Genomic DNA, 72089 nt, shown 5'->3' on the forward strand with positions numbered 1-72089 from the left:
CACAAGAAATAATTTACAACAGGCAAAATATCGACAAAAATATTTTTACAATAAAAAAATTCGGCTGATAGTCTATAAAACCGGCGAAGACGTATTTCTATTGAATCCACCACGGAAGAATAAGTTACAGAAGGAATACTCGGAACCCTATAAGATTATTAGAAACATTAAACAAAACAATGTAGAATTAGATGTTGGTGGAAAAAATAAAAAGAGGATCCTGCATAAGGATCGTGTAAAGAGAGCCTTTATGCCAGTAAAAGATCGAGAATCAATAAGGTGAAGGTAGTCTTATGAAGGGGTGGAAGAAAAACGTATTAGCGCATGCGTACAACAAAAATTATTATAACAGTAAAATGACAAGTGTTGAACGGGTGCATTAGAAGCCAACAGAAAGTAAATTTAAAAAAAAGGAAAAAGGCGAAATAAACATGGGACAAGACCGTCAAGCCCTGAACATCGTAGCAGCGATGTGTGTGAAGAACAAGAAGAACGTGTTCTCATTCAAATACAATTCGAACATGAAAATTTGTGCGCTAATTGCGGTATACAAGCGGTTCCCGAAGCAAAGGAACAATGGTGGCACATAGGCAAGGAATCAGATATCCTTATTATAAATTATTTTACAAGTACATAATAATAATAATATTAAACCCGTCAATAGGGACCGACCTTTACGTCTAACAGGACCACGTCCGGGAAAAAATAAGGTGCATAAGGTGCAAACGTAGGGTAAGTAACATAAGACCAGCAGTTTCTTGCACCGAGTGCCGAAATAAAATCCACGATCACGACGAAGAAGAGACTGATCCTTTGAGACAGGAGTGCTACTCGCCTTAACGGGATCGTTTTCTATAATAAATCTCGAAAACGTGCAATACCTGAATGGTATATTATACATGTGTTTCACTCGAGTGAATGTAATAAAATAATAATAATAATAATAAATGATAATAATAAAATATATATATGAGGGAACACGTGTATGTGTAACGTACGAGTGAGAGAGTGCAAGAGAGTACGAACGAGTGTGGATGAGTGCATGTGTGTGCGAAAGAATGCAGGGTAAAAACAGAAGAAAATCAAATGTAGAAGAGTGGTCAAAAAGCGATCGGCACCGAGATCGCTGTAATTCAGGCCTGTTTCGACGCGTTCCTGCAATCATCCTGTAATTTTCCTGATAATTCCAAATTTTCCTATTATATTATATTATATTGAATATCTTTCTTATGGATAATTTAAATGCCCCGCGCAACGGACCACCATGTTGGTCCCCTTCATTTGTCTTTCCGTTGCGCGAGATTGCTTGCCCCCGGACGAAGAGAAGCGAGCGTCGGTTTGGAGGAGAAGTACATACGTGAGAAGAGTCACAGACCACATAGAGCAGGGAGTTCTGTAAATCGATTTAGCGACCCGTTTTTAAATATAAGTCTTTTGCAAAGTGTTTTCCTTTCTTTCTATCAACCAGTCTTATTAAATACAATCTTTAAAGCCAAAATGCTACAAGCTTTTTATTTCGACAACTTCCTCCGATCCAATCCTACATACATATATATTTATAAAGAAAAAGAATGTAATAATATATTTTTTTAATTTTAATAAGTAAACTTAAGTCCGAGGTAAAAATATACACACACATATATATAGATAGAGAAAGAAAGAAGAAATCATATGAAAAATCACTAATATGATGTAGAAGAAACACAATAATAATAATCTGAGCAATATTCCATATCCTAAGAAATGTTCTAAAAGAGAATGGAAGCTTAAGAAAATTGGTACCCCCCCCCCCCCCCCCCCCCCTCCTGGAATTATATCGCAACATTAAGACCCCCCTCCCACCCGTGACCCAAGGCGTAAGATGGAAGATGTGTTATTTGAAGAAGGCACAGTATCTTCAAGGAATAACGAAAAAACCTGCCGTTGCTGCAAATGCATTATTCAGTGTTTTCCAAAAAGTGGAAACACGTCTCTTGAGGAGAAGAGACTTCACAAGGAGGAAGTTATGACATCCCAGAAGATTCAACTCTGACGAATCTCGATGTATATTTAGTTTCTTTATTGTAAATTCATCATTTTGATTATTTTTCATTACTTTCATTATCGACTGTTTCTTTTTATACCGACCGCGCCATGTGTCGAAAGAATTACCATATGAATTCTTTAATCAGTCAATAAAACATAAACTATTTAGGTTATTAATAAAATATATTGAATTGATTAATAAAGGATCAAAATAAATGATTAGTAATCGAATTAATGCATTCGTTCATCAGTCTAAATTCGTACGCAATATTTTAAACAAAGATCACGCCCTTCGCTAGCCTATGTTCTTGTAGGATACGCGTGCAGCAAGTAGAAAAGGACAGAGAATGTATTTCGAATTAAATTATTACTGAACTATCATTTTTATGTTAAAATTATTCAATATTAATCAGAAAATATTACTAACGAATTAATAAAAATACTTACTTTATTAATTAATGTCTACATAAATAATTAAAAATAATATGTAAAAATTGTACGTATTTATCATACGGGTAGCTTGCGTGGACTTGAAAAGTAAAAGGCAAATTCCGAATTTTCGGGGTATAAAAGAGTGTGCAGGAGACCCGTAGGGGGCAAAACTTCTGGCCTCCAAGTTACAGCAAGTGGAACTTATGTGCATCAGAGACAACAGTAAGGCACTTTCACAAAAAAAATGAAGAATTCAATATTTTGTGGTATAAACAATTTACGAGGAATTCGATAACGAATTCAGAAATATTTGATTTCGCGTCGAGAAATATTTAGACATAGGTAACATACGTGCAAGAGAGAAGCACTCCAAACAGGAAAAAGTTGTGAAGAAAGAAACAAAACTACATACACGATTAAAATAATTAATTATGCATTCCATCGTCTTTATTTCGTACTATAATTTATCAGCACCAGTTCCCCCACCGGAGTCTTCGAAAGGACCCGGAGGACCTCCGCCGGAATGACGGAGAAGTCACTTTTCAATACAAAATCGCAAGGTGCAAGTCGTTGAGTTTATCTATTCACATCTCTTTGCAAAATTCGAATAGTTCCTTTCTGTAGCAAACTGAAGTGATAAATACGAGTATGTAGCTTGGTGTTTACGTGCGACTTCCCTTTTTCTTTCAACAAAATACATTCATCGATATAAACAACGAAAAATACGTACGTGAATATACCATAACGGTTTGTAAAAGAGGAATTTATCGGTGAGTGTTTTAACCTATTACTGAAAAAGTATTACAGTTTGCGTAAGTGAAATTTCAAATTATTAGATATGTATAATATAATTGTGTACTGAAAATATACAGAATAGCTGTTAAAATCTTTTAAAAGTAATTTCTAAAGTATGGATCTTGATAAGAATTGACATATTATTGTATTAACAGCTGTTTTTCATTATAACAATTAAAGAAACGACGGAACTTTTCCTAGATTTTATGCCAGTGAGGCAAATAGAGCAATTCTTGCTATATTCGTATATTCGACGCTTTCCAAGCGTTAAATTTACCTTCCAACACGATAATGTTGAAGTAGGTTGAGGATCAGAATTTAAAGGTTATGGACTGACCATCTCGTTTACCGGATTTAAATCCAATAGAGAATTTATGAGGAATTCTTGCTCGAAATAACTACAGTAATTGCCGTCAGTACAATATAGTTGCACACATGAAATATGGCATTATAATAGCATGCGCGAGAATCAAGCCTGAAACTATACAAAATTTAATTGCAAATATGCCAAACAAGATTTTCTCAACTATACAATGTTCCAATGGATGTACAAAATATTAGTTATGCATATTTGCTCCTTTTTTGTTATAATAATACATTTTTATTAAGAGCAGCTAAATTTTGGATATGCCCGTTTTTTGCCTTTAGGACAAAAACATATCCCACTGCTGCTGCATATGAATGTTTTTGATGGTAATCATTATTTCTCAAGGTATTCTACATATACGATATAGAAAATCAATCAAAGATTTATCAGAGAGTACATTTTTGAAAAAAATTGCAGTACGTCCAAATTATTAATATGCAATATACTGACAAGGGACATTACCCAATCGACACACACCGACTTTGATGCACTTTGATATGATATAGAACGCAAAAAAATATTTCATACATATTGTTTTTTATCGGCCATCGTTCACGTTGAAAGGGTGAAAATAGCCCTCAAAGGGGCTAAAATCATACTTTTGGGAATACCTTCGGAATTAGTGGAGATAATTGGAAGCTTTTTTTTAAATTGCTGGACTTTAAATAGGAAATTTTTTTGTATAAAAAAGTGTTAATACATGTAAAACGAGGTAGAAAATGAGCAACAAAGGCTAAGTCCGATTACGAAAAATAATATATTCTGTAAATTGATATCGGCGGAGAAGCGACGGCTCCAAACGTTCTCTCCAGAATGACCTCTTCCCGTTCCGCGAGGTGTCCCAGTCCCCGCGAAACTTGGGCCTCGGGGTTGTTTTATGGCCCGGACATCACAGCGTCGGGCCTCGTTGCCGGGGCGGTCAGCGTTAAAACAGCCATGTGCCCCTTGTCCTTGATTTATTGAGGGTGTTATTGAAAATTTCCCAACGTACACTTTATTTGTTTGAATAATATTTTGAAAATTAATCAATTTTGTTTGAATTTTTGTCCTAAATGTTGATCTATTTTTTTGCAATTTTGTGTACGTAAACTATGGACTGAAGTAGAGGATACCTGTTTTTAGAATTTGCTGTTTGGAGCAATGTTTATTAATTCTATAAATTAAAATCACTCCCAGTGAAGAAGGGCAATCAGCATATTTATTAAAAATATCATTATTTTTACAATCTTTTACAATATTCTTGACATTTTAAAGCTCCTCATATGCCGTTAATTGATTTCTCAATATTTATTGTAAGTGTCGTAGGTATGAGCGTGACGGCTATTCTAATCATCGCCACGCCGCGCCGCAAGAAACAAAGCGCATCAAAATCGGCGTGTGTCGCTTAGGTAATGTCCCTTGTGAGTCCCCCTGAAACTAGTGTAAAAGCCGAAAAAAGGTAGTAAGCGAGACGGTTCTGAAAAATTTTTTCCTTCGCCAAAATATTGGTTAACTGACTAATGAGAACGTGTATAAGCTAGATTGTAGTTGTAAACAAGTTGTGGCGGCTGATTGTAGTTGTAAACAAGGCTATCGATACTGCATCGATATAACAGAACGCTATTAGTTGAAAGTTAAATCGAATAATGAATTGAAAAGTTAAGAATAATATATAGTTCTTCATTATTCTCAAATAGAAGAAAAACCAATTAGTTGTTGTTTACCCAGACCAAGTATATTGTATTTATTTAATGCCTTCGAAAAGGAATAAAGAATAAATTCATGAAAATTAATTTTGTCAACTATTCTAACGAAGCAAATGAATAATTCACGTTGTAGCGTACAGGAATAATTGTAAAGTGCGACAAATAAATTAATTGTATTCAAAGAGAAATCAGACAAGAAAATCCTTAGAATTCCCTTGCGAAATATAATAGAATAGATGGAAATAATATTTAGCGTCGAGAACATTCGAGAAAAGCGAATACTTCAGACTAATCGAAATTCTGTCGCGATGCGAGAGTTCGTAGGCCGCTCAGCGGAGCGAGAGGCAAGGCGCGACCCGCGAGCCGCGAGCAGCGATCGCGGAACTTGGCGACGCGTTGTTGATAGCTCGGCCGCAGGATGGCAACCGGCCTATATAAAATAGAGTCGCGCGCCCGGAACGGGCCTATTTGGCAGTCTGGGAGAGAGGACGAGGTAAGTACCATCGGCCGCTCTCGGACTAGCCTAGGGACTCCGGCAGGAGAGACCGGCGAAAATACCTGGTCGCCTGCTGGAGAAGGAACTTAGCTGTTAGGGAACTCCGGCAGGAGAGTTCGGCGACCAATACCTGGACGCCTGCTCGGAGAATAGCTAGTAGGGAACTCCGGCAGGAGAGTTCGGCGACCAATACCTGGACGCCTGCTCGGAGAGTAGCTGGTAGGGAACTCCGGCAGGAGAGTTCGGCGACCAATACCTGGACGCCTGCTCGGAGAGTAGCTAGTAGGAAACTCCGGCAGGAGAGTTCGGCGATAATACCTGGACACCTGCCCGGAGAGTAGAAATAGAGGAAGCTCCAGCAGGAGAGTTCGGCGAAACACTCCTGGACGCCTGCTTGGAGCAGAGTAAAGAGAGACTCCGGTGGGAGAGTTCGGCGATAATTCCTGGACGCCCACCTGGAGATAACTGTTGATACCCAGGCAGGAGAGTACGGCGAAATCCTCCTGGACGCCTGCCTGGTGAATAGGGGGAGAGTACGGGAGTTTGTTCCTGGACACTCGGTCGACATGGAGAGTTCGGCGAATATTCCTGGACGCCTGTCGACTGAGAGAGGACAGAGCATCTCCTGGACGCCCCAGGTAAAGTACAGGAGAGTACGGGAGAAAACTACTGGTCGCCCGTTCGGAATGGAGAGTTCGGAGAGAATACCTGGACGCCATTCGAACGGGAGAGAACAGAGTTACTCCTGGACGCCTGGTTGACAAAAGGAAAAGATTAGATAGAGAATAAAAATAGAGAAAGAAAGAAAGAGAGAGAGAGAGAGAGAGAGAGAGAGAGAGTTATGTAATCGTAGGTTCTTTGCGTGAATTGCGAAAGAAAATTTGTAACTCCGTTATTTCCTGTATGCCTCTCCTAATATCTCCGAATAAATATTCCTATTTTCCAGAATTCCTGATTTCCTTTCGATTTCCTTGTGTCCGAATATCCTAACCTGTGAATAAGATGGCTACAACGTTTCAAAACGAATGAGTACCGTAACTGTGAAATGAGATAGAACTGAAATGGAATGTCTCATGTAGTAACTCACTCAAGTGATATAAATCAATTCCTGCGTTCGTTTAATTTTAAAAATGCATAAACAACTTAAATAAAACTTACTCATTGATCCACGAAAAAATAAGCTTCAATGAAAAATATTTGTGACACCGGGTTCATTCATCGATCATAGCATTAACAACTGATGTCCTGACAGGGCTAATTACCTGTCAATTTATTTCACTGTCTCTTTCTAATAATAATCGCACAACATAAGCACGCCCGGTAAACGGATCGAATGAAAACGTGTGAACAATCATGCACAGACATGTATGTTTAACGATACTCTATATTATCATTATAAGGTATCCGAATTGAGGAACTGATATTACATTACATTTTATTAGAAGGCATTATTAGACTGGCCACGGATCGCGGCTTCGTTCTCGACCGCGAGACTGCGGAGTCGATCGAGCGACTGCGGAGTCAATCGAGAGAGTCATCGTTTATTGTCGAAAAAAAAACCAGGCAGAATAAAATATCGCAGTTTTTAATCGAAAATTTCGCTTTCTTGCTATAAAGACAACGTAGTTAAAATTATTCATGAATTTTCGTTCGCGTGTTTTCATTCGGTCTATTTACGTGTCGGACTCGCAATGACTAATTAGTGAAAACTGACAAGGAAAAATGATAATTAAAGCTAATAATGAAAGATGACAGTAATAGGCGATAGAGAAGTAAATTGAGAATTTCTGTGTGGTGATTTATTCATTCTAAGAGTAAGGATCGGTGGATTGTTCCGGTGACAGAGATGCATTTTCCTCCATGTAACTATTTGAAATTCTACGAGTAAGTGACATTTAAATTTGTTAATTATTGAATTTAAATATTTATTTGTTGAATGGAAAAGTTATTTAATTTTTTAAAAATGAGAATTTGTTCTTATTCATTATCATAATAGGTACCGAGAATAATTTTCCATATTTTATCTATTATTTCTTTGCGATAACATATAAACGTATCGCATAAATTCGATTTATTCTGATTACATGAGTAAGGACTAATTTCTTTATTTCTTATCTATTAATGAATGATAATCGAACAATAGATCAGATTTGTTTATTCGTTATGCGATGTAACATTCATGTAACAGTTTCCTATTATACCGATGCTATACCGACGCAGTATCGATGCGCTTGTTCACGATCACGATGGACCGTCATTTTCGAAGCTGTCGCTCTCGTGTCTGAGCGCGTAAAATATTACCGCTGTGATTGGTCCATACATTTCCTTAATAATTTAAAAATGACGCTTCAAACCCCATTATTGCAAAGAAAAATCTTGTTCAGAGTGACATCCTCTACCACCCCTTTCAGGCAGTAACACTAGTTACGAGACACCCTCTAGAAATCTGACATACATGCTATGTTGTCTTGTTGGTCCTTCCCTTATCGCATTACTACAAAAGGAATAAACAAAAAAGGTTAAAAAATATAGCAGTTATTTTGAGCACTAATAGATATAAAGGATTGATATTTATGTGGAAATAGTTATGATATATCGAAAGCAAAGTTACTTAAAGTGCAAAAAAAGCGAATATGTACTTTTTATGTGCTGCTTAACCCTGTGCACTCGATTTATTTTCAAAGTTGTTGCGTGTCAACTTGTAATTATTTTTAGCTAAATGAATTAAAGTAATTTACAGTGGTAGAATTCAACCTTTTATATTTATTTCATTAATTATTAGTATAAAATGTTTTATTTTTTGTAATCTTTTACAGTGTGATACATTTTAAAACAATTTCCAACATACAGAAAAGGATGTCTTTCGCATGTTTCGCAGAAATAAACAGTTGTCTTTCTTTCGCCCTTAGCTTTTCTGTTAGAACAGACCATACAATCGTTATGTTTTTTTTTCGGATGAGGTACTAAAATGTGGAGTTTTCCATCAAGTCGATTCTCTACATCTGATGTTGATGGTCGCCCGCGTTTTTTAGCTCTTTGTCTGAAATCTCCCACCAAGGAAAGAACTAACTTACGTATGAAACGTAAATGAATTATTAGCTTCACCCCATTTTTATTACATGAAAATTTATATAAAATGTATGAATTAATGGCACTTGCCTCTAAACCCCAGAAAAAAAGTTTTCGCCCCTATTTAATAGATTTTCTTAAAAAACAATAGGTTGATCCATAATGATCAGCTAGATCAACACCCCCCATAAATTTATTGTAATTCAAAATTACTTGGGGCTTTCTTATTTCTACTGTATCACCATATTTTCGTATTTTGTTGATGGTTTGCATCTTTGAAATGCCGTTACTACTTAACATAGTCACGTTTATCCTTCCATGCCAAGACTAACAAATTGTTCTTTCGGCATGCAACATATTGTTTTTAAGCAAAACTTGGTTTCGACACCAAGTCTGTATTGTCTACAGTCACCTCCAATGTGACATAAGAGTTGTAGAGTAAATTAGTATTGTCACCTCCAGTGTGACATACGAGTGCAAAGGGTTAAGTTGAAGTGAGATTCGCACTGTACAGTGTACAGGATCAATGAATTCGTGTTTATGTATAAGGTGGTACTCTATTTATGACTTTCCAAGTTTTTATTTTCATTGATTAAACGATAACTACGTGAGTAAGAATATGTTGTTGTTATATACGCGATTGGGGAAGTAGTCCCACGAGCGGACTGCGCGATGCGGTCACGAAGATCGCCGGAGACAACCGAACGGTACCGAGCGAAAACCGCGCGATAATTCGATCGGCAATTGTTTTTACACTGCGTCTTCCCGCTCGGCCATGCGTTGGCGTCATTCTACGTTTTGCCTACGTCTCGTTCACACCGTATTAAATAAAGTTAATTGTTATTTAAAATTGTTATTTAAATAAATTGGCGACGAGGACGGAAAAGTACGTACATTCAGTGAAACAGTAAAAAAAATACGCGGCGACGAGTAAATTGCGTGTGGAAATTTCCAGTGCGTCGTTAGCAAAAAGTGTGACGAGAACATACAGAACATACAGACTTATGGTGTATCGCTGAAATTGGCGATAGGATAGTTACAAATACGCAGAGTGCGTCGAAGAAATACGATAAGAACATTCAAGTGCGACGCGAAAGTGAAAATTGGCGGTAAAACGCATAAAGACATACATACAAGTACATTTACACAGTGCACGCTACATTCAAGTGTTGTGCACTATTCTACGAGATTAATTATAGGGAAAAAAGAACGCAATCCATTTCTTTCAAAGACGCGCACATTAAAGTGAACAAAAATGGCGGAAGCAGAATACGCGGGAAGCAAGATGGCCACAACCCAAGCGCCTGTCCCTTCAACTTTTACGATCGAGCCCTTCGATCCGGCGGACATGCCGTGGACACGATGGCTACAAAGGCTTGAGGGAGCATTCAGAATTTTCAAAATTCAAGAAGAAGACAAGGTACCATACATGCTACATTACTTAGGTGCCAAAACGTTTAACGTGCTTGCAGACCGACTCGCACCGGCGGACCCGTACGAGCTGACGTACAGGGAAATCAAGGAAAAATTAAAAGAATTTTACGAACCAAAACCGCTGGTAGTTGCGGAAAATTACAAATTAATGCAAAGGAAGCAGCAGGAAGGAGAATCAGCACGAGATTTTCTAGTTGCCTTACAGAAGCTGTCGTTAAATTGCAAATTGGGACAGTATGCAGACACGATGTTACAGAATTGCTTCATATGTGGCCTACGAAACAAGAGGATCCAGAATAGGCTTCTGGAAATGGCGGATCAGGACCTGGAAAAGACAATACAAATTGCAACCACGATGGAGTTGTCCGAGAGGAGCACGAAGCAGCTTCGAGGAGAAGAAACAGTCGCAGCCGTTGGAGCAGCAACGAGGAAGGTGCCTTTTGTTAAAGATAAGTCATTCAATACAAAGAAATTTGAACGCGGGAAATTCACGAAAAATGGCGCGAATAGCGAGCGTGAAGATAGGCGCGAACCGAGGCGCGAATCGAGGCGCGATAGTCATTTGGTCGTTTGCTATAGATGCGGTAAAGATCATTACGCGTCCGCGTGTAAAATGGATAGATCAATCAAATGTTTAAAGTGCGGGAAAGCAGGGCATATTAAAAAAGTTTGCAAAGCGAAATCGTTTCCAACGAATACAGTAGACTACAGGGAAACGACGAGCGAAATACTTTCAATACAAGAACATACGCAATTTCGCGAGAAAATATATGTTACGCTTAATGTGAATGACAAACAAGTGCGATTCGAAATAGATAGTGGCGCGGCCGTTACATTGATGTCGGAAAGCGACGCGAGAAGATTGTTTGCGGGCGCGCGAATTCAAAAAACGGATTTACATTTAATATCGTTTTGTAAAGCACAGATACGCGTGTTAGGATATATTACTGTTAAGGTGAGGAGCGGTGAGACTTTGCGTAAACTAAACATTTACATTACCACGCAAGATCGCGAACCGCTACTCGGTAGAGAGTGGATATTGCAGATGAAAGAGCATGATAAAGTACAAAATTTTACGAATATCTTGCAGTCGATACACTCATTACAGGGTATGGAGAAAGCTGAATTGCAGAAATTATTACGGGAATTTAGAGAAATTACGAATCCAACAGTATCAAAAATCTCGAAAATACAAGCGCGACTAAATCTAAAAGATAACGTTCAACCGGTATTTTGCAAACCCAGGGGGGTACCGTTTCGCTTACGAGCTCAAGTAGAGGAAGAGCTGGAGAAACTAGTAAATACGGGAATTTTAGAAAAAGTCGACTGCGCGGATTGGGCAACACCGATCGTGCCTGTTCTAAAGAAGAATGGTGCGATACGGTTATGCGGGGACTATAGTGTTACATTAAACCCAAGATTAAAGATCGACAAGCATCCGTTACCGACGCCAGACGAACTCTTAACACAAATGGCGGGCGGTACAGTATTTTCAAAAATTGATTTATTGCAAGCATACTTACAGTTAGAAATACGACCAGAAGACCGCGAATTACTTACTATCAACACACACAAAGGACTTTACAAACCGACGCGACTAATGTACGGAGTAGCATCAGCGCCAGCGATATGGCAACGCACAATTGAAAATATTTTAAAAGATATTCCGGGTGTCGTAGTATTTTTGGACGATATACGTATTGCAGGCGTAGATTCGAGAGACCATTTACAAAAATTACGGCAAGTTTTCACGCGATTACAAAAATATAATATAAGAATTAACGTAGATAAAAGCGAGTTCTTTACAGACCAAATACAATATTGTGGTTACATAATTAATAAAAGCGGTATACATAAAGCGCCAGATAAAATAGAGGCAATTAATAATATGCGAAGGCCCACAAATATTACAGAATTGAGAAGTTTCTTGGGCATGATACATTACTACGATCGATTCATTCCGAATTTAAGTTCAATTTTGAAACCGTTGAATACATTATTACAAAAGGAAGTAAAGTATGAATGGTCTCCCGACTGCGAAAAAAGTTTTCAAGCCGCGAAGAAAGCTTTTACAAGTCCGCGATGTTTAGTACATTTCAACCCTAAACTCCCAGTTACATTGGCGACAGACGCAAGCCCATACGGAGTCGGAGCAGTTCTTTCGCATATTTTTCCGGACGGTTCAGAAAAAGCTATACAATACGCGTCAAGGACATTATCAAAAACGCAACAGGCCTATGCACAAATTGATAAAGAGGCGTTTGCAATAATTTTCGGAATTAAAAAGTTTTACCAATATTTACAGGGATCTAAATTTACATTAATTACAGACCATCGTCCGCTTACACAAATATTTTCACCCGCAAAGAGTTTGCCAGTATTTACAGCCGCGAGAATGCAGCATTACGCGTTATTTTTACAAAGTTTTAACTATGATATACAATATAGAAAGTCAGAATTACATGCAAATGCAGATTGCTTATCTAGGCTTCCAATTCCAGCTACCGATACATACGAATGCGATACAATTGACGAATTCCACAAGGCTACATTCAATACATTGCCGGTTACAGCAGAGCAAGTTGCACAAGCTACATTAGAGGATAAAGAATTGTCTAAATTATTAAAATGCATTCGAACAGGACGAGGGGATTTGAAGAACAATAGATTCTATTCAGTTCCGCTCACAGAATTTACGCTTTTCAATAACGTGATTTTTAGGGATCATAAGGTAGTTATTCCGGTAAAATTACAAAAACAAATATTACAAGAATTACATTCAGGACATTTTGGTGTGGTACGAATGAAACATTTAGCCAGAGGATATGTTTGGTGGAATAAGATAGATAATGACATCGAAAATTTAGTTAGAAATTGTTCCGAATGTAACGCTTACAAAAATAATCCAACTCAGATTACACACCATATTTGGGAACCAGCTAACGTTCCGTTTGAGCGAGTTCACGTAGATTTTGCAGGACCATTTTTAGGGCATTATTTCTTTGTTCTGGTAGATGCATACACTAAATGGCCAGAAATACACGTAGTTAATAATATAAACTCACAAGTTACGATAGAAATTTGTAGAAAGATATTTGCAATTTACGGTTTGCCCCAGTACTTGGTCTCCGATAACGGAAGAGCGTTTGTTTCGAAGGAATTTACAGATTTCCTAAAAGTAAATGGAATTACGCAAAGGCTCACTGCTCCATACCATCCTGCCACAAACGGACAGGCGGAGCGTTATGTACAGATATTAAAGAACTCGTTAAAGCGAATGAAAGCGGATCGTACGAATATACAACCAGCGTTACAACAATTGTTAATACAGTACAGAAATACGCCACATGCGAAAACAGGAATATCACCCGCGGAATTATTATTTTCAAGAAAATTACGTACGCGATTAGATTTATTACGTCCTACAGTCACAAAAGAAAGATCATACACGCCCTCCATTATTTTCAAGGAGGGAAAGAGAGTCAGTTGTCGAAATTACATAGGAAATGTTAAATGGGTTTTCGGAAAAGTGTTAAAGCAACTGGGCGACTTACATTACAATATACTTTTGGATGACGGGCGTATTTGGAAACGTCATGTTAATCAGCTGAGACCGATAGGGGACAATACACCAGTTAGGAGCGAAGATTATATTCAATTTGAAGACGATATTCCTCCGACCGATATGGCAGGGAATACAATCCGAAACACAGGGAACAATTGTCCAGAAAATGCGAGTTCCGAATTAACTGATAGTGAAACAATTGTTAATACTCCGGGAAATGGAACAGGAAAAGAAAATACACATGCGAATACAAGCGTTAGATTTAGGAGCGAAGTAAATACACCGTCCCCATCTTCTCATTCTCAATCTCATTCTCATACTCAGCCTGAAACCACATTAGAAAATTCTGATTATTCTACACCTAGAAATTCATTCCGTACATCCACCCCTCAACATTCCCCTGAACCGATTACCGAAAGTACACCGATAAATTCAAATACGCGTCCTCAACGTACGAGAAACCTACCGAAACGTTTCGAGGATTATTATTTATTAGAAAAGAAATAATTGCATTATGTTACGTTTGCTTATAGTTTTTATTTTATACGAGGATTGGTATTCATAAGTAGGGGGAGTGTTATATACGCGATTGGGGAAGTAGTCCCACGAGCGGACTGCGCGATGCGGTCACGAAGATCGCCGGAGACAACCGAACGGTACCGAGCGAAAACCGCGCGATAATTCGATCGGCAATTGTTTTTACACTGCGTCTTCCCGCTCGGCCATGCGTTGGCGTCATTCTACGTTTTGCCTACGTCTCGTTCACACCGTATTAAATAAAGTTAATTGTTATTTAAAAGTATTACAAAAGTGTTCATTGGTCTCCCCGCCCAAACACAATAGTTGTCAACAAAGCTTTTTCTTTACGTCCAGAAACTGACTTGACCGGTTGTCAACATACCTTTTTTTTACGAGGGGGAAATGTTCCAAAGATTCCTCCTTCAGGGGCACGGGGTTATTTCGAATTCTTATTGACTAAATCCCCCACGGTGATCCTTCCCCGAGGCATGAGGGGATCCCAGGAACTTTTGAAGAACATGATTCGGGACCCTGCGCCATTAAATGTCATCCCGGGGAAGTCTTTCCGACCTTCCCCCGTAAAACAAAATTAATCTTTACGGCGGTGTTCGAACCACCGAGGCAACGGGGCAGCGTGCAGGTTGTCCTCATTCAGGACGCCACTGCCCCTGTGACGGCTCTATAAGGGAAGGCACAAGGCATCCTCGGAGCTGCCGTTTGCCCGCCGGCACTGATGAAGCTGCCTGGAAGGCCGGCAGACTTATGATAGGAACGAGGTACCGCTGGCCTGCCACCCTCATCTGGGACAGTCTGGTTGTGGCTTACGGTGGCCCTAACTGCTCCCCCCATACACATGGTGTATTCCGAAAGTAATGCAATCGAAATTCCTGCGCCGCTCCTGTTGATCGGAGGTGGATGGGACCACGTGGATTAGATGCGGGGGACCCTAAGCTTTCCAACGAATCTGGTCCCAAAGCTCTTCGAGCTGTGAAAGGGACAGGCCGTGAATTTTTGTGACCCCCTGTTTGGTGACCGTGTCACGGAAAAAGTGGCGTCGACGATCGGAACAACGATACGCGATAAAACTTTTGTGCTAAACTAAACAAATCTCTTGAGGAGACAACTAAAATGATTCGTGAGGCTTATGGGGACTCTGTTCTGTCGTATTCATAAGTTTCGAGGTGGTTAAAAGCCTTTAAGGAAGGGCGGGAAGAGGTTCACAACGATTAACGCTCTGGGCAGCCACCAACCAGCAAAACTGTCTGTTCTTGAAGAACAGACAGTTAACACCGCCTACTACGTGGATGTGTTGGAAAGACTGCGAAAAAGGGTCGTCAGGACGAGAAAACACATCTCCGCTACGTGGATAGCGCATCACGACAACGCGCTGCGAGTACGTGAGTTTCTGACCCAAAACAAGGTGTTAACGCTTCCCCAACCCCCCTATAGTCTTGACCTGGCCCCGGCAGACTTTTTTTTGTTCCCCCGGATCAAGGCACCCTTGAAAGGAACTCGTTTCTCATCGATACAAGAGATTCAAGCCGTGACCGAGGCCCTAAAAGAGGTTCTGGAAAACGCATTCCAGGACGCGTATCGTTCATGGCAGGGCCGCTGGCAAAAATGTGCAGAAGCCCAAGGGCAGTGCTTTGAAGAATTTTGAGAGTTTGTAAAAATTGGTTCAATAAATTTCTTTAAAAAAACACACCATGTATGAGTCAACGGTCGCGGGGTGTTGTCGCTTCTCTAGCACTCCTACGCAGGATCCCTCATTCATGGACGCGCTCCGCGGTCTTCTTCTGCAGCATAACTTGTTTACAGAAGGAGGCTTGTCAACAAACTTAACCTAACCCAATATGACCAGTTTAAGTAATTTATGTAACCTATGTTTTACAATCTTTTTTTATTTGTAACTTTTTCATAAACAATGACTATCAGCTGCAACCTTCTGAAGTTGACAGCATATGTATGTACATATTTGCCTCTATCTTCAGCGTAAGTCAGATACACAGTTTAGAACTTACTTATAAGACGCAAAATTTTGCAAGGGATCGTCTAATTTTCTGTTACGGAAAGTATCGATGTTACATAAGGATTTATCAAATGATTCGTACGTTTGGGATCATTTTTTCAATCATTCTCACTGTATACAGCGAATCATATGCATTTTCATGCCTACCAGTGGATAGAGGAGTTTGGAACTGCTCCCCAGGAAACACCTCAGGCTTCCTTGTGAAAACCATTGGAAATAACATTCATGTAAACATAAGTATAAATACTAAATTATACACTTTTCCAAAATTGTATATTAAATAGCAAAAAATTACAATTCCTGAATCGATACAACAGTAAGGAAGGGAAATGGAGGTTCTGCCAGGGTCGGGATTACTTTAACGAAAAAAAGTCTCCAAATTTAACATGGTCATTTTAACATTCTACAATATTAGGGTTTGAAATACCAATATCACTGACACGTAGGTTTGGATGTATGTAGAAGTATATTTCCGAAATACTGACGACTAAACAGCTCTGTTACTAGATTCCTTGAGTGCATTGAAAAAGGTATTACAGAGTATTTATAGCCATTAGATGTGTATCGATTTTGTTCGTAGAATAAGTTTGTTCATTGCTTTTCGTATACAAGGTGTCTCACAACTAGTGCAAGTTCCGGAAATTGGGGGTAGCTAACGTGATTCTGAACAAGATTTCCCTTTGCAAAAATGGGGTTTGAAGCTTCGTTTTTGTGTTATTTAAGGAAAAACACGAACCAATCAGAGCGCAAGGTGGAAACAGATCAAAGTGAAGTTTTCGTACGATGATTCTCCTTCGCGTTGACTTTGAGTTTCGGAAAGTTCTAGCGCGCTACCAAATAAAAAGCATTTTATAGGCAACAAAGCTGTTCTCTCGCTTCACGGAAGTCGCGAACTACGCTTAAACGTGCAGCACCAACATAGAGATAGACACACAGCTTACGTAACAGCTTCCATATATCAGAGTAGTCGGTATTTCACTATGCAAAATTTTATTCAAACCAGAATGTAACGTGTGACACCTTTCGTTCCAATCCTGACAGAGCCCGTGTTTTATCATATATTTCTATAACACTTATAATAACACTGTTCAGTTCAAATTACTAAGATTAATATTATCCGTTTCAATAAAAAAACAATTTCAATTATTTAGATTAAATGTCAAAATTATCCGCAATGGCCCCCATTCTACTTGTTCAACTTATTCCTGAGAAAGCACATAAAGGTGATGGAAATATCGGAATGCGGTCTGCCAATGAACTCGAGCATAAGTAAACTTTCGAGTAAATTCAACGGGAAGAACATTTATAATTTACAGCTGCATAATTGGAGCGGTGCCATCGTCAGAAACCATTTGATAGAGTTTCCGAACCTGGAAAGGTTCACGCTATCAAGCAACGATCTTACAAATTTGAGCACCGACCTATTCGGAGGTGTACCACAGCTTTCTCATTTTTCTTTGAAACATAATAAAGCCTGTTTACCTTTGGGATTCTTTAATAATACACGACAACTCCGAAGACTTCACTTAAGTGGTAGCATGATGAACCTCAAGCCGGGCATATTTGATCCGTTGACGGAATTGCGCGTGCTGAGCTTGCGGATAAACAATTTCACAGATAAACAACTGAAACCTGGTATATTTGATAAACTCGTGTCTTTGACGCGTCTGGAGTTGAAGTCGAGTAATTTAAACACTTTGCCGGAGAACATTTTCGCAAAACTGGAAAGTCTACAACGGCTAAAGTTAAGGAATAACAGTTTTATCTCGTTTCCAGAAGGTATACTAACGCATAATTCTCGTCTACTCGGCATTGAATTGTCACATAATACCAGAAACATATCTCTGCCCCAAAAGTTTTTCGCAAATTTGATACGTGTGAAGGCTATAGGTTTGAATCACAACGGTTGGAGCACGATACCTGAAGACCTGTTTTGGGGTTTAATATCGTTACATTATATTGATCTAGAAAAAAATTATTTTGAGACGCTACCTAAACGTCTTTTTGAAGGACTACAACAATTGTCTTACCTAAGTCTAAATTCCAATAGATTAATTACACTACCAGATAGAATTTTTTCCGATACGACTAACTTAAGGTTTCTGAATTTATCAAAGAATTGTCTTACTTCCATATCCAGGTAAGTTTATGATCGTACGTTTACTTATCATTTCTAATGCTTATTTCGACTGGTTTTTGGAAGACATATGAATCGGTTAAAAGTACAATATGGAATTTTAACACATTAAACTAGTTAAAGTTAATGTTTTTGATATTATGATTTTGAATTACCAGTAAGATGAAGTTCCTTATTGTACGTCGAATGTCTCTTGTGCATGTGTATTGCCGACCTGTATAGTGTTTATAGACTTTATAATTACATTATTCTAGAAGTTGTTCATGCTATTTCGGTCGGTGACAATCAAATTTAAGAAGTAATACTATAGTACTCCGCAAAGAAGATATAGGATGTAAATAAACAAAATCGATGTTCAATTTCGACTAGATTTCATTCCATGTACCTTCATTCATTTTAACACTAGCAAAACAGATTCGTAGAGATCAGTTGAAATATGCGCATATGGTTCAGTTAGGAAACTTCTAATTCTCGAGTAATGGAGGTAGTTACACCATTTCAGGTAAAAGAGTTACTGAACAACTCTGCAGCAATTAGCTGCATACATTTCCAATGTATGAGATTTGTAAAGAATAAGATTGTCTGCATCCGATGACTATCGCACGGCCGCGTTCTAGAACTTTGATATAGAATGACACTTATTGCATTTCGATCTGTAAAAATATGTCTAAATATAATAGTTTAACAATATTTTGAATATACAATCAGTTATACCGCATGTATTATATTAAGTATACGCAGTTTAGAAACAACCTCAGGTACAATAGCGTAAATATACAAACTCTGACAAAAATATAGTTTTGAGAAATTCGTACATCTCATGAAAGAAAGATTTCCTGGCGGATCGATATATGCTAGATGCACAACCTATTCGAAGCACAAAATTAGAAGGCTAATCAAGGTATAGAAATGTTCCGCTTACAATTAGTACTCACGATCAGTTCATCAAAAACAAAGTATTAAACGAAACAGTGCAAAATGAAGTCATGTTATTACATAATAAATAGGCATAAGGAAACTTGTAACTGAGAATATAGACGAATATGAGAAGTTGTTTTTTAATTTTAAATTACTTTTACATTAATTTATAATCGTATACAATACATATACATAGTGTTTCATTTTCAATTCGTTAAATAGTGTCAGAATATTCTATTACAGTAATTATTCGATTTATGCAAATCTTTTGGGTTTGAACTTTTACGCTTATCTACTAGTCCCATTTGATTGATGGTTTACCGATTGCAGAACAGAACAGCTAGCAAAACTTACGTACATCGTACAGGTCCTATATTGATAAAGGCTTTACCGAATATGGATAAGAACAGCGAGAGGAGGCCAAACATAAATAAACAGTAACATATCGGTGAGACAAATGTATTGCAAAAATAAAACCTTTTTAACCGACTTCGAAAAAGGAGGAGGTTACTCAATTCGATCAGTATATTTTTTTCGATCAGAAAAACCTTTGAGAAAGGTTGAGAAATCAGAAACCTTGAGAAATCAGAATGAAACCTTTTGCATCTGGTAGGTTCTGACTCACTATTGATACCATTATCAAAAAATTTTTCATTTTTTAATTGCAAAGTATTGTTATTGCAAAACAACCGGCAACTTTTGAAATAAACTTTTCTCGATTTTAGTGCGCTTTTAATATCTTATCACGGACATGATTCTGAACAATTTTGTTCCTATACAAATTTCGCGGAAAGCTTTAGTTTTCGAGATATTAGCGAAAAATTGTTGAAAAGTTTTGAAATCAACTTTGGACGATTTTAATGTCCTTTTAATATGTTATCAGGGGCACGATTCTGAACAACTTTTTCCTTATCCGCAATTAAGGGGAAGCTTTAGTTTTCGAGTTATTAGCGAAAAGCTATTGTTACTAAATATTGAATTCTACGTATGCCTCCGTGTCTCTGGTGGTGTATGAGTCAACATGCAGTCGCCGATTTTCTACTGTTTCTACAAACACGTCTTGTCGGCCGATAAAAAGCGTGAAATAAAATAATTTTAAGAAAAAAAAAATACGCCGACTTCGAAATGCACTAAAAAGTATAAAATAATTTCTATTTCATTCAATCATACAATTACATAACAGATATGAATAAAACCTATTTACTCGTTAGGTAGAATATTAAATACATTTCAACCTTTTCGGAGGCGGCGCATAAATAAAAGATTTTCTTGAACATGTCAACCTTTGGACAGCCGAACATAGGCAAAGCTTGTATAGCTATTTCTTTTTTCTATACATATAACTCGACAGCACGCCGCGAAGTAGGTATTAGTGCGTATAGATAATAACTACAGTATTCACTCCGTAAATGTTACTTTTGCCGGTCTCGATTGTAACATTTACGGTAGAGGTCCTACATTCTTTGTAGTGTGCCGAACGTAGAAAGAGACAGCCATACAAAAGACAAAGAGGAATAGAGTTTCGAGCGTTCGGCAAACATAAAAGACTCGTGCGTATTCTGTCTTTTAAATTTAAAAATTAAAATTCTTTATTTTTGGTTTTTCGTCAAAGGAACTTTTACCATCGTATTTGTCTCGTTTTTCTGATTAAAATGACACCAAACACGATATGATTACGATCGTAATTACTTATGTAACAAGCCATAAAAGTTTGGGATGTAACATTTACGGTAGAGGTGCGAATTCCTTCTAAAGGCTTGCTATACAAGTAATTATGATTTTAATTACAGTGGATATTCTATATAAGCAAATCTTTCGGGAGTGAGGTTTTGCGTATATCGTACAGGTCCTACATTGATTGATGTCTTGCCGAACGTAGAAAAGGACAGAAGAGAAAAATATCACGGTCGCCGTTTGCGTATATCGTAAAGGTGCTACATTTCGAGCGAAGGAGACTGAACGTAAACAAACAGTGACCTACTAGAAGGACACTCCTAATACAAGAATAAAACTTTTTTATTTTTGACTTTTTCGTTACCAAACTTTTACCAATTAATTCTTGACATTTTTCCGATTAAAATGAGACCAAACATGACATACTTCGGGACATATTTACTTGTAATTTCAAGTGTTGCGCGTACATCGATGATTTTACTCTAATAAGATATTGCAAGTAAATATAACTCAAATTATGTCGTGTTTGATCTCATTTTAGTCAGGAAAATGTCACGAATATGATGGAGAAAGTTATATAAAAAAATGAATGAAAAATAAAAAAATTACCAATGCTTCAGTATTGCAAACAATCGAACAGACTTTTGATCTTTGCCGACTGCCACGATCGTAGCGTCTCTTTCTTTTTGACTCGCTACCCTCATCGACGTGAGAAACTTTTATAGTCAATTAAACCAGTAAATAAAGTCCAAATTATACCGTGTTTGGTCTCATTTTAATCGGAAAAATGTCAAGAATTAATTGGTAAAAGTTTGATAACGAAAAAGTCAAAAATAAAAAAGTTTTATATTTGCATTGGTATTGTCTCACGGATACACTAATACCCGGGTCACGTTACATTTCCCGGCGAGCGAACCTCGGGCGTCTCGAGGGGTCTTCCCCCCAGTGGTGGGGATAACATTTTTGCTTATATCGGAAAGGACATTTTTGCTTATATGGAATGAACACTGTATACCGTGTTTGGTACCATTTTAATCAGAAAAACGAGACGAATACGATAATCAAAGCTTCATTGATGAAACCCCAAAAATAAAGAATTTTGATTTTTGAATTTAAAAGACAGAAGACGCACGAGTGTTTCATGTTTGCCGAATGCGTCAACCTTCTGCTTCTCTTTCTTTTCCATTCGCCGTCCTCTTTTATGTTAAAAACTTTAATCACTCGTTACACACACAATTGTTAACGTAATTATATCATGTTTGGTGTCATTTTAATCAGGAAATCTAGACAAATACAACAGTAAAAGTTTCATGAAAAAATAGTAAGAAATAAGAAAGTTATAATCTTTTCCTTTGCTTGCATTAGTATGTGTCTCACCAATATTCGATCCTCGTCGTTTCGGCGACCGATCGTGTTTCATTCATGACTGATTTCGAGGGGGATCCCTCCAGTAGTGAGGATACAATTTTAACATTTACGGTAGAGATCTTTTTAACATTTACGGAGTGAATACTGTATAGTCTATCTAGATTCATAGAGTATGCGACGGAAAGACTCGTTCGCGTATATACTATAAAGATAGGACCCATCTGCCGCAAATTTGGTAATTCCCGCGTCGTGGGCTCCGTTTATAGGCTCTTAGATCCATGGCTTCCACATGCGAACGAAGTCGTTTCAATTTTATTTATATCAGAAACGTTGCGAAATGAAGATACAGTCATTACATTTACGTATATTACCAGATATATCTATAATGGTTCGTGTTCTTTCTCAGGATTTATTAATTTCCAATACGCTATACCACAATCAACTCGTTATTGGCAGCAACATTTACTGAGGTATTTTTACTGAGTAAATAGGTTTCATTCATATCTGTTACGTAATTGTATGATTGAATGAAATAGAAATTATTTTATACTTTTTAGTGCATTTCGAAGTGGATGTATTTTTTTTCTTAAAATTATTTTATTCGAAGTCGGTTAAAAAATGAGAAAAATTTATTGGTAAAAGTTGGATGATGAAAAACTAAAAAATAAGGAGTTTTATATTTGCACATGTACAGTTTTAGAAATATACCTCAACTCGAAACATCAGTTACATTTCTCGCCGAGCGAGCTTTGCACGTTTCGAGGGGTCTTACTCTCCAAGTGGTGGGGATAATATTTTTGCTTCTATCGAATAATTACTGTATTAAAGATAAGAACAAATGTTACAATAAAACGAATTCATAAGTAATTTAATTATGTAGTTATAGCGAAAATGCAATAATTAAAAATACGTAGTTGTGAAAATGAACTCTACTATGTCTGCTGCTATCAACACATATTTGTAGGGGACATTTAATGAAATTGTGCCAAGAGTTTTTTGCAAATAGTTCAGAAACTAATCCTGATTGGTGATTATATATGTATAAAAGACTGATTCTATAATGTATTAAAAAATCATCAAAATAAGAGAGGTCGTGCGTTTTCGAAATCATTGTCCAATTATTGTTATATATTATTGTAATTTATATGATCTTAGAAATGTTATTAAGTATTGTAAGGAACAAAAAATTCATTTTACGGAGTAATAACATAATTCAGAGAAAAAATATTTCATATTGAACCTCTTAAGATGTTTCATTCAAAAGATGTTCTTCAGGTTTTTAAAAGTATGTACTGTGCTATCAAAATAAGTATTAATAACGTCCAAGTTAAATTACATAGACTTCATAATATTTGATACGTATTCACAAAAAAAAAACAGAGTTAATGCATCTATTCTTGTTCTGTATGATACCAACTGATTCCCGTGTAACAGCTCAGGCTACTAACTTTTCTTCAACATTGATTTATAATTGGTTTATGTTACAATACTCCAATAACATGACTCGATACATTTGGCATGTACCTCGTGTGAAAAGAATACACTCCATTTACTCGGCATTAAGATATCTTTTCATTTTCAAAATTTATACTGCTTCTGCCAAATTTCTTCTGTTAAAAATTACAGGGATCTGTTTAGCAATTTGAAATCGTTGGAAGTATTGGATTTGTCACATAATCGATTGCAAGAAATTGAAGATACTAGTTTTAATTCCCTGAAGAATTTAAAGATCGCTGATTTATCCTATAATTAGCTTACATTGTCGTCTTCGATCAAAAATGAATATGGCAACAAATCACCTTTTCACAATTGCATCTCTCTCAGTAAATTAAATTTGAGCAACAATAATATATCATACATATTCGAAGATTGGGTTAAGAACCACCCACAGCTGCATATACTGGATCTGAGCTACAACAAAATATCTCACATATCAGTAAGTTAACCAAAAATTCCGTGCTCCACGAAAAAGTACAATTGAAAAGCTGTAATTATAAATCAATACAGTTACATAACTCGTATCTGTTTTATCAAAGAGTTATATTTGTTTGTAATTTTCCACAAATTGTTTCTGTTTCTTTTTCTATAATTTCAATATTAGCATTTTCTTAATTAATAGTTCGAAATAACAATAACAATATAAACAAAAGTTTTGTTTATTTCGGCCATATCTTCTTTAAATATTGTTTAAAAAAATGAGCTATGTCCGAATATATTTAATCGCACGTTAAGCATTGTTTGTGAACGTGTCGAAATTACTGGACCATTGAATTAAATAGTAGAATGAGAATGTAAAGTGTACTAATAGTCAATGATGCCCACACAATCTCCACTTAAGTAGGCTTATTCATTCAAACAAATTTAAATAAGAATATTTAATACATACTAAATAAATAAGACAGCGACCATAAATGGTATATTCATCACATTTGTTTAACCCTTTCGCGCCGAGCGCCGCGCCGCATATACGCGGCATCCACGCCACGACTTTTGGGTACGAGCGTTCTGTTCTGTGACGGTACTTCGGCGGACGGGCCTGCCGTAGCGAAAGGGTTAATTATAATCTCTAAATAACTTCTTTATTGTATGACTTTATTTCAGGTTGAAGATCTACAATTTGTATCGGACTACATTACTGTATATCTCCAACATAATAAAATACAGCACATTTATATGACTCGGGCAGAAGAAATAGCGAAATATCAAAATAAAGCACGTGCCGTAAACATATTCGTTGGCAGCAATCCTATAATATGCGACTGCAATCTATACGATTTTGTCCGCTACTTGGAGGGAAAAATGCATCCTTACGTTCGAAATTACTTCATTATAAACCCAGGACATGATTCAATTTGTTATGGACCGGAACAGATGTATAATGTGTCTGAGTATACTTTCAAATCAAAGTCTTCCAAATATTTAAACTCGAAATCACATGTAAAACAGTGCATTTGTAGAGGAAATGAAATGGACGGAATATTTGTGGTTGATTGTGCCTCTAAAGATTTAGCATTATCACATAAAAAATTATTGATTCCAGATCTGGTACGTAAGACATATTATTTTCTTAAGCAATTAAAATTTCTCCATTTCTCATAAATAGTTTTATTGAATTTAGTTCTATTGAATGTCATTTGAAAATAATAAAACATTGCTTCAATGTAACATAAAACTGATACAACTAGAATATTTGCATATAAAATATACATTATCAAAAGTCCTTAAAATATTTTATTTAAAAATTCTTTAGCTTCATGTGATGAACAAGAATCTGATATCCACATGCTTTGAGTTGAATGGAATATTATCATAACTGACGACATTTTATTTGAACAACAATTTTCACAGTATTCAACTTATTGTCATAAACGGTCGCTCCCTTTCATCCTGTAAAGATTTTAATTTTCCTCTGTAGTCCTTAAAAAACTAAGTAACACATTTTAGTTTGTTATATCAAGAAATACTTGATTGTAGAGAGTGCAACTTATTCTCAAAGATTTACTATCTGACACAAATAATTGGAATTCTTTATGAAAAATTGAATTTTCTTTAATTTGATTTACACGATTTTACGTACAAAAATTTACGATTTCAATTTACACGGTTTTCTAAGGAACCTATCTTCAGTGTAAATCGGCGAATAGGTGCAATTTCAAAAAAAATTTCAAGGCTTTTATAAGAGTTTGAAAAATGTATTGATGATTTTAATATATGCAAATTAATTTGAAATTCATTTTAATGCTTTATCTAGTAGTAGACGCATTACTTCAAGAAAGAAATCTATGGTGGCGGTATATTTTTTCTATTTACTAACTGTTGAACACCCTCGCGTTTCAGAGCGTGACAGTTAAGAAAAGTCTATGTTTTTGTTTGTTAAAACTGCGAGAAAAGGAGGTATAGCCGTTAGCCGGTTTATGGCAAGCACATGTTTACGTCTATGGATCTCCAAATTCTTTTTTTAAATAAAGTAGTATAAAAAATTTAATATAATATGATTTCCAGAATATTATGTATAGAAATCAGCCGTGCACCGAACGGAAGATATAAAATGTACATATAATGACAGTAATATTTTTTCTACGAGCGAAATTAAAAATTCCAATTTATCTGTATTTTTTCTTTGGACACATAGTTTACGTACGCGAAATTTGATAAGAATAGTTGAACATTTTATTTAAAAAATTTGCAAAATAATGTTAATTTTTAACATATTTTTTAAACAAACAAATTTTTCAAAAATCCACTTACCCACATTATGGGCCTTTTAAAACAGAAAAATTTACATTCCGAATTTTTTGTCTAGGCCTAATAGTTCCCGAGATATTTCCGAAAATAGTTTTTTCGACCACAACTCTAAGGGTTATTTTTACCACTTTAAAGTGGATATTCGTCTATAAAAAGGATGTGTGTGAAATATTTTTTCGAGTTCTCTAACGTATAAGAATTTCATAAAAATCGGTGTGAATGAATTGGGTGATGTCACTTGTACGACCGGTCCGGGCAAAACTTGATAGACAAAAGGGTTTTCGGTGACCCGTATTTGGAGATATAACGTTATTCACGGCAATCTGTGCGTAATAAGTTTCTTATTGTTAGTCGCGGCAAAGGTCTAAGTTCGCGTCCAAACATACTCCCCCCGTTGCGAGTGAAGCGAGCAATGTCATTGTGTGTTGATGAGTAGTGTGGTGTGTGTTATAAGTATAAATAGTTTGTTACAAAATGGTACAATTATTTTAAATATTCTTGATTAATGGACCTAATTGAGTTGTGTTGCATTTCACGATGCCGTTGGCGGTCTTGACCGTGACAACTCAGACTTCTGCATCACCACCGGGATGTATCTCCGTTACTCTGCCCAACCTCTATCGCATGCAGGGCCGATTTCTGTCCATCAGGATGACGATTGCGTCGATCTTTAGCTGCCCACTATATTTGAGCCATTTCTGGCGCCTTCGTAGTTCATTTAGGTATTTCTGATACCACCGTTCCCAGAAGACTTAACGAGCCTTAGTGATAACTTTCCAGGAAGTCAGTCGATTTTCTGGAACTAAAAGATTATCTTCTGGTAGCATCGTGAGCGGAGATTAACTAATATGTGCGCAGGTGTTAATGCGATAGGGTCATTTGGGTCTGACGAAATAGGGCATAACGGTCGTGAATTTGAAATTGCTTCGATTTCTATTGCTAACGTATTGACTTCATAAAATATAAACAGGCGTTCGCGTACAACGCGTTTGGAATGATGTTCATATAACTTGATCGCGGCCTTCCAAATGCCTCCAAAGTGGGGTGTTGACGGTGAATTGAAATGCCACCTCATGTTTTTGATTGTTGCAAACTAGGTTACGCATTCTTTAAATTCTGATGATCCGAATAAGGCGTATAATTCGCCGAGATGATTACTCGTGCCTACAAAATTTGTGCCGTTATCGGAGTATATGTGAACAGATATAGTTCGACGCCCAATGATATGTCTGAAGAAACCGAGAAAACCTTCGATCGTGAGATCGCTCACAATTTCTATATGTATTGCTTTAACGGACGTGCAAATAAAAACACATCCGTATGCCTTTATGTTATTTCTATTCCTACGTTTTTTCTCCGTAATGAAGAGCGGACCGAAAAAATCGACATCCGTGTGAGCGAAAACTGCTGCTTGTTCGACAAAAGTTTTAAGACTGTCGGAAATTTTTTGAGCCATTATAAAACTATCCTAGTGTTGGGAAACTGGGTTTGAATTAGGATGGTTTACCTTTAAAATAGTTAATTTATTGTGACACAACTTAATCCTAGTCTAGTTCCAAACTTTATCCAAAAATCAAACACAGCCAAGTCGTTGAAGTACCAGATGGAATCTAACGAAAAAATGGATGAAGAGCCTACGAGCAGGGTTTTTGCAGAAATACTATTGGCTAATTATTATACGAAGGTGGAGGAAAAGAAACAGGGATTGGGTAGAAAAATGAGGGAAAGTGGATTTCTGGAAGTGTAAATTTATGAATACTTGAACGGTCTAGGACTGGTGACAGGAAAGGGCCTAAAATTAAGGAAACGGCATGGTAGAAAATAATGTTTTGAACACATGGTTGGGATCTTTAACACTATAATCCGACAAAAAATTACGCGATTAATTGAGAAGTTAAAGGCAGCCCGTGTCGCTCTGTAGAGTCAAGCGAGTGTTTGACCCTCTTTATTACAGGAACGTATGTACAAACACGCGCCATATCCTGTTTTACTCGCGGCGCAAAGTCCGTGAATTTGAATGTTACACGCTTTTTCGATAATAAGTTTCCACTCAACCGATAAATTATTAATAAGAGGGAGTTGATTTGAAAACGAAGTCCATTTCGTATATAACGCTTGTGGTACCGGTTTATCCCAATCGAGCTTCGTTTTCCAGCATTCCTGCATGAAAGTCTTTACGTTTCCCTGCCATTACGGCGTTATCCTGACCGATATCTTGCTTGAACGTGAGCATTCGAAACGAGGTTTCACGAATAAATGTGTAACATGGATTTAACGTGGGAAGGACGCGTAAATTCAGAATTTCTTTGCATTTTTGGCGGATTTCACTCGGCAGTGCCCTTTCCAGTACGCAAATAATTAAACCCGGATCCGGATCGACTCCCAAAAACTTCAACATGCTAATATGTTGACGAACCTCATCGATTAATTTTGCCGCTTAGAGGTTGCCTTGGTCACTGAATTTATATCATTAATGGGGTCGTAATGTTTCGATCATTTTCTTCTTATTCAGTAATTTTGCTTTTTGCGAGTTTAAAATAATCCAAACCATCCCAAAAATGAAACTAATATTTTTTCATAATCCTCATAATATATTGTCGTAATCCCGTTGAATAAAAATACTCGAAATTGAACAAATCTTCCTTTTAATATAAAAAATTAAGTTTAACCCCTTGCCGTGCCATTTATTTATGAGGTGCGTCAGTCAAGACTAACCATTCAGGACTATAACATTAAAACGAACAAAGAAAATTAAAATGTTCTAAGTATTTTATATTCAGAGATCCTTGACAACGCAAATTATAGTTGGATCTAAAATTCAAGTTGAAGAGTATTCAAAATTTGAGTAACATTAATCACATTTGAGTTGTGAATGCATCACGAGTGAGACTCGTCAAAGCACGGCAAGGGGTTAACAAAGCAAAATTGAACAGAAAAACACTCTTAACAGTGAATAAATGAATTAATTAAAGATTAAACGTATTAAAGATTAACGGAATGCTCAATACAAATGCCAAACTGAAACTAAAAGACAAAGAATCGAGGAGGTGCGTGTTCGTGCATGAACAGCGCACCTCACTTACTTTTTCTGACGAAATTTCTAGAAGGAATAAAAGGCTATTTTTATGAATTTTGTACAAGTATCTGACAATTTATACACTTAGCAAAGTATTAGAACCATGCTGATTTCGATCGAACTTACAATGCATCGTCAAGTATTGTAATAATAATGGATTTGGCGGTTCAGTTAGCTAGTGGAAGGGCTACGAAATATGAAGGAGAGGGAGAGGGCGTTCCGTCCGGGACCTGCTAGTGGACTTATCAGTAAAGTAACCTAGCAGGCCTAGGAACCTATCTTGTCTTAGACGCGGGGATCTATGAAAGGGATGGACAGAAACTATTTGTATGAATAGGAAGACTCGTCGAGTACTAGCGAGAAAATCAAATCTCGGTCTAATACGCCGTTTAGTCGCGATGAGCGTAGAAAAGAAACCGCCACAATGAAAATAAAGCGTACAATTAAGAGATATCAATAACAAAAAATAAGTAAAAGCAAAATAAGAATTCAGAAACTGAGTCGTTAATAATGAAAAACATATAAAATTTATATTAAAACTGTGTCCATATTGCTGACAGTTCTATTGCAATAAGTGAACAGTAGAGTAATACATCACGCTCTAAAAATTCCTCACTGATAAAAACTAAATTAAGCATCTTTCTTAATATTATGTTTTTGTTCAACTCCTTATAATAGTCAAACTGGAAATCAGTAATCATACTGTCAGTTAGCCCGTTAAAATTTTTCTCCTGTTTAGATGCCGTGTCACAAGCAGCAACAATCAACTTTTGACTTCTTTAATCACTCATTCAAGCACGTGTGCTATCTGTCAATGAACTGGAGCCTAGGAGACTACGCGAGTCCATATGGCAGACAGGAAGTGAAAAAGTTGCTGTTCAAACCGTTTGGTAATTTGAGCACCATCCTAACCAGGAATCATTTGAAAGGTTTCCCACATTTACAGAAGATAATTCTATCAAGCAATGGTATAACGCACCTTAGTAGTGACATTTTCGCGGATGTACCTCACCTTGTTATTCTCGATTTACGGAATAACAATGTACGTTTAACTCCAAGGATTTTCGATAACACTCCAACACTCAAAGTGCTAAAACTGAGTAACAACTCAATTAGTGGAATTGAATCCGGTATATTCGATCCTCTGACGAAGCTGCAGACATTGAACTTTTCATTGAATAACTTGACGCAGCTTGAGTCCGGTATATTCGACAAACTCATTTCTTTGACATCTTTAGACCTCAGTTCCAACAATTTAAACTCTTTGCCAGAAAACATTTTTGCAAAGATAGAAAATATGGAAGTGCTGAAATTAGATAACAACAGCTTTAACTCATTACCGACACAATTACTGAGGCAGAACACTAAACTGAAACGTATAACTTTATGCAATAATAGAAATAATATTACTCTACCAGAAACATTTTTCGGAAATCTGACGCAACTTAAAGAGCTAAAATTAGAATATAACGGTTGGATCACGTTGCCGAAAAATATATTTTGGAGTCTTGGATCATTAGAAAAACTCACTTTGGGGAGAAATGATTTGCTGTCACTGGATGAAAGTGTTTTTTACAAATTACACCAGTTGTTGGAGCTGGACCTGAGTTACAATAAACTGACTACGCTACCACATGAAATTTTCTTCCGAACGAACGAATTGATACACCTAAATTTGGAAGGGAACCGCATTACTTCTCTCAGTGGGTAAGTTTGTTATTAAATGCCTGCTATAATTTAAGTTCGTTCGTCCGTATACTATGTATATTTCGTACTAAAAAATAATTTAGATTCAAAATATATGGTTTCAATGGTGTCGCAACTTGATATAAATGCATAGTTTTTTTAATGAATAGGTGCTGAAAAGTCATGTAGGTGACATACTTTTACTTCAAATGGAATTATACATATATTTTCGAATGCATTAATTGATGTTGCTTATTATTATCTACAAAATTATATTAAGTTATTTCTACCAAAACGTTACTTGCATGTGATGGGTCTTTTGGAACAATTGATGTATAAACCCAACTGTCTGTATATGTATGAACACATAGTGTGCAGATAATTTGTGTCTCTTGGCTGAAATTTATCACCCTATAATAATTATCGCTAAAAACAACAAATTCGAAAAACACGTATCCCCTATTTTAATCCATAGTTTACATACATAAAGTTGCAAAAAATAGTTCAACATTTAGTACAAAAATTTAAACAAAAATTATAAATTCAAAATATTTGTACGGTGGCACAGCACACCGTATAACATAGGGTCACGATACCTATGACCTCATATACATTGAGAGTCAAAAAAGACAATAATAAAATATACTTTACCACCACACTATAAACCAAGACCAAAACCATCCCTCCTAATCCAAGACCGCGGCCTGTTACAGACCCATAATAAAATTTCTGGGCAAACCCAAAAAATACCATTCCCTCATCATCCCTACTGTCAGTTTCCTTCCTATTGTAGTTATTTGGGTAAAGAAAAACAGTCCGGTTTAAAGAAAAATAGTATTTAATAATATATGTAGATATATTGAGAACAAAAAGAACAAAACTGACATGTTCACGAGTTTGTAGTTTGTAACCGTCTAACGAAACTTCTAATATAATTGAATATGAACAAAAGAATATAGCACTCATCCTGTCTAACGACGCGTACAGACACGCTGAAAACTATAACGGGTTGTAACGACTCTGGAACATAGGTTCAGATAGTTACTAGCGCTAGGAAGGTAAAGAGCGGCTTTTACCAACTAAACGACTCGTTTTGGAAAATAACTAAATCTAAAGATTGTGGGATTCGTGTGGTGTGCGGTTAAGGAGTGAAATCCACAGGTCAATATCTTTCAACAATAAGGTTTATTCAATAAAATAATGAAGATGATGGATTTAACAAATAACAAGTAACAAATAACAACAAAATATGAAAAGTATACTGGTTTGATCAAAAGAAACTAAATAGATTTTGATATAATATTAATAATAGAAATAATAGAACTTGGTAAATTAAACAGTACGTAATAGATAATTGTGAATCTAACTAAATGACTCTCGCTAGTTAATACTTTATATTATATCGTACCTAAGTCTGATTTCGGATAAAGCTAACTTCGCTTTTATGTAATTAACTGAATTCGATATTCTATAAGATTTGATTCTTGGTTTCGAACGCTATCGCAATGACAAAGTTTATCTTGATTAATACGTTTGTAGTTTATATAATGAATTATTCTTTTATGAAATTAATAATATTAGCGCGTTATAGTCTACCGCAGCGAGGAACACGACCTAAGTGTGATTCTCTAAGTGTACCTAAATACGCTTTCACAAAGTTAGACAGATTAATGATTTTATCTGATATCTAACGCGCTGTAGTTGACTACTGAGATTACGCTGATGACAGAACAATATTCTTTTATTAATTCAAAATTCCAAGATTTGTCTGAATCTAAATGAATTATTTCCTCGGAACAGTTACTCTTTTAATCTGACTCGACAACTAATTGTCCATGACCCTTTTTGTCAAAACGAACACTGACAGCCAAAACCAGATCGCTTAATTGGGGAGCCTGCGTTAGCTAGCTACTAGAACGACCCAACGATACAGGAAAAGGGTGAACAGTATAAGTTCAACAGGGTAGCAAATCAATTGATTCTAATTATAAAATCGTGATTGCTGAATTGCCACCCAAAAGACACGGGCTTCAGAGACCAAGCTGCTCAAATGGGGAGCCTGCGTTAGCTAGCTACTAGAACGACCCACGACCAAGTATCCAAATGGCGTATACCCGCTTTACCAGTCAAGTATTAAGAATCGTTGCGGCTCTTCACAGCGAAAACTGTTCCGGTTATACTTATCTGAAGACTTCTAGCTTGCTCGACTTCGAAAACTTCTGCGATTTTGGCGAGCTTCGCTCGGCCTTTTATACTCGCCAGCCTGGCAAATTCTCGGAAAACCCCCATAACGTCGAAATATATAATTATCGTATAAATTCGTAATTAGACATTAATTGTACAAACGAACGATTTAGTTACATTATTAATATCGCATTCTACATAATGGTTTATATTCCTGATATAAAAATAGTAATTTAATAGTGTTTTAATGAAAATTGCATTTTCTATCTCTTTCTATGTACTACGCACGACTTCTATACGGATCGGAGCTAAATGTATAAGCATACAATGCTTCTAGAATATTCCATTGAATAATATTATAATTTACAATATATACTGCGATAAACTAACGTTTGACTTTAGTTCCGGATAACATAATATTAGTACGCTTGATATATATTGACTGATCCGTTTAACTAATAGTTTTTAATAACAAATAACGTCCTAATTGTAAAATGTATTTCTATCCCTCTCTAAGATAACGCAAGAATTCCAAGAAATTCGGGGCTAGCTTCGCGGCACGTAAACACATAGCATTACGGAATTTTCCATGTAGAATTATACATTTATTACCGACAGTTTGCTGAATATGTAGAATTCATATATTCATTATACATTCATAATGAATGTATGTAGAATTATATATTTATTACCGACAGTTTGCTGAATTCTTATGATACTCGATTTGCCTAATGTCGCGGTCGGTAAGGGAGAAATACAGTCGATAATTTAAGAAATGACACTGCAATAAAAGTTTGAAAATTCTTCAGGGATGTTACAGGGTGTTGAGTTTTTCTTCAACACTTCCTCCACTTCTTTCTTTCACCTTTGCTAATTTCCAGGATTCCTAACCCAATCACAACCCAAAATTTCCCTCTTTTTGCATGGCGCCTTCCTACTTTTCCTACCATTCTACCATAGACGCTTATTCCAAAAGTTTTCCTTTTTTGAGAAAAGCCGAAGCAAAAACAGAACAAATTAAACTACCAACGTAAACACATTTGTAAGAGTTAGTATCAAGAACTAGGTTAAAATAAATTAAGTGTTGAGTTTTTTAACAATCATCATTCCTTTGCACCAATCCAAATTCGTCCTCACGACATTAAGTTGCCGTCGAGCTCAGCGATCAAGTAGTAACTCGATTCATTTTTATTTTATCACGCGATTCCACAATGGTACATTATTTAAACAAATAAAGTATATTAAAATTTTTTACGTACGAAAATTCCCTATATAAAGATGAACAATTTAAGAAAAAGCTTCCAATTTTTTCCTTTCATTCCGGAAATATTCCCAAAAGTATGATTTCAGCCTTTAACTTTGAGGGCTATTTTCACCCCTTCAATGTAAATGATGGCCGATAAAAAAATACGTGTCAAATATTTTCTTGAGAACTATCTTTCACATAAATTTCATTAAAATTGGTGTATCTCGATTCGATATGTTTCCGCGTAAGCTACGTTTTCCTTGTTTTACGTCCTTTTCACTTATTGTTTAATTACGGTCTGGGGCCTGCGAGTACTCCTAGTATACAGGGTGTTCGGCTACTGGTGGACATAATTTTAGGGGGTGATAGCTGGGGTGATTCTGAACAACTTTTTCCTTTACTAAAATGCTGGTTAAAGCTTAGTTTTTGAATTATTAATGAAAAACACTGACCAATCAGAGCGCGAGAATAGCGCGCGCTCAGATGCGAGAGCGACGGGTGCAAGCGTGACGGTTGACCCTGGTCATGAACAAACAAATCGCGCGATATCGGTAACATAGTTACCATCATCGGTAATACGTCAGCCGGTACGTAGTTATAAAATTCACAACTACATATTTGTTCAAGGAACGGTCAAGGATCGCTCCAGAAATTCCCAGAACGTTCTTATAATCATGTTTTGTTTTTAACCGACTTCGAAAAAGGAGGAGGTTACTCAATTCGATCAGTATATTTTTTTTTTTTTATTATTTTCTATGTGTGCCCGCCGATTACGCCTAACTGGATGAACCGATCGGAACGAAACCTTTTGCATCTGGTAGGTTCTGACTCCCCATTGGTACCATTATCAAAAAATTTTTCATTTTTTAATTGCAAAGTATTGTTATTGCAAAAAAACCGGCAACTTTTGAAATAAACTTTTCTCGATTTTAGTGCGCTTTTAATATCTTATCACGAACATGATTCTGAACAATTTTGTTCATATACAAATTTCGCGGAAAGCTTTAGTTTTCGAGTTATTAGCGAAAAACTATTGTTACTAATGCAGTATTCACTCCGTAAATGTTACTTTTACCGGTCTCGATTGTAAGTACATTTTCGGTAGAGGTCCTACATTCTTTGTAGTGTGCCGAACGTAGAAAGAGACAGCCATACAAAAGACAAAGAGGGATAGAGTTTCGAGCGTTCGGCAAACATGAAAGACTCGTGCGTGTTGTGTCTTTTAAATTTAAACATTAAAATTCTTTATTTTTGGTTTTTCGTCAATGGAACTTTTACCATCGTATTTGTTTCGTTTTTCTGATTAAAATGACACCAAACACGATATGATTACGATCGTAATTACTTATGTAACAAGCCATAAAAGTTTGGGATGTAACATTTACGGTAGAGGTGCGAATTCCTTCTAAAGGCTTGCTATACAAGTAATAATTATTTTAATTATACCGTGTTTGGTATCATTTTAATCAGAAAAACGAGACGAATACGATAATCAAAGCTTCATTGATGAAACCCCAAAAATAAAGAATTTTGATTTTTGAATTTAAAAGACAGAAGACACACGAGTGTTTCATGTTTGCCGAACGCGTCAACCTTCTGCTTCTCTTTCTTTTCTATTCGCCGTCCTCTTTTATGTTAAAAACTTCAATCACTCGTTACACACACAATTGTTAACGTAATTATATCATGTTTGGTGTCATTTTAATCAGGAAATCTAGACAAATACAACAGTAAAAGTTTCGTGAAAAAATAGTAAAAAATAAGAAGGTTACAATCTTTTCCTTTGCTTGCGTTAGGATGTGTCTCACCGATATTCGATCCCCGTCGTTTCGGCGACCGATCGTGTTTCATTCTTGACTGATTTCGAGGGGGATCCCCCAGTAGTGGGGATACAATTTTAACATTTATGGTAGAGATCTTTTTAACATTTACGGAGTGAATACTGTATATTGAATTCTACGTATGCCTCCGTGCCTCTGGTGGTGTATGAGTCAACATGCAATCGCCGATTTTATTTACCCATTTGACAACAATTAATAAAAAAAAAAAATTGAAAAACGAATATCCATGTTATCTTTTACTTAATTATGTTCATGGCATTTACGCGGACAAAAAAAAGCCCGGAAGAACTGTCTCACAGTATCCTATAAAATTCTCCCCATTCCACTAAAAAGCGTGAAATAAAATAATTTTAAGAAAAAAAATACACCGATTTCGAAATGCACTAAAAAGTATAAAATAATTTCTATTTCATTCAATCATACAATTACGTCACAGATATGAATGAAACCTATTTACTCGTTAGGTAGTGTATTAAATACATTTCAACCTTTTCGGAGGCGGCGCAAAATTAAAAATACCTCAGTAAACGTTGCTGACAATAACCAGTTGATTGTGGTATGGCGTATTGGAAATTAATAAATCCTGAGGAAGAATACGAACCATTATAGATATATCTGGTAATATACGTAAATGTAACGACTGCATCTTCATTTTGCAACGTTTCTGATATAAATGAAATTGAATCGACTTCGCTCGCATGTGGAAGCCATGGATCTAAGAACCTATAAACGGAGCCCACGACGCGGGAATTACCAAATTTGCGGCAGATGGGCTCTATCTTTATAGTATATGCGGCGATCGTATATTCTATGAATCTAGATAGACCATAGTTACATTCTATACGCACTAACACCTACTTCGCGGCGTGCTGTCGAGTTATATGTATAGGAAAAAATATAGCTATACAAGCTTTGCCTATGTTCGGCTGTCCAAAGGTTGACATGTTCAAGAAAATCTTTTAATTTTGCGCCGCCTCCGAAAAGGTTGAAATGTATTTAATATACTACCTAACGGGTAAATAGGTTTCATTCATATCTGTTACGTAATTGTATGATTGAATAAAATAGAAATTACTTCATTAGGAAATAGAAATTATTTTAGACTTTTTAGTGCATTTCGAAGTCGACGTATTTTTTTTCTTAAAATTATTTTATTAAAACTGTGATCTTGAAGAGGAATTTGCAAAATAATAATTTATTTCTTTTTCAATTCTCATCATTGAAAAATTATTACTCAAACAAATGAAAGTGAATTTTAAAAAATAGACCCATATATTAAATAGTTGGAGAGTTAAGAATTCACGCGTATAACATAATTAATAACATAATTTAGTATTTCGATTTTACTTACTATAAATTTATCTTACTGTGAAAATTACAGGACCCTGTTTAAAAACTTAAATTCATTGAGAGTTTTAAATATGGGACGAAATCAAATACAAGTATTTGAAGATATAATTCCTATTCTTCGCGAGTGGTTGCGGGCAAGTCGCCTTGAACTATACGGACTATTTCCACACTTTAAATCGGCCAAAACATTTGATGACAACGTGCATTACTGGTATTTGCACGGTATACCTTTGCGTGTATTGAATCTCAGTTACAACAACATACCACAGATATCGGTAAGTTATCAAAGAAAAAATAATTAAATAACTAAAATAACTATTTTATAATTAAAGTATAAGAATAAAAATAAGAATAAGAATAATTTAAGAATAATTCAAATAACTACTTTACTAAATAATTCGGTAAGATATAATGCTTATCAAACGTTAAAATTAAATAAATGATATTGTAGGATAAGATTGTTCATTGCAGGATAACTACTTATGTTTCACGGTACATATTAGAAATCGCGTTTCCTACAGCTTCTTTAGAAAATTTAGATTTACGACTTTGTTTTTTTCACGAAGGCAGCTAGCAATTTGTACACTGGACTAACATTTGGCCTGCACGTTGCTAGCGCGTTCATGGCATGCAAGTACCAGAGCTGTTTTTGAGAGTCTTTTTGTATTTTTTAGATTTACGATTTCTATGTCTAAGTTCTCTCGACGGTCTCAACAGCTAATTGCCAGTGCCATAAACGTGAATTTCCTGAGGGTCCGAGGACAGGGCCCAGGAGATATAAACCAGGTCCCCTTGTTGACAACCCAACGGAAATTCTGTCTTACGTCCGATTTCTCTTTACACCCCCATCGCGCTAAGGGCGCACGGGGTAGGGTGGTGTCCTTTTTTAAGCATTACTATTGGCAAACAGCAAGGCCAATCAGGACAGTTTCCCCATTTTTCCATTTTCCATAGTTTTCCTTCTTCGGGACAAGTCTGGAAGGAACACTCGCAAACATACTTTTAACAGTAAAGATCTCGCAAACATTTTTTCTAACAGTAAAGAACTCGAAAACATACTATCGAACAGTAAAGATCTCCGAATATTGATCACACAGTAAAGATCAATCTCCGCACAATCTACAGTTATACTTAGAACATTTTTTACATTACGCAGACTTTACAATCTTAACAGTTTCACTTTAACATTCACGAATCCGGTAATACAGTACAACACAGACATTTTTGTTATTTAGTTTAAGTGCTTTGAATATTAAACCATCATTTAAAAGATAACAGTGTACCCTCATTAACAATCAACCAACTCTACCGCCGTAAAAAGCCGTAGAGTCGCGCGTACGAAATCTTGAGAATTTTCGGTAATTTTGATCGTGCGCGTAACAACTTAAGAAGGACACTGAGGAATTTCTGAACCAAAAAATAATACATTTATTCATATAAACGTACATAGGCTCTTACAAAATCAAAACCACAAAGTTTCAAATCAAATTTACGAATTTCTAAGTTTCATGTTAAATAATCATAGAAGAATTTACGGATTATAGCTTTTGGTGCTCGGACTTCATTAAAGGTGTCCGGTAGCTTGTAGATCGTTGGTAGCTTCTCGTCCCAGGTTGTATGATTTGTTCCCATGTAGATATCCAGTTGAGCCTTCAAGTCGCGGTTTTTGCGTTCTACCGGATTTACTTCAGGGTGGTATACTGATGTGAAGTTCTGTTGGATGTCGAAACAATGTGTGACCTACTGCATGACGCCGCTAATAAATTGTGTTCCATTTTCTGCCATCCTTTTTTAGTATCAAAACAATAGTAGTAGCCTAGGGTGATTCACATTCTTCTATAATGTCCCTCTCCAGCATCTTCTGAACTTCTTTCTGGAGTTGATCACGTTTCGCAGATGGTACGCGATGAGGAGGTACTGAAATTGCTGCGTGGTCTTTAGTTTCTTTATGGTCGACTGCTTCTACCGCGAATGATCTCATTGCACGAAATAACAGTCCATATTTTGAAGCAGCTACTGCTGCTGTACTTTTTCTTTCGGTGCTGATGTTCGATACTTCGCCTTCTCTGATTTCTTCTATTTCGATCGCATTGATCTCTAGTCAAACCATTTTCTCAAAGGATCGAAGACATTTATCGAACAATTTGTTGAAGCCAGGCCATTCGGTTGGAGCTTTTTCGATGAAAATTTGCATCGGCTCCTCTGGGGTGCTTTCGAGGTATAGTTCGAGGGTGGCGTGATCATCTTGTATCGGGCTTAATAACGATGACGACGATTTCGCCAGTTCTTAGATTTCCTCCCGATCCATTGCGTTAGTCACTTTCTGCTTCCTTTTCTGTCCCTTGTCCGAAGTTATTTCCCCAATTTCCGATTCTTCAATAAACTCAAAGTTAGTCTCCGGTATATCAACGAATTTCTAGCTTTGCTGTGCGATATTCCAAACAATTCTGGCATTACCGATGAAATCCATCCCCAGCAGATTCCGGTTATGTTTGATTTCTAGAAACTCGATAAAGGTAGATTTCATCGTACGCTCTTGTAGGCGAATGTTTAATTCGGTCTTTAAAACATTCCATATGCGTGGATGCTTGTCCACTAGCACAATTTGCATCTTCTTGTATTTGAGTTTGATGCCCTTCTTCTTAAGCAAGTCATACAAATTTTGATTTGCTATGGAGCATTTTGTACAAGTGTCCAGGAATGCATGACCCTACTCGCCAACAATAGATAACTGAACGGTGAGGGAGCACGGCTGGCTGTCGTGGCGAGCGCACGTGTTCGGGGGTCGCTCCGCGATAAAGTTCAATTTTGGTGGGAAAAAGTGGTTAAAGTGTGATAAATAATGTTGTGAAGTGAGGGGAGACCGTGGGGGAAGTGAGCGGTGAAGTTTTGTAAAAATCGGTGGTGAAATAATAAATCTATAAATAAAAATCGAAATTTCGGTAATGGCGACCTCCACGCGACGCGAGGGAAAGCATGGGGTGCAAACCCATGAGTAATCGAAAGCGAGGAAACGAGTGTTCGGACCGACCGCGGAATAAAATAAATATGTGCGCGACTTAAATACGATTATTTTTATATATCGCGAGTGAAAATAGTGCAATTTAAGGGTGAAAGTTGCCCTCGAAGAAGGACTTGCGCGAACACGTGGTCGTGCGACATGTAGAAGTTGCGAGAGAAAGTCGCAGAAATTAAATTAATTAATTAATAATGTAAATGTCATGTAAGACGTGGTGGAATTTTCCTGCGACGAAACCGGCAGGACTGCAGGCAGGGCATGGACAGCGTCAATTGTCACCCCCACCCCCGTCTGTAGGACTGAGACGTACGCTGCAGGGCTAGCGGGACAGGACAGGCCCGCAGAGTTAGTAAAACGTTCCGAACGTCCACACGTCTTAATAAATTGCATTTTCCATCAGGAATAGACTGCGTACAGCTTATTCAAACCTCAGTGCATTCATTCCTTAGCGCATCCTTTTGATTCGTGTTTTCGTGTTCTAACATATCAGAAGTGGGATTACCACGTGTTCGGTGTTGCGTGTGTGGGTAACACGTGCTACGGGAATATACCTGGCGAACAAAGTGCGAGACTGTGAAAGCCGTACGTGCTATTATATACATATATATTTCTAAATAGTGCATGTAGTGAACATGAGTGAGCTGAGGGAGCATAGAAGCCGTACGCGGTACGATTCGTGTGTGACGGAACGTGAACGTTCGAGGGAGCGTGTGCGCTCAAGGGACGATTCGCGCGATTCGGGTGGTGCACGCTCGGGAGAAAACTCCGAACGAGTGCGTAGGACAAGTGTGCGGGGAGATTCGCGTGAATCTTCGCAAGATTCGCGTGGGTCTTCGCGAGATTCGCGGGGCCGTTCGAAAAAACGATCGCGAAAGGGAAAGGAGACGAAAAATCATGGCAGAGCGGATCGCCGTCGTTCAGAGAGGCGATCGCGGGATAGGTCCTCCCGAAGGGAGAGGCGAGGACGTTCGCGAGAATCGTCGCGAGGAAGATCGCGGTCACCATCGGCGTCGCGGAGGTCCTCTACGAGGGAGAGTGCGACGGTGGAAGCGCTGCTTCAGACGGTGCAGAAATTGCAAGAGGAACTGTGCAATGCGCGGTATAGGCTGGCAGCGCAGGAACATCTAGTGCCTCAATTTGATCCGGCGGACGACAAAGCGGACATAGAGATATGGGTGCGTGATGTGGATAGAATCGCAAGGCGTGGGAGTTGGCGCGATGACGATATAATGTGTTACATTGCGCGCCAATTGCGGGGGCACGCGCGACAGTTTTTTAATGAGGAACAACGGCGAGACCCCACCTGGGAAATGTTGAAGACGGCGCTCGTCGCTCGTTTTAGGAAACCCCTGCCTTTTAATCGGCTGTTTCGAGATGCTGCCAATTACACAGCGCAGCCGGGACAGAAGCTGGGGGATTACTGTTTTAATAAACTGACCAAGTTGAGGGCGTTGAAGGTGGACATTCCTGACGAGTTTTTAAGGGATGCAGTAATCGGGAGCATTGGTGATGAGACGATCGAGAGAACAATTCGATCAAACAAATATGCGAGTGCCGACGAGCTGTATGTGGCGATGCGGGAGATGGGCGTGATGCCGAAGTCGGAAGGAGTTTCGGCAGCAAAGGCGTCGCGGGTTGCTGAGCGGACGCCGATATCGGTAGCAGGGCCGTCGGGGGTGCGAGCCGCGGATAGAAAGAAGCAGCCGGGTGATCAGCCGAAGCACACGACTAAGTTCGTGTGTTTTAACTGCGGTGAAGAGGGGCACGTTGCGAGGACCTGCTCGAAGCCGCGGCGAAAGTGTATGAGGTGCCAAAAGGGTGGGCATCAGGAGCGGTTCTGCTACAGAACGAAGGTAGCGGTGAATGTAGTACAGGTGAGTCCGAATGATAATAAATGGGTGATGCACGCCCGAGTTAATGGAAGAAGGGTCCAGTGTCTGTTGGACACCGGTAGTGCAAGGACTCTTATTTCCAAGGCGGTTGCAATTCGGCTGGGTATTAAGATGGTCGAGGGACCTTTAATATAATTGCGGGGTTACGGGAGTTTAGGGTCCTGTAATCGTTTGAGGGCGGAAGTGACGATACAAGTCATGGAAGCGATTGCCGATGTCACTGCTATTATTGTTGAGACAGAGGCAATGATCTATCAGGTAATTGTGGGGCAAGATTTCATTGGTCAGGACCATGTGATTTTGATTAAAATACGGGACCGGATCATTGTTAAGGAATTGTCGAGCGTTGGGGTTGAGCCACAATCGTTAATAGATGCGTATGCGACGGAAACGGTGTTTGACTTAAGCGCGTTAGATTGCGGTGAGATGTCGGAAGAAGAACGAATTGGTTGTATAAGAGTCATTGAGGAATATAGGGATCGGGTCACGACATCGATGCGGTCATTGGGTAAAACAAGTCTAGTTAAAATGGATATAAAGTGCACGACTGATGTACCGGTCGTTTATCGTCCATATCGTATGGCTGAGGTAGAGCGTGTAGCAGCGCGGGAAATCGTAGAGGAATTGTTGGAAAACGGAATAATTCAGGAGTCTGTTTCACCATATGCGAGTCCCATTACGCTTGTAAAGAAGAAAACGGGCGAGTATCGACTTTGCGTGGATTATCGGCGGTTGAACGCGGTTACCATTAGGGATCAGTATCCTCTCCCGTTAATCGAAGACCAGATAGATCGGTTAGGAGGGTACTGGTATTTTACGGCGATTGACTTGGCTGCGGGATATTACCAGGTAGCGATGAGCGAAGAAGCCATACCGAAGACAGCTTTTGTTACTCCCGACGGGCATTATGAATGTGGGATTCGGTAAAGAGCAATTAATTTTTGCGTGGTATGAGTGTGTGTGATGTACGAGTGTGAAACAAAAGAGTGTGAATGCGAAAATATATAAAAGCGCGACAGCGTCGAAGGCGACAGTCTTGGCCGAACCGTAGAAACGTGAACTATCATCAATATATTAAATTTTGTATTCCTTTCAATTTATTAAAATATTTACTATCACTTTAATCCGTTTCTCATCTTCTTGCTCCCATCCTACATGAATTTCTACGAATGCCGTTTGGGTTGACGAATGCGCCAGCTGTTTTTCAGAGACTCATAAATACCGTGTTAGGGCCGCTACGAAACTCGATTGCTTACCCGTATATTGACAATATAATTATTCCATCGAAGACTGTGGAAGAGGGTCTGGAACGTCTTCGCCTTGTATTAGGTCGACTGCGTGAAGCGAATCTTACGATTAAACTTAGTAAGTGTTCGTTTCTGCAAACGAAAATAACGTATTTGGGACGGGAAATTAGTGCAGATGGGGTAAGGCCTGGGGAATATAAAATCACTGCTGTTCTCAAGATGCCGGACCCTAAAACCGTTAAGGAGGTACGTCAGTTCTTGGGTTTAGCCGGGTACTTCCGAAAATTTATTAGGGGTTATGCAGGTCTGGTCGCTCCATTAACTGTGCTTACAAAGAAGAATACACCGTGGACTTGGGGTGAACAGCAGAAGGCGGTTGTCCGTGCTATAAAGGAAATCTTGACGACGAGACCGATTTTAGCTATCTTCGACAGCGCAAAACGGACAGAATTACATACAGACGCGAGTTCGTTAGGATTAGGGGCAATATTGTTCCAATATGCAGCTGATGGGAAGCGGCAGGTAGTCGCGTACTTTAGCAAGCAAACAACGGTTGATCAGCAAAAATACCATTCATACGAGTTGGAAACTATGACAGTCGTACTTGCGTTGCGGTATTTTCGGGTGTATTTACTTGGTATACATTTTACAGTCATCACTGACTGTAATGCATTGCGTACCACGTTTACTAAGAAAGACTTGATCCCAAGAATTGGACGGTGGTGGTTGGAAGTCCAAGATTATAGGTTTGATATTGAGTATCGGCCAGGCTCAGCGATGCAACACGTTGACGCATTGAGTAGGAACCCAGTACAAACGGTTGATGTACATCCTGTGGATATCACCGAGGCTGCTTGGATTACGGCGACCCAAACGCAGGACGAACAACTCGGACGGATTCGGGAAATTCTAATAGACAACATTCGTAAAGGCGAAACGAAGCAGTATTTTACGGATTATGTAATGAAGAAAGGGAAACTTTGCAGGCGGTTGAAGGATGGACGAACACCATGGGTGGTACCACGTGCGGCGCGTTTTCAAATTTGTAAGTTGTGTCATGATGATGCGGGACATTTAGGGCTTGAAAAGACGCTTCGGCGTATTCGAGAAAACTATTGGTTTGCAGGCATGAATGTTTTTGTGGAAAAATATGTGAATGCATGTTTGAATTGCGCGTACTATAAACGGACTGGGGGGCGGAGACAGGGAGAGCTACATCCTATAGAAAAGACGCCGGTACCTTTTCATACTTTGCACGTGGATCATGTTGGGCCGTTCGAGAGAAGCAGGAAAGGAAATCGGTATTTGCTGGTTATTGTGGACGGATTTACGAAGTTTACGGTGATAGAACCAGTGAAGGATATGAAGGCAAAACGGGCAGCAAAGATACTTTTGGACATGGTACATCTTTTTGGAGTGCCTCATCATATAATTAGCGATAGGGGGACAGCTTTCACTGCTTGAGCGTTCCAGGTTTTCTGCAGGGAGTATGGCATTCGACATGTGTTGAATGCTGTAGCTACGCCTCGGGCAAATGGTCACTGCGAGAGGTATAACCGAACAATAGTTGCTTCGTTGGCTGCTACAATGGCAGGGAAAAGTCCTGAGCAATGGGATCAAGAGGTAAAAAGAATTTGGTGCGTTCTGAATACGACGCATAATAAGGGCATCGGAATGACGCCAATGGGGGCGTTAATTGGATGCAAGGTGCGTTATCCGGCAGAGGGATGGATTTTGAAAGAGGTGCAGGACGGAATTGAGCGTATGGATTTGAATGCGCTTCGGGGAAAAATATCGGAACATATTACGGAAGATCAACGTAAGCAGAAAGAGTGTTATGATCGGCAACGGCGAGCGGCAAGGAAGTTCCAAAAAGGAGATGTTGTGCTGATTGAAATTACCGCTGATCAGCCGACGGGAGACAGTCGGAAGCTTCATGCGCGTTTTAAGGGGCCGTTTCGGGTTGTTACAGTATTGTATAATGATCGCTATGAAGTGGAAGATCTGAGAGAAGGGGGTCGTCGAGCGAAAACGGTTGTGGCCGTTGATCGAATGAAACCGTGGGTAGCGGCTGTTGAATAATAGAATTATAGAATAGTTAGTTTTGTTGGTCAACCCCAGCGTGCGTGTATAGTCAGGTAGGAAAAGAGGATTATTTAATGAGAGATTTGGAAGGTTCCAGGGCACTACAGCAGGTAGGCGGCTAAAGGTTGGTCGAGGCCTGTTGTGAAGGAGGTGCACTTGGAATAATTAGCATTGAACCCATATGTTGTTGTGTTTGTGATGAAGGTCACAACATGGCAAAGGGGTTGGTTGTTGTGTTTGTGATGGAGGTCACAACATGGCAAGGAACTGGCTGTTGTGTTATGATGGAGGTCATAACATGACAAGAAGCTGGCTGTTACAGTTGTGATGGAGGTCACAACTGGGTGGAACTTGGTCATCGTGGTTGTGGTGGAGGTCACAACCCGATGGACAATTAGGTGTTATGTCTGTGATGGAGGTCACGGCATGACATGATACATGCGGTCATCACTGAGAGGACAACGGGTTGGAACAACTTCAGTGGACGTCGCTGCGTCGAGGATAATGGACTGAGGAAAACAGACAAGAGGTTGAATCCGGATTGAGAGATGAGCGGAATTCTTACTTGGTGGGAAGACTCGATCCATAGGCGTAGCGAGTTGTGGAGTCGCAGACCTCGCATTCAGGCGGGAAGACTGCGTCTTTCTGCTGTCCAAGTATGATATGACTAAATAGACATGGGTGTCATAAATTTTATTTAATTATTGCTAAGAAGGGTTTTGCTACTTGAGAATTAAGATGTTTAAAAGATTTGTATGTCAATGGTGTGTGTTTCTGTTTATGTTCTAGAAACCGAAATAGATTATTTTGCTCAGGGATGAGCAAGCGGGTCAGGTTGGCCGAATGTAAGACGTGGTGGAATTTTCCTGCGACGAAACCGGCAGGACTGCAGGCAGGGCATGGACAGCGTCAATTGTCACCCCCACCCCCGTCTGTAGGACTGAGACGTACGCTGCAGGGCTAGCGGGACAGGACAGGCCCGCAGAGTTATTAAAACGTTCCGAACGGCCACACGTCTTAATAAATTGCATTTTCCATCAGGAATAGACTGCGTACAGCTTATTCAAACCTCAGTGCATTCATTCCTTAGCGCATCCTTTTGATTCGTGTTTTCGTGTTCTAACAGTCATTAGGGATTTAGAGTGCGGGAAAGGGCGAATGAGGCATACTGAATGCACGCGGTGATTAGTTTTGGCTATTTTTGTATTTTCATGATTTGATAGTAAATAAATAAGTCGGTCAAGCATGCTTCGATATATCGTACGAACACGTGGGCATCTCCGCGCGAGAGAAAGCGTAGAGCGTAAAGGCCGGTTCGCAAACATCCAACATGGCGGAGGAAGGATCGCCGCAAGCGCATGGAGAGCGGCCCTTAGGGACAAAGCCTAAGGGTGAAGCGGAGCCACGTGGCAACAAGCAAGATGGCGGAGACATGACGCGTTTTTCAAATGGCAAGTGGATAGGTTGGAGCAAGAAGACAGTGAAGAGGAGAAGAGGAAGAGTCGAGACGATACGGAACGAAGTGAAGGAAGGAAGTAATAAATTAATAAATAAATGAAGTGAATGAGATTAATAATAATAATAATAATAATATTAATTAATTAATAATTAACGAATAAATTATTATAAATAGTGAAGTGTTTAGTAGGTTAATAAATAAATAAATAATAAATAATAAATAATTAACAGATAGGCAACTAATTCGGTGTAGTGTTAGGAAAGTGTTTTGGGAGTGCAGTGAAGTGCTAGGAGTGTTGCGGGTACAGGGGAATATACGTGACCACGTGTGCGAGTGCAGAGGAATAGTGCAAAGCGGGAAAATGGTGGAAAAGTGTTGGAAGAACTGCGGAAAACGCTCCAGCACTCTGGAAACTCCGAAGTCACAACGATGGTGGTGAAAAGGGGCCGCATTGAGAATATCCAGCATGGCAAAGGAAGGAACGCTGCAGGTACTAGGAGAGCGGCCCTAAAGGGTGAAGCGAAAGGATGCGGCAGCAAGCAAGACGGCGGAGGCATGGCGCGTTTTTCAAATGGCAAGAGGAGGGGAAGAAGCGAGAAGGCAGCGAGAGGAAGAAAAATAAGAGCAGGAGTGGAAGAGGCGGAGAAACAAACATAGACACAACCGATCAAACGACTCAAACCCGCAAGGGAGGAAACCAGTGTCAGCCTGGTCATAGCACCATTAGGGGGCACAAAACGGGGACCGACGAAGCGGGGGAGAGGAGGGAGAGAGATCAAATCGAATCGAGCACCCTTCCGATCAACTGTTGATTCAGCAAGGAACCCAGTCGTCAGCCTGGTCATGGCACCATTAGGGGCGACAACGGGGACCTAGTGGAATCAACAGGAGAGGGGAAGGAGAAATTTTTACCGAGAGCAATGGGCTCATGTAGCGTTGTGGAAGAAGACTGGGGCGAAATAGGCAAACGCGGGGGAAATAAAAACTAGAAATTAGACTTAGTGGGAAATGGTGGGGAGAGGTCGCGATTTTTTGCCGTATGTTCGAGCCCACCGGGAGGCGGTGCCGAGGGGGCGTTACAAGGTCAGCTGGAGGTCAGCGCATTTTGCCCGGGAGCCTCCCCTAGATCTTGACGCAGCCCCTAGGACCAAAACCCTTTGGTTAAGAGCATCCATTCCCCACACATGGAACACATCCGCGGGGGGTGGGAGCGGGGGGAGGGGGCAGTCTTTCTTCCACAACTGCGAGCGATGGCCTAGACCAGGTCTACTATGCTCAACCGGTAAGGAAGCCTGGCGGGTTGCCGCCAACCTCCGCGTAGCGGGGGCGGGAGACAGTTTTAGTGGGTATGCACCGAAACCGTCCATACTACCTGGACTATCTTCCCAGGTGTCCGTAATAGGATTTCTGTCTTCCTCAAAAAAAAAAGAAAAAAAAAGAAAAAAAAAGATAACTGAACGGTGAAGCGAGGGGACATCATCGTCGCCGTATTAACAAAGTAGAGAACATCTTGATTTGGACTTTTGTTAGTATTTTTCGAGCAGTTGGGACATTTGCTCCGCACAAATACAGCTCTTCCACAACCATAACAGTGTACCGCTGTTTGTACGTGTTATGGCTCGGTCTTTTCTACTTCTGGTGGTGGTCGCAGGTCATTTTCTTTTGGCGTCGAAGTAGCCTGAAATTGACACTGGTTGCAGTGGATGCTTGTATGCCCGAAATGTCTACAAGTGTTGCAGTGGTCACGATCCGTCAGATATAGGGCTACGAATTTATGTTCCACTGCACAGCAGTTGCTGGTTTCTTTTGGTACGTAGTAATGAACTTAAAAGCCCATAAATTGAACTTCTTCTCTGTGTGGTTCCGTCAGTTCCGCGAGTAAACCGCGTTTCTGTTGACGAATTCGTCCGTCGGGGTGTTCTTAAAGCGTCCTTCCTAAAGCGTTCTCATCGCTAATATTTTCAATCTTTTTAAAAATGGAAATTGTCGATGTGACAACGCGAACTTTTCCATAGTTGTAGGCCTACCGAAACGTGCAGTACATTTCGGAAACCTGCCACGCTCGATAAATTGCCTTCCGTTCAAGAACTCCATTAATTTTAAAAATTGGGATGTAAATAATTGGACTAGGAAAGAAAAAGGAATCTCGCTGGTGTCCTGGTCGGTGGAGATGAAATTCTAGAGTTTAGAGATGGTGTCCCAGAGTTCAGTGTCGAAGGAGTCCTGGACATCCGAGCAGGAGTCTTGAGGACTGCTCTTACGTTTGGCGCCAACATTGTAAGATAGCATTGTTCGTTGTAGAATAGCTCAAGAAGGACACTGAGGAATTTCTGGACAAAACAAATAATACATTTATTCATATAAACATAGACTTTTACAAAATCAAAATTACAAAGTTCCAAATCAAATTTCCAAATTTTTAAGTTTCATGTTATATCATTGATGAATTTACGTAACATAATTATTAGTGCTCGGACTTTACAATTTAATAATTTTCGAAAGTTATACTGGAGGTATCTGAGAGGTTCTTCCGTTACAATTTTAATTTTATTATTAGCACAAAATTTCGGGAATCAGTTAGCATTCAATTTATTGAAATAATTTCTGTCATCAATGGTTTGCTCTTTCTAATGTGGAGAAAAGAACATACACCGTTAAATTTAAATGACATAAAGACATTGCTCTAGTTACAAATGTTTCAAAGTTCAAAATTTCCAAATTCTCATACTCTAAAGTTTCTGAACTTGTCAACTTTTTGAATTTCCAAAATCTCTAATTACCAAATCTAAATTTTTAAATTTGTCACTTTCTAAATTTTGAAATATCATTTAAACATATCTAAGACATTGGTACCAGTCGTAAAGATATAAACCAAGCTAAACGGAATTTCAAACTATTGTATGACTGATTTCACCCAAACCGATACAAATTTAGTTCAGTAGATTTTATAGAGAGATGAGTGATCAAAAAATATTATATTTGTCGTGCTTTTGGGGGAAATAAATCAGTGTTTTCACACTGATTCCACAGCGTTTTCACATCACATTCCGAATATAATATTTATTTATATACAAACTCGTATATGCATCTAATTTGCCTAAAATTGACAAGCGAAATAATGCTTATGGATATAAATTTGGTTTATCGCCATTACTATTAATACTAATGGTTTAATGACAACGATATCATAATATTAAGGACACCACGGCATCAGGATTAGAAAAAGGAAGCCGAGAAATAATAACAAAACTTATAATACACATTAAAATAATCGATAAAAGATCAGTTTAACTGATGACCAAAGTTTATAATTGAGAAATTATATTTTAATTCCCAATCTAAAGTACTACAATTCTAAATTAAATTCTAATCTTATCAATTTTAAGAATTACGGTAAGTTTGTTCGAAATTAAAAGTACTTTTTATTTGATCGAAATTCAATTTCGAAATAAATTTTTACTGTTATTAAGATACAATTAAATTACAAACTTAATTTTAGTTCGCGATGAGAAAGAGTTTCAATTAATAATTGCATATGTATCGTAAATTAAAACCACACAAAATTAAAATTTTCAATCTAAAAATTTTTATTAAATTTTCAATTACAAAATTAACAATCATGCAGTTAACAAGTTGGAGATAGTTCTCTTTCGTAACGTATTTAAATATCCTGTATAACTAGAACATTCTGTTCTGAATCGAAAAATTGGAAGTCGCAGATGTCTGTCGCAGACAAGATTTTAATAAATAGTTTGGTCGATTTTCTACGTCATTTATTGGTTGCTTTGTATAATACATACAATTTTATTCTATTTATTTGTTTTAAGTTCCTGTATTATATGACTTTTTTAGATTACAGATTTGATGTTTGTGCTAAGTAACATTACATTGGATCTACGACATAACAAAATCCAACACATTCAGCTCAACACAAAGGAGGAATATGGGAATTATAAAGCAATAAAAGGAAACATAGAAATATTTGTCGCTAATAATCCTATAATATGTGACTGTAAATTGTATGACTTTCTTTATTACTTGGGCGAAAAAATGCGCCCTGCTTTTCAACAATTTGTTCATATAACGGCAGAAAACTTGACGTGTCGTGGACCAGAGTGGACGAATGGTACACTTGTGAACAAATTACAATGGAAAACCTTTAAATGTCCAAAATCAGAATCATGTCCAACCAAGTGTTCTTGTTGGATAAAACCAAATGAGAGACTATTTTTAATCGATTGCTCCTACAAAAATTTAACGGCAATACCAACGGATATGAATAGTATTCCTTATTATCGTAGCGAAATAAATAAATCTACTGAAATTCCGTTTTTAACGAAATTACGTCTTGCGAACAACAACATCAGCGACGTGTCTGTGAAGGAATTGTCATTAAATGTGGAGGTATGTAAAGTATTTGTTTCTCTGGAAATTGGAATTTTAGTTATTATGCACGTGAAATTGTTATATATGAGCATATTTATGCTAATACCAGTCACGATTATATTAATGTACGTTCCCAGAAAATTGAGATTGAGGACCTTTAAGCGACCAGAGTGTACTTTAAATTTACCAATGCCTTACTAATGCTTTAAATAATTTTAGCATTCAGTAGACAAAACGGGACGTTCGTTACCGTTATCATTTCATATATCAAGCTAATATAACACCACAGTACAGATTCTAAATAGCAAGCATTGTTTTAAAGTTAACACAATTGAGTTAAAAGTATTAGCACAATAATTCATGATAACTAAGTACATTCGAACTAATTATTCGTATCCTAAAGTTTCCACAAGTGCTTCACATTCTTTGTGGATTTCACTCGTCTCTCTCCGACTTGCACCGACATCTATCTTCTTGCTTATTTTTATCATATCTGAAATATAAAGTATTCTCTACATCTAAGATAACTAAAGTAAGTCTGCTGATGTAGATCTTTTCACACGTTTTTATGAACCTCTTAACGAATTAATAGTTTTAACTATGCAATATGCTACTTATACTTGTAAGTTCAGAATCAAACAGTTTGATAATGAACGTTTTCAGGCTTTGGAACTGCATAATAACAGCATTAAAACATTGAAATCAGATGTTATACAATACTTAAGAAATTCCACGACGCTAAAAACGCTTACACTACATGGTAACCCATGGATATGTGATTGCGACTCAAAGGATTTCGTAGACTTCGTCCAGTCACAGACTTTTAAGCGGATTCTGAATTCATCAATGATCGAATGTAGAAATATAAAAATTCCCATACTAAAAATAAGTATGGAAGATCTTTGTTCAAACAACGTTATGATATTGATAGTAGGTATAAGTTTCGCTGTTATTATTACTGCATTAATCATTAGTACTGCAATAGCACTATATTATCGATACCAGCGAGAGATCAAGGTATGGTTGTATGCTCATAAGTTCTGCTTATGGCTGGTAACAGAAAATGAATTAGATAAGAATAAGTTGTATGATGCGTTTATCAGTTATTCGCATCATGACGAAGATTTTGTTGTAAATGAGCTTATCAAAAAGTTGGAAGATGGTCCTAGACCTTTCAAACTGTGTGTGCACTTTCGTGAGTGGCTGGCTGGAGAATATATACCAACCCAAATTGCTCGTTCTGTTGAAAATTCAAGACGGACGATAGTAGTATTGTCGACTAATTTTCTAAATAGCGTTTGGGGACGGATGGAATTCAAAGCAGCACACTGTCAAGCTCTCAGTGAAGGTAGAACAAGAGTGATTTTAATTCTGTATGGTGAAATCAACGTCACTGATGACTTCGACCCGGATCTTAAAGCGTACTTAAACATGCACACATACATAAAGTGGGGAGACCCTTCATTCTGGGATAAACTACGATACGCTCTACCACATCGTCCAGAATTAAAAAGTAATTATAGTTATGGGGAAACTGTTTCGGAAACATTTGCTTTAGATGTAATCAGGCAGCAGTAAGAAAATAAAGGGGAAAATAAAAGAAGGTTCCGAAATTATACAATCATATGTAACTGATTGGTAACTTTTTTGTACGAACGATTTTGTTTGAAAACATCACGTTTCGAAATAAAGTTACAAGAACATAAAAAGCAGTTGATTATTAGAAATCTACGTACAACCGTCCGATCCCATTTTCACTCCAGATGTTTATATTTACGTCACGTAAAAGCACATATACCTACTGTGATGTTCGTGAAACTCCGATGACAAACCATCAGGTCATCCCTAAATTGTTCATACTATCGTCCTGTTCTTTTACGTGAATTTTCGTTTTAGAGAACTTTACAGAAATATAACAGAGTATATCTCTGCTATCGAAATGTTGTAAAGAATAAGTATACAGCTGAGACGACACTGAACAACGTTATCTATTACAAAAATGTTGGTTGTACAGTGAGTTTATTAACCTAGCAGCGATAACGCTTATTATGCGGTGTATATATTCTTTTCCGGAAGATCAGGGTTGGTGGAACAACCTAGTTACGGAGATATATTTTCACCAAAGTAAGACTTCTTTTAAACAGTGAGTGAGTCCGATTTATATTATTTCTACATATTGTCGTAATCCCGATGAATAACAATACTTGAAATTGTTCAAATCTTTCTTTTAATGTCAAAAATTAAATTGAGAAATCCAAAGTTATACAGAAAAATACTTTTAACAATGAATAAATTAATTAATTGAAGATTAAACGAAATGCTCTGTGTGAAAGACAAACTGGAACTGCCCGAAACAAAGGATCGAGGAGGTGCCTGTTCGAGCATGAAAACCGCGCCTCATTTGTTTTTTCTGACGAACTTTCTAGAAAGAAAGTAAAAGGCTATTTTTAACCGACTTCGAAAAAGGAGGAGGTTACTCAATTCGATCAGTATATTTTTTTTTTCTTTTTTTTTTTTTATTATTATTATTTTCTATGTGTGCCCGCCGATTACGCCTAACTGGATGGACCGATCGGAACGAAACCTTCTGCATCTGGTAGGTTCTGACTCCCCATTGGTACCATTATCAAAAAATTTTTCATTTTTTAATTGCAAAGTATTGTTATTGCAAAAAAACCGGCAACTTTTGAAGTAAACTTTTCTCGATTTTAGTGCGCTTTTAATATCTTATCACGGACATGATTTTGAACAATTTTGTTCATATACAAATTTCGCGGAAAGGTTTAGTTTTCGAGATGTTAGCGAAAAATTGTTATTAACTTTTGAAATCAATTTTGAACGATTTTAATGTCCTTCGAATATGTTGTTAGGGGCGTGGTTCTGGACAACTTTTTCCTCTTGCGAAATTGACGGAAAGCTTTTGTTTTCGAGATATTACAGAAATTGTTGTTAATTTTTGAAGCCAACTTCGAACTATTTTTATGTCCTTCTAATACGTTATTAGTAGCATGATTCTAAACGAGTTTTTCCTTATGCATAATTGACGGAAAACTTTAGTTTTCGTGATATTAGCGAATAACTATTGTTAGTATTATTAGTGGAACGCCCCGTGCTGTGCACGGGAAAGACAAGAAAGGGCAATTACAATGCACTGTACCAAAACACTAACTAAACTTTGCCGCTTTGACACGCAACTTATGCAGCAAGATGAGTTCACGTTGACGTTGGTGTATTATTCCCATTGCTTGGTACAGTCTCCCTACCGTTCTAACAAACATTTTTTTTATTTTTTAGTTGCAAAGGATTATTTTTTCTATGCATGTTCGGCGGTTTTTCCTTGGTGGGTGGTCCGAACGGAACAAAGCCTTTCGCATCTTGTGGAATCTAACTCCCCATTGATACCATTATCAAAAATTTTTTCATTTTTTAGTTGCAAAGGATTATTGTTGCAAAAAAAGTTGAAAAACGAATATCCATGTTGTCTTTTACTTAATTATGTTCATGGCATTTACGGAGACAAAAAAAGCCCGGAAGAACTGTCTCACAGTATCCTATACAATTCTCCCCATTCCACTAAAAAGCGCGAAATAAAATAATTTTCAGAAAAAAAATACACCGACTTCGAAATGCACTAAAAAGTATAAAATAATTTCTATTTCCTAATGAAGTAATTTCTATTTCTTTGAATCATACAATTACGTCACAGATATGAATTAAACCTATTTACTCGTTAGGTAGTATATTAAATACATTTCAACCTTTTCGAAGGCGGCGCAAAATTAAAAATACCTCAGTAAACGTTGCTGCCAATAACCAGTTGATTGTGGTATGGCGTATTGGAAATTAATAAATCCTGAGAAAGAATACGAACCATTATAGATATATCTGGTAATATACGTAAATGTAACGACTGCATCTTCATTTCGCAGCGTTTCTGATATAAATGAAATTGAATCGACTTCGTTCGCATGTTGAAGCCAGGGATCTAAGAACCTATAAACGGAGCCCACGACGCGGGAATTACCAAATTTGTGGCAGATGGGCTCTATCTTTATAGCATATGCGGCGATCGAGTCTTTCCGTCGCATACTCTATGAATCTATCCCTTTGCGGACTACCGCCGCATATATGCGTTCTGCGTAAATCATCAAATTGGCCGAAGAGCTCATATATGCGTTTGGCGAGAACAATTGATTGAGCCGAGAAACGCATATATGTGTCCCACGTAAATGCGTGGCTATGGCCGAGAAACTTAACTATGGTTCCGCGAAAACAACTGACAGAGCCGAGAAACGCGTACATGTGTGCATGCACGTAAATCTGTGCATGTACATACAATATGTCCAGAATTTGACTTGGAATGCTATGAACGAAAACCGCGATTAAGCAGAAATATGCGCTGGCAATTTTTAATGACCATCGCTGCAGGAGTTCGGCCCCACGGTATGGTTCACTTCGAACCGTCCCGTCCGCAAAGGGCTAGATAGATCATAGTTACATTCTATACGCATTAACACCTACTTCGCGGCATGCTGTCGAGTTATATGTATAGAAAAAGAAATAGCTATACAAGCATTGCCTATGTTCGGCTGTCCGAAAGTTGACATGTTCAAGGAAATCTTTTATTTTTGCGCCGCCTCCGAAAAGGTTGAAATGTATTTAATATACTACCTAACGAGTAAATAGGTTTAATTCATATCTGTGACGTAATTGTATGATTCAAAGAAATAGAAATTACTTCATTAGGAAATAGAAATTATTTTATACTTTTTAGTGCATTTCGAAGTCGGTGTATTTTTTTTCTGAAAATTATTTTATAATTATACCGTGTTTGGTGCCATTTTAATCAGAAAAACGACACGAATACGATAATCATAGCTTCATTGATGAAACCTCAACAATAAAGAATTTTGATTTTTGAATTTAAAAGACAGAAGACGCACAAGTCTTTCATGCTTATCGAACGCGTCAACCTTCTGCTTCTTTATCTTTTCCATTCGCCGTCCTTTTTTATATTAAAAACTTTAATCACTCGTTACACACGCAATTGTTAACGTAATTATACCATGTTTGGTGTCATTTTAATAAGGAAATCTAGACAAATACAACAGTAAAAGTTTCATGAAAAAATAGTAAAGAATAAGAAAGTTACAATCTTTTCTTTTGCTTGCATTAGTATATGTCTCACTGATATTCGATCCTCGTCGTTTCGGCGACCGATCGTGTTTCATTCTTGACTGATTTCGAGGGGGATCCCCCCAGTAGTGGGGATACAATTTTAACATTTACACCCACATGAATCTGACACCCGACTTTCAAAAATTTTATTTCTTTCAATTGTATCGTATTTAGCATCGTTTGTGCCCGTTTGTACCACCTTTGTTTTCGTTTGTACCCTAAGGGGTGAAAAGTTACTAGGGGGTGAAAAATACCGCAGCACCCCACTTTAACATTTTTTAATTCTTTCAAAGCCATCATAAAAAGGGACGTCCGTAGAGGTTTGTACCACCCTCACTTTCGTTTGTACCCCAAGGGGTGCGTTTGTACCGCCTTTCGAAAGTACCCCCAAGGGGTAACTTCGCCATTTTTTGAGATATTCCAAATCTTCTTGCGGGTGCTGATTCCTAGTTGTGTAACGTCCCTAGAACCTAAGTTTAGTTAGTTACAAGCGCTAAAAGGTAAAGAGCGGCTTTTACCCCTAAACGACTCGATTTCGCAAGTAAAGATTGTAGGATTCGTGTGGTGTGCGGTTAAGGAGTGAAATCCACAGGTCAAAATCTTTCAACAATTAGATTTATTCAGTAAACGATAAGAAATGACACTAACAAACAACAATAACAACAAAATAAAGAAAGTTTATAAATCATAAATGATTGATTAGTATAAAGAACTAAATAGATCTTGAAATAATAATAATGATAGAAATAATAGAAATTGATAAATTAAACAGTATGTAATATGAGACTCGCTGGTCAGTACTTTATGTTGGACCGTATCTAATTCTGATCTCTGATAAAGTTAACTTCGCTTTTATACGTATTCGATTCTCGTGTTCGAAGGTATCGCAATGACAAAGTTTATCTCAATTTGTACGATTGATTTGTATAAAGGTTCTTTGACGATATTAATTAATATTAGCGCTTTATAATCTACCGCTGCGAGGAATTCGACCTAAGTGAGATTCTCTAAACGCACCTAAATACGCTTTCGCAAAAATTAGACAGATTTATCTACTATCTAACGCGGTGTAATCGATTACGGAAATGACGCTAAGTGAGAACAGTGTTCTTTTATTAACCCCTTAACCTACGATTTACGCTCGAGAATTTTGGGTCGGAAACGTAATGTTTATGTTTGACTCGTTCATTTTATACGGGCTATGCCCGTAATATTTACTTCTGGCCCAACCATCGTACGCGGGCTATGCCCGTCATTGTAGGTTAAGGGGTTAATTCAAATCACCAAAATTTATCTGAATCTAAGGAACTACTCGTCGGAACAATTACTCTTATGATTTGACTCGACAACTAAATGGTTCATGACCCTTTTAGCCAAAACGAATACTAACATCCGAAACCAGATCGCTTAATTGAGGAGCTCTGCGTTAGCCAGCTACTAAAACGACCCAACGATACCAGAATCAGGTGAACAATATAAGTTCGATAGGGTAGCAAATCAATTTACTCTAATTGTAAAATCGTAATTGCTGAACTGCCACCCAAAAGACACGGGTTTCAGAGACCAAGCCGCTCAAATGTGGAGCCTGCTATTCGCTGGCTACTAAACTACCCAGAGCGAGCTCCGAGAATCTGATGGCGCGTTAACAATTCGACCAAAAATCATCTATGAGTAGCTGAGAGCTATCGTTTCGATATCTTAGCCTTTCTTGGTGCTAAGTATAGCTCTTTCCTGACGGAGTTTCAGATACGAGATCGTTTGAATGGGGAGCTCTGCGTTAGCCAGCTACTAAAACGACCCACGACCGAGTATCCAAATGGCGTATACTCGCTTGACCAATCAAGTATCAAGATTCGTTGCGGCTCTTAACAGCGGAAATTGTTATGAGTTCTTATTCTTATCAATAATACTTCTATCGTGCTCGACTGCGAAAACTGTTCTGATTTTAGACGGGTTTCGCTCGCCCTTTTATACTCGCAGGTTCGCCGAATTCTTGGAATTTCTGTGACGTCAGAATATCTAAATTTTCATATAACTTCGTTATTATACATTAATTATAAAATCGAATAGTTTAGTTATAATTTAAATGTCGCTCTTTAATTTCTGGCTAACAATTTGATATTAAAATAGTAGTATAACGGTGTTTTAGCGAAAAATTTTCTATCCTTTTCTAATTAACTGCGTACGAATTCTATGAGAGCCGAATCTATTCCGATTTACAGCTTTTTAATTGAAGAAAATAAACGTGGTTCCGGCCATGAATAGTTTAGTAATGACTGATTTTACGTATATAATTTGATTTAGTTAATTAATTAATTTAATGTTTGATAAGGCCGTAAATAGAAATAGTATCGCTATCCTTTTCTAGGATTAGCGCTGATCTCAAGGATTTCGGGCGAGTATCGCGGCACGTAGGCACATCATAGCGTAACGGAAATTTCTTATACAAAACTATTTATTAGAAAAATAAAATAAAATAATACATAATCTTGTTTTAATGATTCAAACTTAATATTCAATTATTTTTATGGAAGCTATTACCTACTCTAAATCAAAATTATAAGATAATTAATATAACGATAATATATATATATATATATACTGATTACCGACTGTCGAATTTGGTAGATCGATAATAGATACCTAATGTACTGTCGATAATTGGCAACTACGGTCGATAATTGACTATTCTAATCGATGGATAGAAGATTGTCGCGATGACGCCGGTAGAAAGAAAAAAGGTTTCCCCAGGGACGTTACAGTTGTTTGTACCCGTATGTACCACCTTTACTTTCGTTTGTACCTCAAAGGGTTCGTTTGTACCGCATTTTGAAAAAAATCCCCTAGAGGTAACTTCGTCAATTTTGGGAATTTTTCAAATCTTCTTGGGGGTGCTGTTTCCTATTCGCCTGTAGAGGTTTGTACCATCTTTACTTTCGTTTGTACCTGAAAAGGTTCGTTTGTACCGCGTTTTGAAAAAAATTCCCCTAGAGGTAACTTCGTCAATTTTGGGAATTTTTCAAATCTTTTTGAGGGTGCTGTTTCCTCTTCGTCTCTAGTGGTTTGTACCAGCTTTACTTTCGTTTGTACTTCAAAGGGTTCGTCTATACTCATTGTTCAAAAAATACCGTAGGGTTAACTGCGACATTGTACATATACAGTATGGTGTTCGTAAATGTGAAAAACATTTATGATGCGGAAAACTTAGAGCGTAATGGACAATTCTTTCCGTTTCGTACTCTTCGGACTTACCGTTGGGACCGTGGATCCTCGGCTATCAGTTTCGGCAGGCCGAGTCAAACCCGCGGCACTTACCGCAACAATAAGACCGATTTTATGACTTACTACTCAAATCGTGACGTTTCTGCTGAAAATCAGTAAATTTTTAAGCGTTATATCTCGAAAACTAATAAAAATCGGGTGAGTACATAAGACCTTGATGATTTCGTCTTAAAAAGCACTATCGCCTGATCGAAAAAAAAATATATAGTTCCATTTAAAAAACGAAACTTCATCATCATATCTTTTACATTAATAACAATAAAAAAATTTTGCTTCCGCCAAAACATAGGGCCTCTTTTACCCTGCAATTTCCATATAAGCAGTTTTTCGTGACATCAATAATTCATGAGATATCACGCTGTAACACTTTGGCGCGGACACCCTGTACATCTAAAGGCTGTGTCAATCCAGTAGTAATTTTTAGAATACTTAAAACTGTCAGAATTTTATTTGATGGGGTGATGTCTCTTATCAAATTTTGATCGTAATCTGTCCATGAGTTCAATAGTAAGATATTATTTCCTGACCAATTTCAAAAAAATATTGATTCTAATCGTTCTCTGAAAAGATCTTTGTTTAATTTGCCTGATGCCGATACTCTGATAACAATACTAGATACCGTGACCATTCTACCTCTATTTCACTTTTGAAATAGATATCCTCAATACACTTTTTACATTTACGAACATTTCTCAATAGCTCATAATACCGTCCCAATATAAAAATCACCGCTCTCAAGATTATAAAAAAATAAGATATTTTCAGAGTTATTGTATTTTTTACAAGCACGGAACAGAATCCAATAAACAGATATAACTTCTTTAATTGCACGTAATCGAAATTAATCATGAAGATATTCTATCTTGCACAAGTGTCACGCTTTCAGATCTTCATCATACATCGAATACTGCCACCAGTACGCCCTACAACACGCAACAAACGAAATACCTGATTTAGGCGCCATGTTTTATAAGGGCATCTCTCTTATATGGACCTTAAAATAAATTAGTATGAGAAATGTAATATAATACAACTGCCAGAATATTATGTATAGAAATCAATCGTACACCGAACGGAAGGTATAAAATGTACGTATAACTCCAACTAACTTGATCAAAATAGTTCAACGTTTTATAAAAAAAATTTGCAAAATAATAATTTTTAACATATTTTTTAAACAAATTTTTCAAAAATCCACTTACACCATATTATTGGTCTTCCAAATGGAAAAATGTTTATTTTGAAATTTTTGTCTAGGTCTAATAGTTCCTGAGGTATTTGTGCAAATAGCTTTTTCAAATCTAAGGGTTATTTTTACTATTTCAAAGTATATATTTGCACGTAAAAGAAATGTATGTTAAATATTTTTTCAAGTTTTATAACACATAAAAGTTTCATAAAAATTGGCGTGTAACAATTAGTTGTCCTTTGTTAATTCGTTGATTAATTGAGTATACTAACTTCTCAATACACATTACAAATTGTAGTTAATACATACGGCACATACACAGTTATACATTCACGCACCACACAATAGTAACATAAATAAATAGTATATAATATCAGAATCAGTCCATAATTATTTTGGTCCCAATCAGCAGTATAACTACCTTACATCAATGAAAATGACTTATGTTTTTAAGTTTGTCTTTGTTTAATAATTGACAGTGGTTTTCACTGTAACTATCAGTCGGGATCTGCCACATAAATGGCCTACCCCATTATTAAAAACAGAAATAAAATAAAATGATATCACACCAATAAAGCAAAATCTGCTTATAATATTCTTTAAAGAGTTTCCTTAAAAACGTTATAAGAATTTTCTTGCACTTTTAATTATGTACTTTCTTTCCAAATTTCTTCACTTAGCCGATACCATGGAAGAAGATCTATCGTTCTAAATATATAAGTGATCGTTCTAAATACGTATCACATGTCGGCACTTGTTACGAGGAAAATCGTAGCAGTTACGTAGGATGGAGTGATCTCCATAGAGGTTGTTCCCGTAGGTAATAAATAAAACAATATTATCCGTTTTAAGACTGACACCATTATAAACTTTAATTTCTGGATCCGCTCCATTTATATAGTTCTGTCTTTTACAATTTTGGAGGGAATGGTAAAACTTGCTATGTCATAGTTTTAAGGTCAGATCGGAAAATATTTGGATTACAAAAAGTATCGGTTGTTATTGCTATGTTTATTATCGGTATACAAAATAAATTGTGTTACTGTTCAAGTGTATTCGATAATCTCTGAAGATTGAACAGATGTTCAGAAAGTCCCGTAGTCTATCAGTTAATTATAAGCATGTACTAACTCAATAAAATCTATTGTCGGATTCAAACTTTATCAGATGATCGACGATTGAAAAACTCTTATAATTTCGAACAAAAAACTTCGCACATTAACATAAATTTCATATAATATTAGAATAAAATTACTGTACACTATGGGATAGCGATTATGGACCATTACGTCAAGTAACAAAAGTAGTTGGTGAATGTATCGCTGCTTCAGTTTCAAGTATGGCTATTATTTGAAGGTAAGTAACTAAAAATGTTATTGTTAGATAGTACAACACCAAAGACGCTTTTAGCGAGTTTTTTGAAAAATCGTAAACATGTTTGTGTCTAGAAGCAAGATATCTATTACTCAAGACCGATTGAGATTGCTATCTTTCTTCGAAACAGACGAAACACGTGATTCTAGAGTGGGAGTATATTACCTTCGATTGTTACTGCTTTAAACGTTTAATAAGAGTAACTAGATACACAAGAAAGTAACAAGATAATACGTGGAAATACAATGTATAGAGAATACAACTCGTAGTAATAATGCATGGCAATAAAACTATAGTGTTCTGTCCTCCATCCCGGTACATTATTTTCTACCTAATACATACATAAAATGTGGTTAAGGTATGTAGCGAAAAACAAAAACAGTAATTCATCAGAAAATTGAAAATGATAAATCGAAGATATTATATAGGATTGTAAGTAGGATAAAAAAAATGTCATATTATTAGAAATGATCCTCTCTCGTCTCTGTTAAATCACAGTTCGTTACATTCTCACCATATTGGTGGGAAACTAAGTTTTGCAAGAAAAGATTCAGTCACTTATTCTACCGTATAGATCCCCCGTGAAAAGAAACAAGCAAAGAACCCAAACAGATCTTGATTGAAACAATTTTCAGTGTTAGTCAAGGATATGTTACGGCTATTTTTCCGTTCTGTTCTCTTTATGGATCCCATGTAATTGCCCTCGACTTCTTCGTTTTCCATTTCCCTGAACGCTAGTTACTCAATATTTGTTTTCCTTCTTTATCGAACAAGGGGTTTGCAATTATCTGAAGCAAAATATTTTGTTTTTTTAGTATATGAGATAACTGGAATAGTTTTTACCATATTAATCGATTTTGATTCATACAGTGGACTTGGTTTTGAAATTAAAAATGTGTAATTAAAGTTATAGGACAGTTCACAAATTTTTATCAAATATACCGGTTAAAAATTTTTAATTTCTATGCTGGATTACACAAGACACAATGGCGTGTTCACAATCTAAACTCTTATGTTATTTTGCTGCTATTGCAGTTCCTTCCAAAATTTCTCGTTCAGGCGATATCGAGTTAGCGTCATATTTTATTTTTGTAATATGTCAGTTACAAACTAAATAGCAATTGCAGCGCGTTATTTTCGTGTTCAATCAAAAAAAAAAACGCGTGTGTAATCTATCGTCTTATGGAAACTTATGGTAACTATGTCCTAACGTATGTTTTGATTCTATTTTGGAAACTCAAAACGCAAAAGGTTATCTGTTAACTAGGAACAACCATTAACAACCGCAAGACCGAATCACTTCGGAAGGAAGACAATGTCATGCATTTAGAGGAATCAGGGAGTCATGTACTATGAGCTGAAACCACGTGAAAACAGTTAATACCGATTGCTGCCATCAACAAGTAATCAATGTGAACCATGCACTGATTGAAAAGCGTCTAGATTAGGCTAGAAGATACGGAAAAATGATTTTGCAACACAACAACTTCGCAAACTCTGCGAAAACGGTTAAAAGCACAATTTTTACACTTGGTTGGAAACTCTTGTCATACCCTCCATACGTATCAGACTTGGCCCTTTCGGATCGTAACTTATTTTCATAAATGGCTCACGTATTTTTCCAGGAACACTTTAACGGTTATGAAGATGAAAATGGCTCAATGACTGGTCTTTCAAAATGTGAACAATGTTTTGAGGATGGCATCCAAAATTTGAAAGGCAGATGGAAAAAACGTATAATTAGCGATGGTGCATACTTTGAATAAAACATTTGTTTCTTTTATTCAGATTTAAATTGTTTTTTAAACAATTAAATTAAAAATTATTAACCGGTACACCTGGTAAAGATAACAGAAAATCTGCGATTTGGATGGAATATGATGGATAATAATCTGCAATAAAAAAAAACCTTGAACTTTATCGCATATTATTGTATCAGTGCAGCTGACCGAATAACACACTTAACATGTTCGATAATTGGCATACTCTCGACTATCTGATCAATGTGTATACCGCCAAATCGGATAAAACATCTAATTAATGGCATTATCTTTCAAAATTACTAAACGCATTGTACTTTCCATAGATAAAAAGTTTTCCCAAATCCGAGACTAGTTGGCTCTTAACTGTATCAATTGAATACACTTTTCTAGTTAATTCTGAAACTTCTCTTCCAAATTTTACCTTTGTTTGTTTTTTATATTCACAGATGAAATTCGTTTTTGAAGCTGTTTCACCTGTCTGCATAGCTCCTGGCATACTTCTCAAGATTTTGCGGACTTCGTGCTAGTAGTTCAAATCTACTCTGAGGCCTTCAAACTGGTCAGCGATATTCAGGCCATGCTCGAAATTAACTCTTTGCACTGCTATGTCGAGTGTGGCTCATAAATAATTCAGTTAAATAGATTGGTTGAATATACGAGGTGTGATACAAAAAAACGAGACTAGTCCAATAAATCATTGTATCGTCAGAATCAGTTCTCCGTGATATTATCACCTTCAAAGTAGTCCCCCGTGTTGTGCGATCGCAATAATACATCTTGCAATAACTGATTCTTTTCTTTGAATTACTCATCGCGCATAATGTGTCATGTGTACATGGTGAGGAACTTTCGTAAACGAATTGATGTGGAAAAAAGGTGGATATTTTTAACGTTTCGATACTAAGGACTGGACAATCGTGGTGCTTGTGTGATTGTGTGTTTGTTTAGTGTGGGTTCCGAAAATTGTACTATTATTATACGGAAAACATCAAATATGACAGTCACCCTTTTTACTTGACAATCCCATAGAGCGGGTATCGATATGCTCTTGTGGATTTTAGCGAGTAAATAGGTTTCTTGTCATACGACGATGTACTTCAAAATTAATGAGGAATTCTCGCATCGTAAATTCACTCATGAGGTAAGCGTCCGAGTATTCTTTCATTTTATGTCGTTAAACAAATAATCATTTTTTTGAATTACCTAAAGAAACTGCGCTTGATTTTTACCTTTATTTTCGCTTAATCTGTACAATTAGTTTCGTTAATAAATTTATACTTATTAATAGTTGTGAATTTTATAACTACTTACCGGCTGACGTATTACCGATGATGGTAACTATGTTACCGATATCGCGCGCCTTGTTTGTTCACGACCAGGGTCAACCGTCACGCTTGCACCCGTTGCTCTCGCATCTGAGCGCGCGCTATTCTCGCGCTCTGATTGGTCAGTGTTTTTCATTAATGATTCAAAAACTAAGCTTTAACCAGCATTTTGGTAAAGGAAAAAGTTGTTCAGAATCACCCCAGCTACCACCCCCTAAAATTATGCCCACCAGTAGCCGAACACCCTGTATATCTTTTTTTTTTCTTTTGGTTTAGGAAGACAGAAATCCTATTACGTACACCTGGGAAGATAGCCCAGGTAGTGTGGAAAGACTCACGCTTCCGGCGCCCCTAGAAGAGGGACGGTTTCCACGCATACCCACTAAAACTGTCTCCCGCCCCCACCACAAGGGCGGAGGGTGGCGGCAACCCGGCAGGCTTTCCTATCCGCGGATATAGTCCCCCTGCGCTAGGCCATCGCTCGCTTGTTGTGGAAGAAAGACTACCCCCCACCCCCTCGCGTGTGTGTTCCATGTGTGGAGAATGGATGCCCTTACTCAGAGGGTCTTGGCCCGAAGGGCTACGTCAAGGTCCAAGGGGGGCTTCCAGGCATACGCACTGACCTCCGGCTTGACCTTGTAACGCCCCCTCGGCACCGCCTCCCGGTGAGCTCGAACATACGACAAAAAACCGCGACCTCTCCCCATCATTTCCCACCTAATGTCCGAATACGCTTTCGGTTTCTATGTCTAACTCTGTTTGGGCTCCGCAAATGTCTGTTTTGCTTCACAAAAATTCCCCCCCCCCCCTTTATCCCCTTTTCCTGAACACGTTAATTTTAACCTTTCGCTATCTCCTAGTACATTTGTGCATCCTGTGCCACTCATTATTACGCGAGTTCTGCTCGTGAAAATTTCCGCAAATTTCCGTCCCCCACCCCCGTGCCCCTACTCCCGCACGCGCTTGTTGCCTGACTGTTTTTCCCCTTTTTCCTATTACGCCCCAGTCTTCTTCCACAACGCTACATGAGCCCATTGCTCTTGGTAAAATTTCTCCTTCTTCTCTCCTGTCGATTCCACTCGGTCCCCGTTGTCGCCCCCTAATGGTGCCATGACCAGGCTGACGACTGGATTCCTTGCTGAATCAACAGTTGATCGGAAGGATGCTCGATTCGATTTGATCTCTCTCCCTCCTCTCCCCCGCTTCGTCGGTCCCCGTTTTGTGCCCCCTAATGGTGCTATGACCAGGCTGACATCGGTTTCCTCCTTCGCAGGTTTGAGTCGTTCGATCGATCGTGTCTTATGTTTTCTCCTTCTTTTCTCCCGCCGATCCCACTCGGTCCCCATTGTCGCCCCCTAATGGTGCCATGACCAGGCTGACGACTGGGTCCTTAGTTGAATCAACAGTTGATCAGAAGGATCCTCTGCTCAATTTGACCTCTCTCCCTCCTCTCCCCCGCTCCGTCGGTCACCGTTTTGTGCCCCCTAATGGTGCTATGACCAGGCTGACACCGGTTTCCTCCCTTGCGGGTTTGAGTCGTTTGATCGGTCGTGTCTATTTTGTTTCTCCGCTTCTTCCACTCCTGCTCTTCCTCTTCTCCCTCTCGCTGTCCTCTCGCTTCTTCCCCTCCTCTTGCCGTTTGAAAAGCGCACCATGCCTCCGCCGTCTTGCTTGTTGCTGCATCCTTTCGCTTCACCCTTTAGGGCCGCTCTCCAAGTGTTTGCAGCGTTCCTTCCCTCGCCATGCTGGATATTCTCAATGCGGCCCCTTTTCTCCACCATCGTTGTGACTTCGGAGTTTCCAGAGTGCTGAAGCGTTTTCCGCAGTTCTTCCAACACTTTTTCGTCATTTTCCCGCTTTGCACTGTTCCTCTGCACTCGCGCACGTGGTCACGTATATTCCCCTGTACCCGCAACACTCCTAGCACTTCACTGCACTCTCACAACACTTCCCTAACACTACACCGAGTTAGTTGCCAATCTGTTAATTATTTATTATTATTATTTATTTATTTATTTATTTATTAATCTACTAATCACTTCACTATTTATAATAATTTATTCGTTAATTATTAATTAATTAATATTATTATTATTATTATTATTATTAATCTCATTCACTTCATTTATTTATTAATTAATTAATTACTTCCTTCCTTCACTTCGTCCCGTGTCGTCTCGCCTCTTCCTCTTCTCCTCCTCACTGTCTTCCTGCTTCAACCTATCCGCTTACCATTTGAAGAACGCGCCATGTCTCCGCCATCTTGCTTGTTGCCGCGTGCCTCCGCTTCACCCATAGGCTTCGTCCCTAAAGGCAGCTCTCCATGCGCTTGTGGCGATCCTTCCTCCGCCATCTTGCTTGCTGCCGCGTGCCTTCGCTCGCCCTTAGGCTTCGTCCTTAAGGGCTGCTCTCCATGCGCCTGCAGCGACCCTTCCCCGGCCATGTTGGATGTTTGCGAACCGGCCTTTACGCTCTACGCTTTCCCTCGCGCGGAGATGCCCACGTGTTCGTACGATATATCGAAGCATGCTTGACCGACGCCATTATTTATTTACTATCAAATCGTGAAAATACAAAATATCCAAAACTAATCACTGCGTGCATTCAGTATGCCTCATTCGCCCTTTCCCGCATTCTAAATCCCTAATGACATTTACATCATTAATTAATTAATCTAATTTCTGCGACTTTCTCTCGCAACTTTTACATGTCGCACGACCACGTGTTCGCGCAAGTCTTTCTTCGAGAGCAACTTTCACCCTTAAATTGCACTATTTTCACTCGCGATATATAAAAATAATCATATTTAAGTCGCGCACATATTTATTTTATTCCGCGGTCGGTCCGAACACTCGTTTCCTCGCTTTCGATTACTCATGGGTTTGCACCCCATGCTTTCCCTCGCGTCGCGTGGAGGTCGCCATTACCGAAATTTCGATTTTTATTTATAGATTTATTATTTCACCACCAATTTTTACAAAACTTCACCGCTCACTTCCCCCACGGTCCCCCCTCACTTCACAACATTATTTATCACACTTTAACCACTTTTTCCCACCAAAATTGAACTTTATCGCGGAGCGACCCCCGAACACGTGCGCTCGCCACGACAGCCAGCCGTGCTCCCCGACGGTGACCTATCTAACGTTACTTGAGATTCATTCTCGCTATCGCAGGTACTAAGGGTGGCATGGGAAAGCCCCACCAGGAGGCGGATCGGTGCCATGTCTATTTGGAGATGGACTCTTAGGGGTAATAAACTCGGGGTCTAGAAATAGGGTGTTTTGTAGCATATACCCGACTGGGTGAGGTGGCACATCCACGCCCTGCTTCGGTGGGCCGGATACAGAATAACTCATTCCCCGTATAGTCCAGACATAGCACCCTCTGACTGTTATTTGTTCCGTTCTCTGCAGAACTCCCTCAATGGAATGAAGTTGGTTTCAAAAGAAGCCTGCGAATACCACTTGATTTCGTTTTCCAATTTTTCAAAAATGGCGAAACATTGTTAATAATAATGAAACATATTGATGGAAATGGGAGTATAAATTTTTAAAAGATATTGAAAACTATATAATATAATTCAACACAACTAACACTATTGAAACACTGAACAAATTTATTTTAAAAATATGAAACAGTAATTAGGAAGGAAGTTTTAAATATCATGCAAGATCTTTTTAATATGCGAATATAATGTAATCGCTAAGAGAACAGAGAAGAATGAAAATTTTAGATATTATTTTAACATTTGAGGATCTCGTTTTAAACGAGCGGTAACATATAGTTGGTAGATAAGTATACAAACTTTATTACCGATTTATTGACAAATTACCGACATACTAGTATATTTATTTTTGCTATTTTCAACACATATTTGGTTTAAATAAAATCATTTTCACACAATAAGAAAAACAATTGAATTTTACTAATTTACAATATAAATTTTAATGTAGAAAATAAACGTTTTATCGAAACTTATGTTATTGGTACAACATGTACGAATTTTGTAATTTTATACAGCGTGTTCGATAACTGGTGGTATAAGCGAAAAGCGGGGTGCTCTACATAAAAAGATAAGTCAAAATTATACAATAAAAATTTCTCGTATGGGGATTTATTTTCGAGAAAATTGACTTCAAATTTTCGCCGAGTTCGCGTGCGGTGCATCATGTCTCATAACGAGCCTCACTGTATTTCATTGTCTCGATTGAAGTTTATATTGATAAACACTTCCAGTGTCACGGAAATGTTTATTGTATCTATCCTCTTATTGTCTTACATTTACTACTAATCAAAGTCAGTATCTATGAGCGTGTCATTATGTTACACAGTAATCAAGAGTATGTACAGACATGCTAATTTCATTTAGGTGCGTGTAGTAAAAACGTATCAGATATAGTTAATTATGACAAACACCGATATCCTGATTGTCGACATTCTGATAGACAAGTTATTTAAAACAATAAAACAAACCCTCGGCAAGTATAGTTCTTTTGAACAATTCCGGCGACATGGTTATCGTCAAGAACGCATTAATACACATGGTGTTCGGCTACTGGTGGGCGTAATTTTAGGGGATGGTAGCTGGGGTGATTCTGAACAACTTTTTCCTTTACCAAAATGCTGGTTAAAGCTTAGTGTTTGAATTATTAATGAAAAACACTGACCAATCAGAGCGCGAGAATAGCGCGCGCTCAAATGCGAGAGCGACGGGTGCAAGTTATATCGGTAACATAGTTACCATCATCGGTAATATATCAGCCGGTAAGTAGTTATAAAATTCACAACTATTAATAAGTATAAATTTATTAGCGAAACTAATTGTATGGATTAAGCGGAAATAAAGGTAAAGATGAAGCGCAGTTTTTTTAGATAATTAAAAAAAATGACTATTTGTTTAACGACATAAAATTAAAGAATACTCGGACGCTTACCTTATGAGTGAATTTACCATGCGAAAATTCTTCATTAATTTTGAAGTATATCGTCGTATGACAAGAAACCTATTTACCCGTGAAAATCCACAAGAGCATATCAATACCCGCTCTATAGGATTGTCCAGTAAAAAGGGTGACTTTCATATTTGATGTTTTCTGAATAATACTACAATTTTCGGATGAGGAACCCACACTAAACAAACGCACGTTCACACACGCACCACGATTCTAAAGTCCGTAGTATCGAAATGTTAAAAATGTCCATCTTTTTTCCACATCAATTCGTTTACGAAAGTTCCTCACTATGTACATACTATACATTATGCGTGATGAGTGATTCAAAGAAAAAAGTCAGTTATTGAAAGATGTATTATTGCGATCGCACAACACGTATTACCGACAATATTAAATTTACTTTATTTCTTTTGATGAGTCGAAAAATTTATCTTTACGACACGAATTACTTGTAACGAATACGCACAGATGCGTATTTTAACGGAACGTTTTACTATAAAGTTTCAGAATAAACAAACATCAATAAAAGAAAAGCGAAACAGTGACCCCCTCTCAACGGGAAAAAGATTCCACAATAACCTAAGAAGTTAGCTATCGAGAAATGTAACATGATCAGCCTGAGGGGGTGTATAGTGGGAAGACAATACCAATGCAAATTTTTGTTTCTAAAATTCTGTACAAAACATCAGTTGGTTGTCGATAATCGAACGAAAGTGCTTAGAAGAGAATGGTGCACATTTCAAACATTATAGTAAATTTAATATTGTCGGCAATACGTGTTGTGTGATCGTAAT

The 72089-nt window shown here is 37.8% G+C and overlaps 2 protein-coding genes across 2 annotated transcripts; both read left to right on the plus strand.

Moving 5' to 3' along the window:
- Window positions 1–16469: 16469 nt before the first annotated feature.
- On the plus strand, window positions 16470–24280 carry LOC100878117 (uncharacterized). Its single transcript, XM_076539942.1, has 3 exons — window positions 16470–16643; window positions 17568–18556; window positions 24140–24280. The coding sequence occupies exons 1-3, from the start codon at window positions 16488–16490 to the stop codon at window positions 24264–24266; spliced, it is 1272 nt and encodes a 423-aa protein (XP_076396057.1). The 5' UTR covers window positions 16470–16487; the 3' UTR covers window positions 24267–24280.
- On the plus strand, window positions 24280–54169 carry LOC143263919 (uncharacterized). The gene is made up of 6 exons (XM_076539941.1): window positions 24280–24449; window positions 25115–25558; window positions 30574–31541; window positions 38173–38416; window positions 51696–52247; window positions 52893–54169. Exons 2-6 carry the CDS (start codon window positions 25187–25189, stop codon window positions 53805–53807), a joined length of 3051 nt encoding a protein of 1016 aa, XP_076396056.1. The 5' UTR covers window positions 24280–24449; window positions 25115–25186; the 3' UTR covers window positions 53808–54169.
- The last annotated feature ends 17920 nt before the right edge of the window (window positions 54170–72089 follow it).

The sequence above is a fragment of the Megachile rotundata genome, chromosome 15 (genome assembly GCF_050947335.1).
Source record: "Megachile rotundata isolate GNS110a chromosome 15, iyMegRotu1, whole genome shotgun sequence".
NCBI lineage: Eukaryota > Metazoa > Arthropoda > Insecta > Hymenoptera > Megachilidae > Megachile > Megachile rotundata.

Excerpts from the sequence above, each read along its gene's own strand:
- LOC100878117 (XM_076539942.1), top strand. The coding sequence starts at position 16,488 with ATGATTCGTACGTTTGGGATCATTTTTTCAATCATTCTCACTGTATAC. Across the intron at positions 16,644-17,567 it reads CCATTGGAAATAACATTCAT|ATTAAATGTCAAAATTATCC; the intron begins GTAAACATAAGT and ends TCAATTATTTAG. Across the intron at positions 18,557-24,139 it reads TGTCTTACTTCCATATCCAG|GGATCTGTTTAGCAATTTGA; the intron begins GTAAGTTTATGA and ends TAAAAATTACAG.
- LOC143263919 (XM_076539941.1), top strand. The coding sequence starts at position 25,187 with ATGACTCGGGCAGAAGAAATAGCGAAATATCAAAATAAAGCACGTGCC. Across the intron at positions 38,417-51,695 it reads ACAACATACCACAGATATCG|ATTACAGATTTGATGTTTGT; the intron begins GTAAGTTATCAA and ends TGACTTTTTTAG. Across the intron at positions 52,248-52,892 it reads AATTGTCATTAAATGTGGAG|GCTTTGGAACTGCATAATAA; the intron begins GTATGTAAAGTA and ends GAACGTTTTCAG.